Source organism: Silene latifolia, chromosome 2 (assembly GCF_048544455.1).
Source record: "Silene latifolia isolate original U9 population chromosome 2, ASM4854445v1, whole genome shotgun sequence".
NCBI lineage: Eukaryota > Viridiplantae > Streptophyta > Magnoliopsida > Caryophyllales > Caryophyllaceae > Silene > Silene latifolia.
The window spans coordinates 163,812,230-163,884,318 of NC_133527.1; the positions used below are offsets into that span (position 1 = coordinate 163,812,230).

The 72,089-nt window shown below is 38.5% G+C and overlaps 1 protein-coding gene and 1 long non-coding RNA gene across 2 annotated transcripts; both read left to right on the forward strand.

Moving 5' to 3' along the window:
* Window positions 1-25,142: 25,142 nt before the first annotated feature.
* LOC141643247 (DNA topoisomerase 2) lies at window positions 25,143-32,725 on the forward strand. The gene is made up of 19 exons (XM_074452313.1): window positions 25,143-26,024; window positions 27,076-27,380; window positions 27,479-27,557; window positions 27,642-27,912; window positions 28,021-28,223; window positions 28,321-28,539; window positions 28,714-28,827; window positions 28,915-29,034; window positions 29,125-29,289; window positions 29,373-29,714; window positions 29,840-29,973; window positions 30,060-30,450; window positions 30,554-30,740; window positions 30,837-30,886; window positions 31,003-31,434; window positions 31,513-31,666; window positions 31,761-31,825; window positions 31,916-32,021; window positions 32,113-32,725. The coding sequence occupies exons 1-19, from the start codon at window positions 25,452-25,454 to the stop codon at window positions 32,577-32,579; spliced, it is 4,377 nt and encodes a 1,458-aa protein (XP_074308414.1). The 5' UTR covers window positions 25,143-25,451; the 3' UTR covers window positions 32,580-32,725.
* A 16,371-nt stretch (window positions 32,726-49,096) lies between these two features.
* Window positions 49,097-52,857, forward strand: LOC141643246 (uncharacterized). Its single transcript, XR_012543668.1, has 3 exons — window positions 49,097-50,833; window positions 52,076-52,429; window positions 52,662-52,857. It is a non-coding gene; the product is annotated as an uncharacterized LOC141643246 (long non-coding RNA).
* The last annotated feature ends 19,232 nt before the right edge of the window (window positions 52,858-72,089 follow it).

Sequence of the window (72,089 nt, forward strand, 5' to 3'; positions counted from 1 at the left end):
CCAAGCCTGCACCAAGGCCACAAACGCTCCCCGCTCGATCATGGCTCGCTCCTCAGCCGACAACCTCTCGTAGCACCTCATCGCCGTCGTATAGCCCGAGAACGACCTGATGTTCCCGGCCTCCTAGGTTGATTTGAAACAAAAGCTATCTTTAGCTCAAATGAAGGAGAAAAGGAATGACAAACAGAAATGAAAGAAGATGAATGAAGAGTAATGAATTCCATTTACCAAGCTCTTCACCGTCCTGTAGGACAGGTGACCCTCCGCAGCCCAAAGAAGGTGCCTATTGTTCCAAGTCTCAGCCCACGCGGGTGCTCCCCTCAGCTGGCGACCACCTCGTCCAACGTTGGCCCATCTCGGGGCCTCCTCCTCCTCTAGGACCTCGTCCTCAGCAGCCGTCACCGCAGCGGTGAAAGCCTCCTCTAATGCCTCCTCAAGCACTTGAGAAGGGTCAACAACGGTGTCCACGTCCATGTGAGCTCTCCCAAACGTAGAAGCCTCGTCACCTGCAAAATTAAAGTAAATTTAGGCCGTGTCAAGTGACGACAGGCCTTGATTAAGGGATTTTCGAGTTTTCGGAGCTCCGAAATCGCTCTTTTCTCGCCATCTTTGGCAATTTTCCCACAAACACGTCCGCTCATGTGGTAATTTGGGTCAAGTCAAGCCTAAGTTGAAGCCTAGTCATGGGTTCGAGTCGGAATTTCGACAGCATTTCGTTATAACGGCGATTATGCCCTAAAAAGTGTCTTGAAAAAGCCGTCACAAACCAAAATTCCGAGATGGTAGGAAGTTTACCCACAATACAAGGATTCCAAATATCAAGTTTCGTCACAAATGGGCAATCCTAAGGCTATTTTCGAAGCAATTTACGGTTTAGCTGTGAAACCGTCTCAATTTCACTCAAATGCTCAAAACTCAACGAAAATTCGAAACAAATACATTGATGCGTGTATAATATATGATGCTTTTCACCTCATTTCACACGCATTTCAGAGCTCAATTGAGTAGTTTATGCTACTATTTCCCTTGTTTCGTGTATTTCTTCCTTTTCGTGTGATTTTGTAGGAATGTGAAGAATTCGGTGGAAAATGGACCAAATCTGTCCCGGATCGCTTAGCATAAGATTTGACATAAGGATAATGCTCGAGGAACAAGGTTGGCACACATTTCGGAGCTTGAAAGACGAATTTGGAAGCAAACTATCAGCTACATCAGTCGACCGACCGTGCCCAGTGGTCGGTCGACCAACAGTGCTGTAGCATAACTTTCAGAACGTGAACAGTAGCATGCAGGAGCCCGACATTCAGTCGGTCGACCACTCCTTGTGGTCGGTCGACCACTCCTTGTGGTCGGTCGACCACCCCTCAGTCTTACGGAAATAAAAGATGTGGATTAAGCCCATTGTAATTAGGTTTAGTGAGGAGGTGTTACGTGAAACTCTATATAATGAAACTCAATGCTTTGTAATCGGTACCAAGTTATTTCATCATCCTTAGTTTAGATCTAGAAAACAATAAATTAGCTTACGTTCCATTCACAATAAAAGTTGATTGCTTTCGGAGCTATTCATTCCTCTTTGATTTTCGGTAATTCTTGTTCCTTTACTTCAGTTTATTTACTTTGTTTATAGTTTAGAAATTGCTAGCTTAGAATCCCGGAACCCTAGATTTAGTTTATGCACTTTAATTATTCTAGTATTTCAATTATGAATTCTTATGCTTTAATTACCAATCTTATAGTTGTCATTATCATCAATATGTCTAGCTAAATCACTATTGCTAGGATGTAGGCGAACTTAGCGTAGATGGCACTAGAATAGGTTACCCTCGGATTAGGGCTTAGTCGACCGACTGGCTTATCTGGTCGGTCGACTGAGTCGGTTGGTCGATCGACTGGGGTAGCTGGTCGATCGACCACCTTCGTGCCTGATTTGTTTCGTTTATTTCGTTAAGTGCAATATCTATCAATGAGACATAGCGGAGACTTGTTAGATGCTTAGTTTTGACCAACTCGTAGATCGAAAGACAGGGAAGGACTTAGATTAATGATTTAAGATGGCTAAATTGCTAGATCGAAAGATAATGTAATTTAGGCATTAGGATCACTAGTCAAGAACGAAAGTTAGTATTAGTGACACCTAGGGACTAATAGCATAGACCGAGAGGGGCTATTTGTTGACTTGGACCGAGAGGACTTGTCATACCCATCACCCACGACTGTATTTCGAGACTTACCTAAACTTTTGTGCCATCGTAGCTGTAGTGACCCGACCATCCTAGCTCCTTTTTATTATCTGTTCACATCATTTATTTTCATTGCTTTTTATTGTCTTTTTACTTTACTTGCATTTAGTTTAGTTATTAACCATATCAAAATCCCCCTCATAGTTACCCTTAGACTAAAATTGAAAGCAACTATTACCTCCCTACCTCCCTGCGGATCGACCCTTACTACCGCTTGCTAGTAGTAGTTTGGAATTATAAATATTATTTTTGGTACACACAACGACAGGCATCAAATTTTGGCGCCGTTGCCGGGGAGGCAGCGCTAGTTTTAGTTGTTTTTATTTTAGTCTGTCTTTAGCCTCAAGGGATTTATTCAATGAGGCAGTTCTCATCTTTTTCCTTTAGTTTTGTTTTTATAGGTCTTTCAGGTCCTAACTAAGCAGGATTTTGGAAGGAGAACATCAAAGGGAAGGCTTGAGTACCTTTGATTCTTCCACCAAGATGTCTAACATCTCCAGAATTATAGCATAATTTGAAGCTCAGAATGCAAAATCTGACAAGCTGGAGAGTAGACAGTCGCGAAAAGCAAGTGTAGAGATGAGTACTGTTGCGGCACTTGAGGCTTCTGTTAATGCTCAATCTGAAAAGCTTGAGGTGGCACAATTGAAGCAAGAAAATTCAGAGCAGAATGCTTCGGTTCATGGCACCAATGAGATTGCGGAATTGAGAACGGTAGTCCAAGCTCTTATGGCTCATATGGTGAAAATTGAAAGCCAAATAGCTATCTTCGCAGCTAATCAAGTTGCTAACTCACCAAGTAAATTTGAGGTGCCTATCGAGACCATTAATGCCATTAATCTCTGAAGTGGCCTTTCTTATGATGGACCCATGAAGCAAGGAGAGGATTCGAGAAATATGGAGAAGCTTATTAAAGTTTCTGATACGGAAAAAGATCACGTTCCCAGTACTCATGGTCGACCGACCGTATCCCATGGTCGATCGACCAACCTACCTGATGATATCGCACACTTTGTGAGTCGGGAGCTTTCGATCCCGGCTCAATGGTCGACCGACCAACACAATCGGTCGACCGACCGGTATGCTGCCGCACAGAATGAAAATCCGTCACTTGATTTGCATGACACCACAGCTAATGATAATGTGACGAGGGTTTTGAACATGCGCAAGTTCGATGTTGTTGATTTGCGTGATACTTCGGCCCGAATTATTGACGGGTCGTTCATTTCAAGAGCTATGAAGTCACTTCCGAGAGTTGATAAGGACAAGGTCCTTAATTCAAATGATGTTTCAAAGAAGGAAGAAGAGGAGCGAGCCGAGTTGTCAATAAAGCTTCCATTTCCTGAGCGGCTCCTGAAATCGGAAGATGAGGTACATTATGTGAATATTGATGATGTCCCACATTTTATTCCTACCCTTATTACTACTCTAACACCTCCGCCCCAGATTGGGAGCAAGATGGAGGAAGATTTTGCTGTTTTGACTGTTTCAGGAGCTGGTTTGGGGAAGAAAGAGCCACCTGATTTTCCAGCTTTGAAGAAGTCAGAGCGAGGCATGGAGTATGATCTGGAGTTCGATGAGCCGGACGATACTAAAGCATGGAGGGCTAGAGCTGCTGACAATCCATTGAGTTGCCTAGATGACGGAGATGGGTGGTCTCCATCTGCTGAGATTAGTATTGCTGAGGCGACTGCATCTAGCCAAAGGCCATGGTCGGAGTTATCCTGCAGTTTCCACGGATAAACACTTTCACATTTTATTGCTTGAGCGTTAAGACAATTATTTTTATTGCATTTTTTTTAGACTATTTTCCGCTTTAAGTTTGCGAGACAACGTATTTTATTTGTTTTGCTTAGGATTATTAAGACTATAGACTGTTTTTATTGGCTTTGCGCGAATTATTGTGCATTTGCAGGTTTTAGACCATTTTAACTCAATTTAGTGAGTTAATTACGAAGAAAACAAGACTGTTGCATCAGGTTCAATGGTCGGTCGACCGGTTCCCTTGGTCGATCGACCGGGTTGCTGCTTCCAGAGAGCATTGTTCACCCGTCGTGTGGTCGGTCGACCAGCCCCATCAGTTAGTCGACCACCAATGCTGCTATCCTTGACTCTCGTTTTCTTCTACTTTAAATTCCATTCACATTTCTCCCGCCCAAGTTCTTTTATTTCCGAATGATGTTTGCTTTTCTGTCTTTCAGGTATCTTATGGTAGCATCACTGCGGCACCGAAAACTCTAGCTCGCTATTTGGTTTGGGGAGGTTTCCGTTCGCGCTTAAATCTTGTGAGTTCCCGACATCTTTTTCTCTTATGTCTTATTTAGTTGTAGTTCTCTAAATGCAAATTCCCATTTTCTTTTTCGCTTCTTATACATGATTTTGCACAATGGGGACATTGTGTGATTTGGTTTGGGGAAGGGTTTTGCATTGCATAGCATTCATTTGTTTTTGCATTCACGTTTAATTATTCTGTTTGCATTGTTATTTAATTTCTCCATATATACCAAAATACCCAAAAAAATTGAAAAATTTCAAAAAAAATTCAAACAAATTGCACGTTTATTTTAGCATATAGGTTGAGTCGGAACGGTAGTATTTCAATGATGACATTGCATTTGCATCTGTTTACGCCTAAGCCTTGCTTAATTGACATGTTATTAGTAGAATCATTTGCATAGTCTACGAGTTTTCGTTAAAATATCTTGCTGAGCTTTAGACTTGACTTTGATTTTTGGCAAACTACATCATTTTCTGAGTTATTAGAGCCTATAACTGGTGTCATTCATGACCAGTTTATTTAGGATTGTGAGTAGTTACTCCTTATGAGACATGTTATATCAATATGCATAAATATGAACTTAATCTGCTTAATACCTGTATGCATTCGGTTTGTGGTTTGTTGACACATGTGGTAGAGGTTCCCATTTATTCATTTTACCCATGAGACTCTCATAGCCAAATTTAGCCTTTTGTCCCTTAACTACATCCTATATTTAGCCTACCTTTGTCAAGCTAGTATATTAGTTTTCGGGAATGAGTTTATTGCGGTTTGGTTATATTACTCTCTATTGAGATGTTGGTGAATTGGTGAAAGGGAAGAAGAAAAAAAAAACAGAAAACAGAAAAAGAAAAGAAGAAAAAGAGTTCGAAAAAAAAGGGTCAGTCGATCGACTGTACCAAGTGGTCAATCGACTGAGTACTGCAGCAGAAAAAGAAAATTCGAAAAAATCACATGTTGCAATTGTCATGAGTTGGTGATTTACACTCCCTTGTTGTATTTATATCATTTTGGGAGTTACATCTATTGGAGATTGTGAGTTTAGTGCTTGATAATTAGCACTGGTTTTATTGAAAATCTTGAGCAAGAAGTTGGATGTTGTCATATGGTTTTGTTTAGGTACTAGCTTGATCACCTATACCTCCACATTCCCATAAATGTTTTGCCTTTTCTTACCCATTACCTCACATATCCATATTTACCTCGGCATGTGTCATGGTCATTTGTTTGGTTGGAATGCGTATGTACGGTTGTAGAGATTATTTTCATATTAGACTGCAGGCATGTTTTCATAGGTCGTAGTTAGGTGAGAGTCATTACATATTTACTTCTTTCTATCTTTTACATATACTCACCCGTGCTTCATTGAGTGATATGAGCGACACGCGAGAGTTCATAAAGATAAGTCTCTATAGTTTACGGTTCAGCAAGTTTTTAACGACTACATAACTCGTTTGCATGATTCACATTACTAATTGATTGTTGATTTGTAGCATTAAATTGGTTTAGGCTTTACATGTTGCATTTCGCTCTGAGATTGAACTCGTTCCATTAGGTCCTAAGATCGAGTCTAGTTCTTGCTTGGGACAAGCAAGGGTTTGGTTTGGGGAAGTTTGATGCGTGTCTAATATATGATGCTTTGCACCTCGTTTCACACGCATTTCAGAGCTCAATTGAGTAGTTTATGCTACTATTTCCCTTGTTTCGTGTATTTCTTCCTTTTCGTGTGATTTTGTAGGAATGTGAAGAATTCGGTGGAAAATGGACCAAATCTGTCCCGGAGCGCTTAGCATAAGATTGGACATAAGGAGAATGCTCGAGGAACAAGGTTGGCATGCATTTTGGAGCTTGAAAGACGAATTTGGAAGCAAACTATCAGCTACATCAGTCGACTGACCGTGCCCAGTAGTCGGTCGACCAACAGTGCTGTAGCAGAACTCTCAGAACGTGAACAGTAGCATGCAAGAGCCCGACATTCAGTCGGTCGACCACTCCTTGTGGTCGGTCGACCACCCCTCAGTCTGACGGAAATAAAAGATGTGGATTAAGCCCATTGTAATTAGGTTTAGTGAGGAGGTGTTACGTGAAACTCTATATGACGTAACTCAATGCTTTGTAATCGGTATCAAGTTATTTCATCATCCTTAGTTTAGATCTAGAAAACAATAAATTAGCTTACGTTTCATTCACAATAAAAGTTGATTGCTTTCGGATCTATTCATTCCTCTTTGATTTTCGGTAATTCTTGTTCCTTTACTTCAGTTTATTTACTTTGTTTATAGTTTAGAAATTGCTAGCTTAGAATCCCGAAACCCTAGATTTAGTTTATGCACTTTAATTATTCTAGTATTTCAATTATGAATTCTTATGCTTTAATTACCAATCTTATAGTTGTCATTATCATCAATATGTCTAGCTAAATCACTATTGCTAGGATGTAGGCGAACTTAGCGTAGATGGCACTAGAATAGGTTACCCTCGGATTAGGGCTTGGTCGACCGACTGGCTTATCTGGTCGGTCGACTGAGTCGGTTGGTCGATCGACTGGGGTAGCTGGTCGATCGACCACCTTCGTACCTGATTTGTTTCGTTTATTTCGTTAAGTGCAATACCTATCAATGAGACCTAGCGGAGACTTGTTAGATGCTTAGTTTTGACCAACCCGTAGATCGAAAGATAGGGAAGGACTTAGATTAACGATTTAAGACGGCTAAATTGCTAGATCGAAAGATAATGTAATTTAGGCATTAGGATCACTAGTCAAGAACGAAAGTTAGTATTAGTGACACCTAGGGACTAATAGCATAGACCGAGAGGGGCTATTAGTTGACTTGGACCGAGAGGACTTGTCATACCCATCACCCACGACTGTATTTCGAGACTTACCTAAACTTTTGTGCCATCGTAGCTGTAGTGACCCGACCATCCTAGCTCCTTTTTATTATTTGTTCACATCATTTATTTTCATTGCTTTTTATTGTCTTTTTACTTTACTTGCATTTAGTTTAGCTATTAATCATATCAAAATCCCCCTCATAGTTACCCTTAGACTAAAATTGAAAGCAACTATTATCTCCCTACCTCCCTGCGGATCGACCCTTACTACCGCTTGCTAGTAGTAGTTTGGAATTATAAATATTATTTTTGGTGCACGCAACGACAGGCATCATACATGGTTGTGATCCTTATATTACCAATTAGCCATTTACAAAGTCAATTTCGCAAGGCAAAATCAATTGGAGGAAAAGCCCCAAATTTTCGACTAATTAGGGTCGAAAACCCTAATTTTGTCAATCCCATTTGATCAAATACAGAAGATAAATGCAAGATTGATACACATACCTCGATTAGTCATGGAAAATGCAAGCTTTTGGATCAAATTTTGACGGAAATGGTTGGAATTTGAGAGAGTAATTGAGATTTTATGTTTCGAACAAATGAAATGAAACCCCTATTTCATCGGGTTTTTACGCAGAATTGCCACACCCAGGAATAGACGCAGCAGGTGCTGCGCCTCTTCCTTAGCTTCCCTTCATACGAATTTTCAAAAATTCGTTATGATTTCGTTATTTTGTGGGCCCATCTTTGGTGCGCCTCTCCCTTGATGCTACATCGCATATTTGGTCCGTTTGACGTATATTCTTCACCCGGATCCACACCTTCTAAGCCAACAGCAAATTATCACCTTTCTTATCCTAGACCTAGCTTGTCACAACGAGCGTTTCTTCTTTGACAGGTGTTTCGACACACCTTTATTCTGTTCCCCCAGCGAGAGTACACGGATAGACTTTCCCTCTCGAGACATGGAAATTAGTTCCCGATTATGTTCCCCTAGCGAGAGTTCACGACCGACAGTCACTCTCTCTCGAGACATGGAGATCAACATCGACCCCAAATCTTTCCGAAGTTTGTTTGAAGCTGAACACAAGCAGATTTCTCCCAGCAGTTCCAGACTGTGTCCTGCTGTCTTCTCCCAATATCGCGTTTTGTTTCCCCTGGAGTTTCAAGGAATTTCAGGTATGGTCTCTTCTTATGGATGGCGAACCTCCTTACGTAGTCTAATGGACTTTAAACGACCCTCCCCGATAGTCGGCAGACTCTAAAATGTTCCCGACGACAGGTCCTTGGCTTAGACCCCTTGAGCCGCCTCGCGTCGCCATAGTCGTCAGGTTGTAATCTTCGATTGACCTGATGGCTATACTTTGACTTTCACCTTGTCCAAGCCTCAGTCAAAGTGGGGGCTCTGTAGATACCTCATTTCTGCACCTCCCGCAAACCACCTGGGAATGATTGGGCCGCATGTTTGGTACGCGGAACGATTTATGACAGTTCGTAAGTTTATCGTCAAAGTGATCACTCAAACATTTATGTCTACCTCTTAATTGTCATCTACGTGCCGATACGGTCATTTTGGCAGTAATTAGAGTACATTTGGAGTCCGGGCCTAAAACCGTCTTCATTTTCTGATAACCGTTAAAATTCCGAGTCAGAATGTTCTGGAATGTTCCTGATATTTCTATTCCATATTTTACAATCTTTTAATCTTTGGTAAACAATTTCCCGTAATATTAACACAAAATATTAAGGAAAATCAAATTATTCCGTTATTCCATAAACCAAACACGGAAATCTTTCTTCCGCAGGAGGAAACCACTTGGGAAAGGACGCAGCAGGTGCTGCGCCTCTTCCAAGAGACGCAGTGCTTGCTGCGCCTCTTCCTAAGTCCTTTTCTGCGTATTTTTCGTATCTTTTCATATCTTTTCGAGATTCACTTCCAAAGTTTCTCCGAAAACCCTAATTTCGTCGTGTGATTAGTATAAATAGGGTGCTTCGTTCCTCATATTTCTCACGCGAGTGTCCGCCCTTCTCTTCTCCCTTTGCATTCTAGACCACATTCTTACTTTTTGGCGTCTACGTGCTTGAACTTTCGACCACGTAAGCTCGGATCCTTCTGAGTACCAGCCTCGTTTTGCATGACCGACCAATTTGACCAACTCCACCATAATCAACTTAATTAATCTTAATCGTTTTCCTTTTACGAGGGCACTTTCGTTACATTCGAGTCGAGCATCACTAATCGTAAACTTAGTTCATCTCGTTTCGTCAAACATGTAAGTATGAGGGTGTAAATCTCTCTTTTATTTATTGTTCTTTATTTTTGTAATCATATTGTAAGATTTATGTCGAAAATATAATTAAAACCGATTTCTAAAACCCTTTGTTTAAACCCTTTTTACGGATTAACAAGAGACAGACGTCGAGAAGGGACGCAGCAACTGCTGCGCCTCTTGGAAAGGACGCAGCACTTGCTGCGCCTCTTCTTGAGGTTGCCGTCGTTCCTGCTTCTCTTCTTCTTCCTTCGTCTTCTGTTGGTTTCGTCTTTCTTGTTTTCTCTCGTCTTTGTTTGTTCTTATTTCGTTCACATGATAATTTAACATATTGTTCATCATTAACATATAATCCGTCATAAATTCCCGACTTAAATCCCTTATAACCAATATTTGCGGGTTTTCGTCATTAAAGTCAAACCGGGTTGTAGAAATTCGATTCGTTCATATTGAGTTTCTGGAATTCGACCTTTGATATATTTCCATTTGTTTATTACCATATTCACCATTAGTTTATCATTAATCCATCATATTTAACCTAGTTAGTTCATCAATTTGCCCATTAATCTCATTAATCTTGTAATTAATTCGTTCTAGTTAGTTTCATCCGTGTTTATCGCTTTTATGACCCTCAATCATATGTAAATAATCTACTAATCACTTTCATCCGAGTAAATATTATTAATCAATCATTAAATTCACCAACGAACATTAACGATTTGCAATTCCGGCTTCACAGCCAGAACTGAGCCAAGGAACAGACGCAATGACTGATGCGCCTGTTCCTGGTTGATTTCTGTCTCTGAACTCCCGTCTTGCTTTGACTTAGTTTTAGCTTACGTATTTAATTAACTATTATTCGTATTATCACCCTTAATTCCTGTTCGTTAATTTATTTATTTATTCTTTCTCAAATTATCCGTTTTAGAAGTATTTTCGACATAAATCGTTTAACCCATTGTAATCATTGTAATTTTCTTCATTGTAATTTTCTTTATTGTATTCCTTCTATTGTATCACTTGCATGCCTTCACATGTAATTGAACTTAAATTCCTACTTTGACCCAAATGCATGTTAAATTAAGTATTTACCGACTTAGTCTAATTCTCACATGTTAGGAATAAAACGTTGGAGGCTGCATTGCATGCATATAATCGACAATATATCGAGTATAGACAATTTCCCTAATCATTAGTAGAGGCCGCTATCGAGACGGGCGGGATTAGGTGTTCGATCAAAAGAGCTTCCTAATACGTACCCTCACCCCTTACTCCAGAACTCTGTGAACATCCGTGTTCATTGGCATCCACGAGAGTCATTCTAGACATAGAATGCTAAGGGTAACGAGTTCTTGGTGTTCATGTCACTACTTTGTGTCTTGACATGACACGAAGTATTCGAACGGTTTCCAATTTTCCACAATAAATTGGTGACGACTCCACAAATGCAAACGCTTGTTCTTTCTCAAGCGCCCCCGTGGGCCCATTGTCCACACCATATTCCTCCTTATTCTCCGTCATATATATACCTATTAAGGTATGATTTTAGGACCCTTTGTCAATATAATTAATTGTTTACATTTGAAATAAGATATTAGAAATAATCGGTTATATTAGTTTTATTGTTAATTCCATCTTATGATTGTTATACCGTCTCATGTTATAGTAATTGTCGTTTTATGGATATTGGTTTGTCATGATGGTACGGTTGTCATAGTATTATAGGCTAGCTATTCTTAGTATTGAATTCTAAACCATGAATATATATTGTTAATTAGGCCTTTAATACTTTATATCATACAGAAACTTAGTATTATATAAGAAATGGATTCACAATGAAATTAGAATTAGTCATGGATGAAGATAGTCATTAGCTACCCAAGCCCTATAACTAGCATCTGTTTTGGGAAAAACGTAAAAGAAAGAAAATAGGTCATGAACTTTTATTCCTACACAGTATACCGTGTATGTGAACTTTTCATAACAAGTTTTATATTAGTTAACGTCTTATAAATATATGGTTGTGATAAGGGTACTGTTGTTATATTGCATAATTGGCCAATTGTAGCATTCGGGATACGATTATTGGTTTGAGATGACATTACATGGGAATAAAAATTGTGTACATAGTAGGAGCGTTGGCTCCATATATACAAAGGAGCAACGTTGGTACCAGAGACGTTGGCTCCAGGGCATTGGCCCATAATAAAAAGGGAGCGTTAGCTCCAGGGCGTTGGCCCATATTACAAAGGGGCAGCGTTGGCAATCGGGACGTTGGCTCCAGGGCGTTGGCCCGTGAGAAAAAGTAATGTCTATATCTCTTTAGTAATGGTATATCGGCATTAGTGTCATATATAATATATATATATATATATATATATATATATATATATATATATATATATATATATATATATATATATATATATATATATATATCTGTTGGTTTGGTAGTCATATAATGTTTTTGGGATACCGGGTTGGTCAATGGCAGGAGAGACTGTATTTTGGGAATTTATTGTATTGGGTGTTATATGGTGATAAGGAGAATTCTGATTGAATAAAAGATATGACCTAAGACCGGTGGAGGGAACTGGAGTCATACTCAGCCTCTGGTTGGCTGATTCCGTTACTTTCACTCTTTTTCAGGTACAAGTATCGGGGAAGGTCAAGTGTGAAGAACTTCACCTAGAAGATAAAACGTATAAGATGTATAGTTATGGAGTTTTTAGTTTTACTTTTACAAGTGTATTTATTTTAATTTGTATAAGCCGTGTATTCTCCGAAGGGGGGGATAAGGCGGTGAGGCCTTATAACTCCGCTGCTGTCTATTATTTATAAAAAGAGTTTTTTTAGCTGCCTGCTTATTTTTTTGGGGCGTTACAAACAAGTCCACTGGTAGGTCAACCTGCCCAACTATCATAGACACACCCTTATACAACCTCCCACAAGATACAGACTCACCCGATGGTATTAAAACTTCCTCTTTTACAGACTCAAACTCTCTCAAACCCAAAAAATTAGCATGACTCGATGATACCAACGATTGTGACGCCCCTGAATCAAATAAAACAAAGGTAAAGACTCCATTAACAGGAAAAGTACCCGTGATTACGTGAGCATCATCCTCGGCTGCTTTCTTCTCCATCATGAACAGTTTGCCACTGGTCTTCTGTCCACCTCCCTGGACAGTACTGGCAGAAGTAGACGGCTTAGCAGCCAACCCCTGGTTGTTATTCGTCGCTGGTCTCTGATATGAATTACCGCCATTGCGGTTAGCCCCACCGTTGTTGTTATTCTAACCACTCTGATTATTCCACGACCCAGCCGGCCTGTTACTCGCATAACTCTGAGACGGACCATGATAAAAACTCCCCTGTGACTGCCTCTGAATACCTCTGCCCACAGCACTGGTACACTCATGTCTCTTGTGACCCACACCGCCACAGTTAAAGAAAGATATCCCTCATCTGTTACAACCACCACCTCGGCCACGCCCAAGAGAAGCTCCACCACTGAACCCCGACCCCGAAGAGTAAGCCCTCACGTAATTATGGTTGCCCCTCTTGTAATAAGCTCTCTCCTTATTCCCCTTAGCCATCTCTACCATCCTCTCAGCTCTCCCGGCACGCTCATGCACTTCCTTAACATCAGTAAGGACTTCTACCGGCAGCTTCTCCATGATCTTGGTTGTCAAACCCTTCTCAAACCTCAATGCCAAGTTCTCCTGACTCAGCCCCATATCCTCAGCATATCTAGACTTCTCATTGAACTTGTGATAGTAATCAGATAGTATCATATCCAGAGCCATCTTGAAATCATCAAACTCTCCCCTCATCTTAATACGGACATGTTACGGCACGAACTCTCGATGCATAGCTCTCTTGAACTCACTCCAAGGTATAGCTGACAACCCCTATTTCACATATAGGTCCAAAGCACTCTCTCTAACCTTGTCCCACTAGTCTCCGGCCGCATCCCTCAAATATAACGCAACTTGTTCCACTGTAAAGTCCTAAGGGCAATGAACCACGTTCAGAATGTTTTCCATCTCTCTTTGCCAATTATTAAGCAAGATTGGCGCACATATACCCATGTACTCTTTCGGGTTGAAACGAGCGATGTTAATACTCATTTTAGCGAAATCCACTCCAACCTCTTTATCTTTCCCAAACTTCTTTAGAGCATCAGTGAGAGCATCTTGGTGCTCTAGCATCTTAACTATCTCATCAATACTCTTATTCTCATCCCTGGGATAAAACGCATTTCTCTTTGGCGGCATCTTTGCACTATATAAGAGAAACGTAAACATAAACACACATCCCATATCTCAAACACGTATATGACCTGTATAGAACCTACTCGATCGAGTAACACAACCCACTCGATCAAGTTGAGGCCACTCGATCGAGTTTCCCACTTACTCGATGGAGTGCCTCGACTCCAAAACCTGACCAGAATGCATCCAAAACCTTACTCGATCGAGCCACATACTTACTCGATGGAGCTTACCCTACTCGATCGAGTGCCCCTACCTACTCGATCGAGTGCCCAAAAACAGTACACTGTCCAGAAACGAAAAACACCCTACTCGATCGAGTCACACCGACTTGATCGAGTTACTCACCTACTCGATCGAGTGCCCCCACTCGATCGAGTCATGCTGACTCGTATACTACCCGCACGCTTTTTCTCAACACTTTCCCAACCAACTTTATATACATAAAACAATAATATATATATATATATATATATAGAGAGAGAGAGAGAGAGAAGAGATCAACTAAGGCCAATTCATCTTATGAGTCCATAAGTCCTTCTAAAGGCCCTTGGATGAAGGGAATGGAAGGCTAGGATTAGATCTCAATGGATGGCTATAAACTAATCCCTCCACCTTTTCTCTAATTAGCTCATCAATCCTATTAACATACCTCACTAATCATTCATCATCTCATTATCACAACTTCTTCTCGTCTCTCTACATCTCAATTCTCTTTCCTCTCTAAAAAAACCCAAAAAAATCAAAAATCTCCAAAAATCAAAAACCCAAAAAAATCATTCATTCATCTCTTCCTCATTCACCACCACCCACCACCACCCTCCCGACACCACCCCACCACCCGCCGCCGCCGCCAACCCCACCGCCGCCGCCGCCACTGACGTTTTTTTTTTTTTTTTTTTTTTTCGTGTTAGTTTTTATGTTTTGAGTTGTTTTTTTCCATTCGTTATTTTTGTTATCTTGTATTTTATTTATTTATTATAATGCATATTTTGACATTTCAAATATCGTCTTATTTTTTATTTTTACAAATGTCTTAAGCATCAACACGAACTCCTAATAAATCATAGTATACTGTCTCCTTCACCATCTTCTACAAAACTTGAACAAATTATCATTTTTTTTAAAAACTGTTTATATCTAATTTGAGATAACAAAGACTAAAACAACAACAAAAGGGATAACATTCAACACAAAATGAGGCCAAAATAGAAAGAATTCGCCAGGCCGTTGAGAAAAGGGAATGCAATTGAATCACCCCGCGCCAATACTAACCTTCTAAAGTCTTGATAACGAAATACATTTTCTTCCCATCCAAACCTTTATACTGCCTAGCTAGCAATTGTCTCTTCGTCGAAAATCTCACTCTTTTTTTTTTTTGAAGAAAAGTCAAATTGGGTTTAGATTATATTAGCATCATTATCAAGATCGACAAAATTCCCAATGTAAAGTGGTAACGAGCAAGATACACATATTGCTACCTCAGATACACATGTTATTTCTAATTGATACACATCTCGATATGTGTATCCGGTAGTAATACCATGTGTATCCGGTAACAATATCACATGTATCTGGGTTGATATTTTGTGTATCCACCATCCAACCACAACTACTACAACCATCGGGCACCTACCACCACCACAGCTACTATGGAGCACCACGAACGGCACAAGATATGTCATCAGCACTCAACACCAAGCAAACTTCCAACAACATGATTAATTTCTTAAAAAAAATTAGCAGGCAGTGACCTCAAAACCATTTAATTACCCGAAAGTATACGTTGAAGGGCCCTATGGAGCAGCGTCTCAGGATCATATCAAATACGACGTTGTCGTGATGATATGATCACCGCCACTTCATATCGTACCAGCTCTAACTGACAGTACCTTATCACTGGCGATACCACACCGCACATGTACGATCTGAAGCCCAGTAACCTTGATGACGTGTTTGGATCTATGGACCCAGCTTTGCTCGCTCACGTTCAGTCCCAGAGCACAAGCCACCGCTACTCTACTGGCATGCCTTCCTCCCCCGAAAGGTTTGGGCCCCATTTCAATATGGAACCGTGTGGCTCACCTATTTCAAATGCCACGATGGCGTCATTTGCTAACCGAAGTAAAAGCTTCATTGACAGGAGCACAGTCAATCGACTTCCTGTCAGAATACCATCTCATCAAGGTTAGAATAAACTCAGAAAATCAGCTTCATTTGGGTTTCGAACCAGTAAGACTGCTCAACACCGGAGTTTATTTTAAGTTTCTGATTTGTATTCTAGATCGACAAAAGTTGGAGTGTTACGATAGAAAATCATACCTCGTGGTGCCAGCGCTGTAATGCCGGCGATACGATTTCGAACAACTATCAATCGGAAAACATGTCGCCGGTGATGTGGACAGCGAGATCCACGACTATGTTGTGACAGGTGGTGGTTTGCGTGAATAAAAAAGAAGTTCGTGGTGGTATGTTTGAGTGATATTGTCCGTTGCAGGTAACACGTGCGGCTTGCTCCGGCGAGGTTGTCGGCTCCGACAGGTTAGGATGGTTTAGGGATGCGAGAGGTTAAAGAAGGAGTTGGGGGTAATCTGTAATTGTGTGGGACTGTGGGAGGAGTCGGGGTAATTGGAGGTGTTAATGGGGACCGTAGATCTAGTTTAATCTAAGGCTAATATTGAGTTAAATACGATTCGCACTAGTAATTTAGTTCGTACGGGATCCCGATTCTATAAATATATATATATATATATATATATATATATATATATATATATATATATATATATATATATATATATATATATATATATAACAAAAAATGTCTTATTTCACATGTTTCAAATAGCCACATTAGAAATCATCTATCATACAATTCCGTTATTTAATCAACATACATACTCATATTACTCATCATCTTTCACCTCAACATCCTCTATCCTCTACATGCATTCATCCACCGATTCATGCAACACATTTCTATATAAACATGCAACATACTTAGATTAACATATAACGATCCCAAGACACACCCCATAGTGATCGCTTCAAAGTTGTAGGGCGAGATCGCGACTTTAGGACATCTACCAAGTCTTTGCATTAGCTCCTAGCAACTCCTACCCGGGTTCAATTTATTTTGACTCCCTAAGTTTATTGGGTTAATTAGTTACAGGTTCCAAAATCGTCGCTCTGATACCACTTTGTAACACCCCCATACTCCAAGTGCCTTACCCTGACCACTTAAAGCATAAGGATGCTACCATCTCGGTTATCCGAGGCAATGTATATCAAATAGAGACTAAAGAAACATACTTAAATAATAAGTTTAAAGCGTTACAAGTTCCAAAAACCAAACTGGTAAAATAAATACAACTGTTCCTCAAAATTGTCAAACCAACTAAGTAAAAGCAGTTCATGACACAGTGGAAGACTCTAGTGACTTATGTGATGACTTCATCCCAGTTATCCCTCGTGTCGGCCAACTCATACATGCTTAACAACTGCTCACCATCCCCGAATGGATCACCAAAGTTTTTAAAACAATTAAACGAGGTTAGTACTGATTACACAAAAAAATACAGCTGAAACAATAAACAAGCCAAGTCAACCAACCAATCTCCACCATAACTCCGCACACCCGACTACACACTAAAGTATGTAGACCTGCCAGAATACCCTTCGCAACAGGTATTCCACACCGCCAGTGGGGGACCGCAGCCGTTCCCACCTAAGCCCCGCTCATCTCATTCGAGCAATAAACCCAAGTTCCTAAATGTGCACATCCCTTCTGTGGCGGGTTCCACAGAAAGCAAATCAAGGGCGTGAAGCCACTCCCGCAAGTGACTTCACTCAGCCGAGGACGCACCTCGCAAACCACAGACAGTTATACAACAACCACATTATACAATCAACAATCACCAATTCCAAATTCGATATGATATAAACCAACAACAACGATTAATCATCACAAAGCCATGTAAACAATACTGAGTAGGGAAACCCTACCCGGAATAGCAATCACAAGACCGTTACAGCAACTAGTCAATATTGTTCCTCTATGAATCCTCCTCCTATAACACACATGTATACAATTATCACCTAAACAGTACAATCCTCCCAAAACCCCCAAAACTACCCAATTAGGGTTTTAAACAAACTTATCAAAACATTATAAAAATTATACAAGAATCTTACCCTTGACGCGACAAACTCAACGGTATAAAGAACAAGACAATCCGACGATCCTAACCTTGGGATTTGCTACTAACGCGATGAATACGAACTACGTAACTTATTTTATTCTCTCTTGAAAATTTTTAGAAAGCAAAAGTGATTAAGAATAATGACGGAAGCCTTTTATACTAATCACGCGTTATTAACAAAACCCGGCTAAAACAACCCTTAAGACCAACTTACTCGATCGAGTACCCATCAGGTCAGCTAATATTTTGCATAAAAACTTACTTACTCGATAGAGTAAGCCCCACTCAATAGAGTACCCATAGACATAGAAAACCGTAGTATTACTGATTTTGTGTAAGAGTTTAAGAGGAGCCTTGTTACTAAAAGAAAAGGCTTATGGCTGTTCCAAGGAGATGTTTGTGCTTTCCCTCGACAATACAATTTTGTTAATGTAGGCGGTATGACTATTAGACGAACAATGAACAAATAAACTTACAGAAATTGAAGAGAAAGATGTCGTGGCGTGATAGAATCACTGCCCTAAAGTTGAATTTTCCCCGCTCGATACACACGCCCTCTTAGCAACCAACTTCCCAGGGTTACACGACTTCCGAGTCTAAGGTGTATGAGAAAGACTCAGATTGAGAATTACTAACAGAACGTTGCCAAAATCAGTTATGAAAAATTTATAGAAATAATAATAATAATAATAATAATAATAATAATAATAAGGAGTAGATTGAGAGGAGTAGATGAGAGAGTGTGTTGTCTGTCGAGATGCTATAAGTATTGTGGTATTTATAGGAGAAACAAGAAGGATCTAGAAGCACCATTAAAAGCACCTCGGAAATAGTTTTTAGAAGACTGAAAAATCAGCGTTGAAAAAACCTTAATCATCTTTAGAAGACCACACAATCAGTACGGTAAAATACAAAATCAATAATAGAAGACTGAGCAATCAGTCTCGGAAATTGCGCAAAAGAGTATAGAGAATAAGTGATCCAAAAGGAGCCCTTTTACTACTACACATATTAGTAGTATAAACCAAGTGATCGCTTATAAACTATAATCCTCTAGCTTTTTCTACCAATGTGGGATAAAAAGAGCTTCTTTTGAAGCAACACTTCCAACAATCCCCCACATGATTCAAAAGAAGAAGAAGAGAAATAACTGATTAAGGCAACGGAACGTAAGTCTTAAGATGACAATGTTCCTGAGGAATTGAATTGTCACCCAGTGCATACAATTACCTCACTGTACCGTATCGAGTTGCTCTCGGCATTGGACTCTCCACGGTGGTTTGTAACGGATAACTGCGCACAAACCTGCATTCGAATCTGTGTTCGTCCTCGCGAGATGCATAAAAGGTGCCCCTCACATGCATGGGATCTCGTGAACGCTCTAGAGGTCCTAAAGCCTAAGAACCTCATAGGGGTAGGGCATTTCCCCCACATTCACATAGGTAAGTCCATCAGGTTTGACTGTCACAAACCATCCTTAAATAAGGACTATGGACTTATTAAGAGCTTAGCTCAACCTTCCTCACATGACAGAAATAGCCCAATATATAGAAAGAATACTACATCACTTTTATTAATATAGGAATGGTAGTAGTATTACAACATGAGATCCTCGTGACTTCGTTTGACCCATTGAACTTGGTAAACCCAAGTGGGGGAGCCCCGTCACGATTCACTCCCAATAGGCTTTAAACCCATTCCTTGTGGTGCCACCAACACCAACTTCTACCATGGCCATTGGTAGGAGGATCTCAATATCCTCATCACAATTTACGTACGTACGTATTATCATGATAACACATTGTGTAAAGGATCTCAATATCCTCTTACAATTCACAACCTTTGTGAACCCATTATCCGATCAGATTATCCATCACTCTTGATAATCTGCCGAAAAACTTGATGCTTCAGACAATGATGCATGACAATTAATGGAGTCAAAATATTCCCACAAAGGAATACAACCACTTAGCCATTTAACTTTTTATCCTGCAAATTCTTCACAAAATATTCATACTCCATTACATATTCAACAATGCAATTATGCATCTATAACTTGCATGATATAGCATTATGAAAGACACTGTTTTCCAAAGTCAAATAAATATCATAATTATTCGACGTTCAATTAAATTGCAAACTCATTCCCAATGATACAATCGTTTTCATGGACTAGCTTACAAAAAACCATGATGTCCATCAACTATAACAATGATAAAAACTATACCATATCTCTCATAAAGTATACAAACATCATATATATGAGTGTAACAACCTTTCCACCAATTTCATTTTGTCATGTATAAACTCAAGTATATCATGTCTTAATTAATAGCTCATATATTAGTGTTCCAATTATCACCAACTTCCTTTAAAGAAACATCGCAAAATCAAAACCAAAAAATATAGATTATGCGTCTTTTACCTTTTCTTGGTTTGCTATAAGCATTTAAACCAAATAAAAAGTAATTACTTGAACACATGTATTACCAAACAACCATTCATAAATCTTTAATCGGAGAAACAAGTTTATACAATCTCAAAATCATAGCATACAAATCGAACTATCAATCAATCTCATGTAATTGTCATTATAACCACTTCCAACAGTGAAACCCAATATTTTTTACGACAAAAGTAAAGGAAGTCTTACCTTTGCTAGACACCCCCACAAACCTTGACTTATCTCAAAGCCTTAGCTAGGCAAACATCCTCTAATCGGACCAGTCACTCTCATAAGAACTGACAAAGTAATCTTACATAAAGTTTATAAAACGTCCGACTCAATTCAAGAACAAAACTTCAAAGCTATGAAAATGGTCAAAATTTTAGGCTCAAGGCTAACATTCAAGATGAAATAAGATGATGAAAAAAAATACCCTTTCTGGAACATGTCGCCTGAGATCAACATTGTCATATAGGAAAACACTCTTCACCATTTAGAGAAGATAGACATAACTTTTAAAACGTTATTCAAATAATACTACTTCCCCCACTTGTTGTCATATTGTACAAAAGTGACAACACTTCAAAAAGTCACGAAACATTAATCTAATCAATCATATTAGACAATGAAGAAGCTATTAAGTGTTCCTCATCTAATAAGCATGCTCTTAATCCAAACAATTACAACCTATTAAAGGTGTGATAAAAATAACTCGTTATTAATAAGTGAAAACAATTTCCTCACAAAAAAAACCCAAATATTATTATGCACACTAACCATTACTTCCTCAACTTAAGACAATATTAAAAAAAATAACTTCATTCTTGAACCAATATACTATAAAAAAAACAAAGTACAACCAAGTAATCTCTAGAATATCCAACTCGCATTATATATTATGATAATTCGTGTTGATATAATATCAAACAATCACCATATGAGTTAAGAAATCGTGTCCCTTTTGACATTTCGTTAAACTCATAAAGTAGTATCCTGAAAATGATTAAAAAAACATATGAGATGTTGATGGTCATCAATTAACTAGTTTGAACTTTGATTATAAGTTTCAGATTTTGACTTACACAAAACACAACACCGCGTAATCAAAGAGACGAACAAACACGGATTATAGTAGATGCTTATGAGAGAGAAAAAAAAAATAATAAAAAGTCAACGTAATATAGTAAAGATAAGCAAGTATCTAATAGCTATTAGGAGTATTACATCGATCACGTATTTCACATTGCCATGCCAATCTGATTGTGGGTTTCGAAACAAATTTGTTAAAGTACAAATGTAAAAGATATAACATATTATCTATCAGAGTTTTGCTAATTGTCACAAACTTACGAAATTCGAAGGACTAGTCGCAAAATTATCAACAATATTATTTTGTATAAACCAAATAATATACTTGTCAAAATAATTATAGATACATGAAAGTAAATATAACAAGTAGAAATAGACATAGCCATATCGCCTTAAATGAAAATTTAATGAGCAAGAATTTTTTTAACAAATTCAACTTTAGACTGTAGGCGGTATGACTATTAGACGAACAATGAATAGATAAACTTACAGAAATTGAAGAGAAAGATGTTGTGGCGTGATAAAATCACTGCCCTAAAGTTGAATTTGCCCCGCTCGATACACACGGCCTCTTAGCAACCAACTTCCCAGGGTTACACGACTTCCGAGTCTAAGGTGTACGACAAAGACTCAGATTGAGAATTACTAACAGAACGTTGCCAAAATCAGCTATGAAAAATTTATAGAAATAATAAGAATAATAAGGAGTAGATTGAGAGGATTAGATGAGAAAGTGTGTTGTCTGTCGAGATGCTATAAGTATTGTGGTATTTATAGGAGAAACAAGAAGGATCCAGAAGCACCTCGAAAATAGTTTTTAGAAGACTGAAAAATCAGCGTTGAAAAAACCTTAATCATCTTTAGAAGACCACACAATCAGTACGGTAAAATACAAAATCAATAATAGAAGACTGAGCAATCAGTATCGGAAATTGCGCAAAAGAGTATAGAGAATAAGTGATCCAAAAGGAGCCCTTTTACTACTACACATATTAGTAGTATAAACCAAGTGATTGCTTATAAACTATAATCCTCTAACTTTTTCTACCAATGTGGGATACAAAGAGTTTCTTTTGAAGCAACACTTCCAACAGTTAAGAGGTGTCAACATAAGAGGATTGGTGAATTATTCGTTTAGATATATGGAATTCATAGACTTGATTTTCATTAACTCAGCACCATTATTAGATATTATTTTTTGCCTTTTACAAAAGTTTCAAATTGTTTTTCAACATAAAATTATGACTCTTTAAGATAAGCAAAACATTACTTTGGCTTAATAAGTGAGTATATGTTGTTCTTGAAAAATAATCAACAATTGTGAGGAAGTATCTGTGTCCAGCGTAAGTGAAAATGTAAGAAGGTTTCCATAGGTCAATGTGTATCAATTCAAATATACACTTGGAATTGGAAAAACTTAAAGGGGAACAAAGTCTATGAAACTTAGTATTGGGACAAATTTGACAAACAGATAAATTTTGTTTCTTGCATTGATTCATAATAGGTCATTGTTTCAAAACATAGAAAGAAGCATGTCTGAGTATATAATGTCATTTGTTTAAACTAGCAACAACAAAATTGATTGTTGTTGTAGTTGAGATTGGCTGTGAACTTTCTCTGGTTATTATTTCTCAGTTCAAGATGAAGATTGTAGCATTTCTCATTGACGTGCCCTTCCATCTTGAAATAATGCAGTAATAATTATTTTTATTGCCATTGTAAGGTATGTTAGAATTTTTAAGAATATCGTTTCTGAAATTTTCTAAATTGATGACACCCTGTTGAGCAAACATCTTGTTGGAGTTAAAAACTTGTTGTCTGTTGCCCCAATTCCTTGCAGAGGTGAAAAGCTGAAACTTTTAGGTTTAAAGGATTTTGAGAAGAGATGTGTCTATGTTTCTCTTATTGGATTAACCAAAAACAAACTCCATTTCAGGATAACATATACCTCATCATTAAAATATTCTCACAATATTATAACATTTATTCAGAATCATAAACAACTTTATCACCCTTTGATCTTACTCATGCTTAATAATGAGTTAACGAGCACCATAACTACAAGGCGGTGAAGACTAAATACTCATAGGTTCTTCTCATAATCTCTTGATTTTAGTGAAGTAAGTTGAAACAGAATCAGAACCCTAACTCTACTGGTTTAGCTGATCGTGAACCTAATATAGTTGTGTTCCACTAAACTGTTCAAACTGCTCATTAAATAACCAAGTCACTACCTTTCTTCCACTATTTATACTTAAGGTTTGTCTTAAGGGTCTTTTTTATGTCTTCGTTTAAATTCAATTTTATTTTTTCACAAATAAAGCTATTAATATAGACCTTATCCAAGAGTTAAAAGTCATTCCCATCAAAAGTGTTGGAAACCAGTTTTTGAGAGGTGGTGTCAGTACCATGAATGGACAATGGAGGTTAGAATGTAATCCCCTATAAAATTAGTGCAAAACAATACCAGAAACATTGTTGAATGAGATTTTACTTAGGTGGTTTTTGTATTATAATTTTGATATATATCTTTTTAAACGGATCAACTAATTGTTCGGACAAATCTTAACAATACGATAAAATAACAAAACTAAAACAGATAAAACCGTTAATTACACAGGTCACAAACCTAGTTAGAGATAAATATGTCGGAGGTGTCCTATGTTGGATCATGTGAAATATTCCTGCTTTATTTCCTTTTGTAAGGCTGGCAATGATTTTCAATGCGAGGTTCCAACAATAGTATGTTGTATTTAATATGATTTTACTACAATCATGATGGTACAACAAAGAATAAAGATCGATGATGACGAAGAGGGACATGATGAACAAAAATCATGATTCATGAATACCATGAATATCATGAAGATCATGATGATGATGAAAGTACATTATGGCACAGTAGTACTTTTGCTAACTGTTTAGGTCAATTATTTGTTTACATCGATTTTGTTAGTTTGATTAGTCTAATTGGGCGTTTGTTTGTTGATTATTTGTTTCGTTAATCCGATTACTTCTCTTTGTTAATTCGATAAATTTCGTTTCGTTAATTTGATTAACTTTGTTACCGTTAATTTGATTAATTTTGGTTTACAAATTTGATTAATTCGTCATTTTAATTTTAGATAAATTGATTCGTTTGATGTTAATTAATTTAATTGAATTTATTGGTGTGGACTGTGGAAGGGGTAATTTGAGTACTTTCATTAAAATTCTCGATGATTTAAAGTATTTCGTCGACGACGAATAGGAATTCAGTCCGAATCCTCTGTCCGATTATCGTATCCCATCTTGTGTCCCATTGTCTTAATATGTTGACACCTCCCTTAGATAATATCTACATATTTATTTTTAATATTTATTGTTTATGTGTGATTGGAGGGATAATGGGATACAAGATAGAACACGAAAATGGGACAGAGGATCCGGACTGATAGGAATTGGGTACTTCACAGTCTCCTAGTTTCTATATATGGCCCAAATTCCTTGCGGACATTATCTGGCCCATTATTAGAGTAGCAAATGCCAAATGGCAAGACTCTTGAATCAAACGCTTTTCATTCAAACATTGGGTTAAAATTCAAACATGATTTAAATTCCCGCTCACTATTCAAATTTCAAACTCCTCACCATCCAAATTCAAATTCCTCCTAGCCGTTGCATTCCTCTTTACAAAACTCAACACGCCAAACCCATTCTCTTCTATCATTCCTCATTTCACATTTACACTCCCTTTTCTCCCTATTCTCTCCCTTCCCTAACTAACCCAGACACCACCTCCGTGTCTCTCCTTCATTTTCGACACGATGCCCCCGAAAAAACTCCCCTTACAATCCAGCAACAATGTCAACATCCCCGACCACCACCCCGCTACCACCACCGGCAAAACAATCGAAGAAATGTACCAGAAAAAAACTCAACTAGAACACATCCTTCTCCGTCCCGATACCTACATCGGATCCGTTCAAAAACATGACCAATCTCTTTGGGTCTACAACCCGGAATCTCACATGGAGTACCGCTCCGTCAGCTATGTTCCTGGCCTGTACAAGATCTTCGATGAGATCCTCGTCAATGCTGCTGATAACAAGCAGCGCGATTCTAAGATGGATCGCGTTGAGGTTGTTATTGATCAGGAGGCTAATTTCATTAGCGTGTATAACACCGGGGATGGTATTCCTGTTGAGATGCATAAGGAGGAAGGTGTTTTCGTTCCGGAATTGATTTTCGGGCATTTGTTGACTAGTAGTAATTACGATGATATGGAGAAGAAGACTACTGGTGGAAGAAATGGTTATGGTGCTAAGCTTACTAATATTTTTTCGACTGAGTTTGTTATTGAGACTGCTGATGGAAAGCGTCAGTTGAAGTATAAGCAGGTACTTCGTCTTTGATTTGATTCGATTCATTTCTTATGTTTTTAGTTTAATTTAATTGATTATAGTAATTGTTGATTTGATGTAGAAATTGATGTTGCGATTAGATTATAGATTGTGAAATGATTGATTCAAGTTAGTGTTTGGTGTTGTTGCGATTAGATTATAGATTGTTAAATAATTGATTCAAGTTAGGGTTTGGTGATGTTCCGATTAGATTATAGATTGTGAAATAATTGATTCAAGTTAGTGTTTGGTGTTGTTGCGATTAGATTATAGTAGTGTGAAGTTTGAATGGTTAGGGTTTGCTGATGTTGTAAGTAAATTAATGGATTCTTCGATTCATGTTGAGGTTTGTTGATAGGGAAAGTGACGATCTAGGGTTTATGTAGAACTCGTTGTTTGTACGCCATACTTCGTATGTCATTGATGATTGTAAGTAAATGTGATGAATAGTTTGAACTTTGAATGGTTAGGGTTTGGTGATGTTGTAAGTAAATGTGATGTAATTTCAATTCATGTTGAGGTCTGCTGATACGGAAAGTGACGGATTAGGTGTGTGCTGGACTCGCTTAATGACTTGTTTGTACGTTGTAGTTTATATGACATTCATGATTGTAAGTAAATATGATGAATAGTTTGAATTTTGAATGGTTAGGGTTTGGTGATGCAAGTAAATATGATGTTTTTTGAATTCATGTTGAGGTCTGCTGATACAGAAAGTGACGATCTAGGTGCACGCTGAACTCGCTTGATGACTTGTTTGTACGCTGTATTTTGTATGACATTGATGTTTGTTGAGTGACAGCTTACAGTTGGAACACTGAGTTTTTCGTCAATGCGTTTTTGTAATAGATATCTATCTCAGTGCACTAGGCAAAATGCTACTGCTGTGCTCCTTAGTAATTATATTTTGATTGTTTGTCCTTGTTATTTACTTTTGCATATGTTTACAATTGGTCCAGCTTACGGATTGTTGTATGAATGTAGCAGGTTGTAAAAAGTGAACTGAAAGTATATCAAGAACTAATGGTAGAATGTTGTGAATTTGTAGGTGTTTACAAACAACATGTCGAACAAGGGAAACCCGGTAACCTCAAAGTGCAAGGCTAGTGACAACTGGACCAAGGTCAGTTTCAAGCCTGACTTGGCAAAATTCAACATGACTCACCTTGAGGATGATGTGGTTGCTCTGATGAAGAAGAGGGTTGTCGACTTGGCTGGTTGCTTATCAGCGTGTCCTGGAAAGAAAGTTCGAGTGTTTCTGAATGAAAAGGAAATTGAGGTCAAGTCATTTCATGATTATGCCCAATTCTACCTCAATTCCGCTAATGAGAACCGAGAAGTACCACTCCCCAGGTTGGTTCATTCAACCATTTGATCATATACTCGATGTCTTGCTTCTGCCTATTGATGATCCGAATGATAATGGAGTAATATGTTTATCTTTTGAACAGGATTGATAACAACTCCAAGGAAGATATCAATCCTAGGTGGCAGATTTCTGTTAGCAGAAGCGAGGGACAGTTTCAGCAGGTAGCGATAAGCTTCACATGTTTTAACCTTGTTGTACTTTGTCTGTACTGAAATCTTAACTGAATCTGCTCATGCCACCAACAGGTCAGCTTTGTTAACAACATAAACACGATCAAAGGCGGGACTCATGTAGATTACATCACAGCACAGATAACAAAGTTTATAATAGATATTGTGAAGAAGAAGAACAAGAATGCTAACCTCAAGCCACATATTGTGAAGAATCATTTGTGGATTTTCGTCAATGCCCTCATTGACAACCCTGCCTTTGATTCTCAAACCAAGGAAACATTAACAACCAGGGCAAATAGTTTTGGAACTACTTGTGATCTCTCAGACAAGTTCCTAAAGAAAGGTTTGCTGCCATATATCATCTTATACTACTACCTGTTACGAGTTTGAGTTCTGATCTTCCATTCTTGTGACTAACTGAATTTCTATGTTTAATTATTCTCCTTTGCAGTGGTGGATAGTTCTGGAGTGGTGGAAAGCCTATTGTCATGGGCAGAATTTAAGCAAAACAAGGATCTGAAGAAGACTGATGGGGCAAAGACTCGAAAGATTTTTGGTATCCCAAAGCTTGAGGATGCTAATGAAGCTGGTGGCAGCAGATCCCATGAGTGCACCTTGATTTTAACAGAAGGAGACTCGGCTAAAGCGCTTGCGGTAAGTCATTAGGCCTAAATTTTAGCCCTAGCTGCTGTATAATTAACCCCAATATAATTAACCCTAATTCTTTAAATTGACTGTGTTTTGTTTTCAGATGGCCGGGCTCTCAGTCGTTGGTAGAAATTTTTTCGGTGTGTTCCCTCTGAGAGGTAAACTGCTGAATGTGAGGGAAGCTAGTGCTAAGCAGATCTCAGAAAATGCTGAGATAAACAATATAAAAAAGATTTTGGGCCTGAAGCAGGGAGAATCTTATGATAAAGAAAGCAGTGTCAAGCAGTTGCGTTATGGCCATCTTATGATAATGGCTGATCAGGTTCGGTGACACTCAATTTTCTCTAATCATCGTTGATTTGTTTATATGCTATTCTCTTTGTGTAGCTTTGAAGATAAATTATATTCCTTGGGTCTATTAAGTTTGATTTATTTTTTCTTATTTTTGGGATCAAGGCTCTGATGTTGTTGTTGTTGTTGTTGTTGATTTGTGAAGGATCATGATGGCTCACATATCAAGGGGCTTCTTATTAACTTCATTCACACATTCTGGCCTTCTTTGCTTAGGAAATCATCATTTATGCTTGAGTTCGTTACGCCTATAGTGAAGGTTAGCCTGCCTTTAAATTTGTTGTACTTGCATTGGTGCTATCTATTATGACACTGCCTATTCTGAACTTTTTGTTGTATCATGCAGGCAGTTCACGGGAAAGGAAAGGATAAGAAGGTTGTGTCGTTCTATTCAATGCCTGAATATGAAGAGTGGGTGAAAAACACTGGAGCTGATGTGAAAAAATGGACAGTGAAGTACTATAAGGTGTGGATGCTGAAATCCCTTTAGTTGGTTAGGATAATTTGTGCTCTGTTGGTTAGCACATTACCTTACTCTTGCAACATTTATTCGCAGGGGTTGGGAACCAGCGATTCAAATGAAGGAAGGGAGTACTTCTCTAATCTCAAAAATAACAGGAAGGTCTTTGTTTGGTCAGATGATAAAGATGGAGATGCGATTGAGCTGGCGTTTAGTAAGAAGAAAATTGATGCAAGAAAAGATTGGCTTCGAGAGGAAGAGGTTAAAATATGTTCTGACTTCTGATGCTCAGACTTGTGAACTGAGACTGATCAGAGTTTCTAATATCGATTTTATGCATGCAGAATGGTAGTTACCTGGATCATGCAGAAGAAATGATCAAGTACACTGACTTTGTCCACAAGGAGTTGAAGTTGTTCTCAAGAGCAGATCTTCAGAGATCAATTCCTTCAATGGTCGATGGACTGAAGCCCACACAGAGAAAAGTCCTTTTCTGTGCATTTAAAAAGAATTTGGTTCATGAGATTAAAGTAGCGCAATTCAGTGGTTATGTTTCGGAAAAGTCAGCTTATCACCATGGTGAAGTAAGTATACAGACTACAATAGTCGGCATGGCTCAGGATTTTGTGGGCTCCAACAATGTCAATCTTCTGATGCCCAATGGACAGTTTGGCACTCGTAATATGGTAAGTCTAGCCGAGTGCGGTGAATACTATTGATTTTACACCATATGTTTCCCCCATTTAGATAAAATTGTACAGTTCTGACTCTGACAACTGACTCCCTTTGTTCAATTGTGGATCTTGCATAGGGAGGAAAAGATGCTGCGAGTGCCAGATATATCCACACCAAGCTTGCGGATGTCACAAGATCTATGTTCCCTAAGGAAGATGATGTACTGCTTGACTATTTGAAAGAAGATGGGTTGCAAATAGAGCCTGTTTGGTGAGTTATTTTATTCTTGTGGTTAACAGTAGCCATAAGATTTAGGTTATCGGTTGGTAGTGAAACTAAGTTTTCAAATTATACAGGTACATGCCAATAATCCCGATGGTTCTGGTGAACGGGTCTGAAGGTATAGGAACTGGTTGGAGTACTTTTATTCCCAATTACAATCCTAAGGACATTATCGCCAACATCAGGCGTTTAATCAACAATGAGCCCCTGGAGCCAATGGATCCTTGGTACAAGAACTTCAAAGGAAGCATTCAGCGAGCAGTATCAAGGAAAGAATCTGGTGTAACTTACACTGTCACTGGAACCATTGATGTAGTTGATGGCGATGTAGAGGGAGATGATGAAGGCGAGGGCGGTGATGGCGAAACAGATGTCAAACTGCGTATCACTGAGTTGCCAATACGAAAATGGACTCAAGATTACAAGGAATTTGTAGAGAATATGATAAAGGACGGTTTTATCAAGGTTAAAACTACTTTTTGCTTTAAACTCCCGCGCGCTTATGACCCGTCTTTTATTTCCAAATAGTATGAAGTGCTGACTAGAGACGGAAATTCTTGTTTAACAGGATGAAAAAAATTTGAGCAGTAATGAAGCTGTCATATATGACATTGTACTAAGCAAGAGAAACTACAATCTAGCCAGACAAGAGGGCTTGGCGAAGAAATTTAAGCTTACTACTTCGTTGGCAACTAGTAATATGCACCTTTTTGACAAGGACAACAAGATTGTTAAATATGATTCTCCTGAACAAAGTATGACCCGTGTCTTTTATTTCCAATTGTGATTTTTTTTTTTTTTTTTTTTTTTGCTTGTGCTAATCATTGTATATAATTCACATTATTTTACAGTTCTTGAGGAGTTCTACCATTTGAGGCTGAAATACTACATCAAAAGAAAGGTTAGTGGATAGCAGCAATTGTTAGCAGGCTGAGTAGCAAGGCCGCATAATGCTTTTTTTTTTTTTGAATGAAGTGCATATATGATTATCTGCTCATTGTTTCACTTAATTGCCAGGAACGATACTTGGAGATCTATCAGGCTGAGCTAGTAAGGCTGGATAATCAAGTCAGATTTATTCTTGGAGTTGTCGAAGGAGAAATCATTGTGTGCAAGAGGAAGAAGGCTGAATTGGTGGCGGAGCTACGTGAAAGAGGTTTCACGCCTATCCGCAGGGTCAAACCTGTTGAACCAGTTGTTGGTGCAACTGAAGATGAAGTTGCTGAAAGTTCCGAAGAATTGGGAGATAGTGCTGAAACTGGAACTGAAGAATCTCTTAGTGACTATGATTACCTGCTCTCCATGGCTATCAGCAGCTTGACAATTGAGAAGGTGAAGGAGCTTTGTGCCAACAAGGACAAAGTTCTCAATCAGATTGAAGATTTGAAAAAGCAATCTGAGAAATCTTTGTGGTGGAAAGACCTTGACGGGCTAGAGAAGGCACTAGATGTATGCACATATGAAATTCTATTTGCTGTGCGTTCCTTCACAGTTCAGTCCGTTTTTCTAAGACACGTGTTTTTGCAGGAAAAAGACAAAAGGGAAGCAGAAGAGGCAAGTGCGAATGCATCAATTTCGAAGGACCCTACCAAAAAGCCAACCAGAAACGTCAAGAAGGTGACCAAGGCAAAACCTAAACTTGAAACCACAAGTTCCGTAGCAGCAGTTGCCATGGAAACAGGTTAGCTTCATCGGTTGGCTTCATAGTTCATATATGTCCTGCAATTTTCTTTTTATTATAGTCATTAACATTGTTCTTTTTTTTTTGTGGTTAGAAAACCCTCCTCAAGCAGCAAAAGGAAAAGCTAAAGCAGTTCCCAAGAAGGCACCAGCGAAGAAGGTAACTGTAATGGAGTAAATTCTGCTGTTACCACAGTTTAGCTTCATTGATAGATATTGTACTAATTATATTTGTGCTGCATCTTTGCAGGGAAAAACTACTGTGGTGGAGAGTGAGGAGGAGGATGAAGACATTCCTGATCTACGAGCCCGGCTTGCTGCCTATCACCTTGATTCGTCTCCTGAAAACTCGGCAGGTAATTCCTTTGGTGGAACGCAATTATAATTGTGTATTTTGTACCTTAGGCATGCATATCTTGTCCTTAGTGGTTATTTGTGTTGAACCAGTCATGGAAACAGATGCTCCTCCTAAACAAGCTGCCAGTAAGGACACTCTTGATTTTGTACAAGAAATTTCAGATGAAGAGGTAGCATCCCCAAAACCAGTAAAGAAGGGGAGAGGTGGAAAGACCCAGCAGCCCGCAGCAACAAAGAAGAGAGCCCCCGCCAGGAAGGGACAGAAGCCAGTAACAGACGAGATGGTGGATGCATCTCCTGACAAGAAAGTAAGGAAGACGAGACCTTTGGAAGTCACCAAAATGAGATCTTCATCATTGAACAGTATCCAAGAAGAGCCTATGTCTGCAGAGAGCGTAGAAAAAGTAAGCGAAGTGATGCCTCCTGCGAGGGCTAGGCCTGCACGTGCTAGTCGCAAGCAAACCACATACATCCTAAGCGACTCTGATGATGAAGATGCAGAAGACAGTGACGACGTTGAAGAACTTTCTGACTCGGAATCCGAAGATGACGATTGATTAGCTTAGAAATGTGTATGTTCTCTTGTTGTTCTGAACTAAGGTGTTGGTGATTCCGTTTGAAAACTAATTAGACAGAACATGGAAATTTGTCTTGATTTCCGATTGTCGAGTACTTTGATTTGAAATGATTACTTGAGAACATATTCCAGTGTGTGATATCAAGTTTGAGCCACTTCCATTTAAACAGTCTGTACTCTTAAATAGGGAGTGAAGTTCATAAATGACTCTTAACCATTTCTACCCCACAGAGACAAGACAGGACACTAGTCTGAACTCTGAAGATACATCCGAGCAGTTGAACCCACGAAACAAACTAAACAAAACTTTGTCTAACTCAATTGCCCTTTTCAACAGTTTCCTAGATTTATAATCACCTAAACCATGCAACCTCGGCCTACAACACAAATTATAAAGTAAGACGGTCGTAAATAAACTATTCATTTCATTTAATACTAATAAACAAGTTGGTCGTTTTACACAATGGACTCGTCTTACTGTGTCAAACCGTGTCTTAATCAATAATTACTGAGCCTACAAAAATACCTCTATTTTGAAAAGGGTAAAAAATTTGCATATGTAAAAGTAAGTAATGATTTATGTTAATTAGGTGGTAAAATATTGTTGTAATAGTAAATATAGATAGTGAAAATAATTGTTTAATTATTGTTTAATTATCAATCTAAACAAGAAGTATAATGCTTTCATTTGAGTAGATTATAATTTACTAAATAAGGAATCTACTAATATATTACTCCCTCCTATTCAGGGTTTTCTTCCCTATTTTCATATTCGGTTATTCGGGTTTTCTTCCCTATTTCCTTTTTTGGGTTGATTTGTGTGGTCCAAATTCAATGGCATGTGGGGTAGTGTGTTTTGTGTGGTGCAAATTGATTTCCTTATTTTTTGGGTAAAAAGTAAAGAGGAAGAATATAGTGAATAGGAGGGAGTATAATTTATTTCATTAATTCATTTAATAGATATTTGGATTCGTGTGCGAATGCTTTCATTTGAGTATAAATTTCGTATTATTTACTACTTCCTCTCTTCCATTGAATTGTTTACATTTACTTTTTGCACAAATATTAAGAAAGTATGGTATTTTTACTTTTCATACGTTTACTTACACAAGTACTCTCATGTAAGTCCCTCATATTTTGACACCCACCCATCGAAAGCTTTAAGGTATAAAAGTAGAGAAGGGTATGTGAGTCATTTAATTGATAAAAAAATCCATATATAGAAACGTAGACAGTCAAGCGGAACGGGCTAAAATAGAAAACCTAAACAATTCAATGGTATAAACGAAGTATTATTATTTCATATATTTTAATTATGATAAAAGATGGTGTACTTCTTAATATGTTATTTGTCCCACATTGAAAAATTATGTATGTGTGGTGAATCATCTATCTACTAAAAGAACTAGTTTGAATGCCCGTGCGTTGCAACGGGGTAATTAACTTATTTATAATGCAAAAAAAAAAAACGTTATAATGGTTTAATGTTTACATTCTATGTCTAATGATTTGTTTACATATTATTAAAATATCTCTTTAAAAAAAAAAATTAATATCTCGGTGGGTTAACTCTCATTTATAATCATATAATCACCTTACCTTATACTAATCTTCGATGTGGGACAATTCTACTATTTATAAGTAATATATTCACCAAACTTGGATTTTTTTCTGATGTAGGACAATTCTACTACTTATACGTAGTATATATTCGTCAAACCTGCATTGTTTTTCATGTGGACAAATAACATACTCAGAATTACACCATCTTTTTTGCACTTAGTTCGACATCCAACCAGATCCCGAATACCGAATACAGACAATTGTTACTCATTATATCTAATAGTTATATTTAAATTTAATAATATGATCAAGTACTCTCCATTAATATTTGTACGTTGTTTTTCTTCAAAAAAATTTTAACATAATTGAGATACGAAAATTTCCCGTGGTACCCCTTAATTTTGTCAGATTTTTCATGTTACCCCTAGTTTTAAGAATCTGTCTATGGTACCCTTGAGGTTCTATGTTTTTGCCCATGGTACCCCCTAATGTAAAGGCTGTTAAATGGACGTTAAGTTTGATAGCGTGACAATAAAATAACAATTAAAAAATAATACCCCCTTTATTGTTTTATTGGTACGGATATCTCTCTTTTAAATGAAAAATTAATTAACTATGTCATTATAATATTGGAAATTTCTCATGGTAACCTTGAACTTTGATAGATTACACATGCTACCATGGACTTTTGTTTTCTATTTTTTTTTTTATCATAATTAAAATATGTGCAAATGATAGGAACCTATACTCTAATGATAGAATATTTTTTAAGACAATTCTATTTATATTATTGTTCCGGGTGTAATTCCAGAGCAGTTATATGTTACCACCCGTGCTTGTAGAATGACGTCTTTAGTTGAATCCTCCTTGCGGTCTCCTGAAACGATGAACAAACTGAGGGCTCGGCTTTGGACCGAGCGAACTCACTCCGACGCTCAAGTCAGTAAACTTAGAGAGATAAGTTGTCGTTACTTGGTGAAGTATATGTTGTAGAGAGATAAGGAAGATATTACCAGATGAATAGTGATTCTTAGGTTAAATTCTGGATCTCCTCCTCAATGAGAGTTGATGGGTATTTATAGACTTTCACCTTTTGTCACGTAGTGGCCAAGTGGCTAGCAGGTGGAAAGACTGATCTACCCTCGGCCGAGGGACCCATGGCAGGCCGGCGGGCCCTGTTGACTCGCCGCCGAGGGGTCTTGGATATGAGTTCGCGGATATGTGCCCTGGCCGGCTAGTTGTCAAGCCGAGGCACAAGAGACAGCCGACAGTCGCGTCGGTTAGGGTTGTCTAAGCCGTTGACTTGCTGTGGATATCTTTGACCTTGCTCAATATGTTGACTGGTCAGCGGGTGCAGAATATGCCCCATCAATTTGCCCCCAGCGTAGTCTATGCCGTGGTATGGGCTTCGATGTATGTTGAGCGTAAATTCTGCGCAAGTTCAAATTTCTGCCCCGGCTTCTTCTTCCCCGGCATGGCTCTGCTTAGGCCGTACCATATCCCCCCTCCACATGGATGTATAATGGACATCCGATGTGGAAAAGGCAATGACGCCGGGCCGAGACCAGGGTGGAGAGTCTTAGGTTGTTTCGATTGCCCCATGGCGGTGCTTTCGGCTTGGTTGATCATGTGGCCGGCAGAGAAACGGATACTTAGGAATTTGTTGAGGAAGATGAATGGGCAGAGAGATTTGAAGGGGCGTGTTGAAGACGCTTGGTCACTGTTGCATTGATTGACGTTCAACTGTTGCAACGATTGACATTCCGTGGTTGCATGTCCGACACGTGTCTGTTTCTTTGATTGGTTTGGCGTTTCATGGGCGTGTGCCCCGATTGGTCCTTCTTCATGGGCCTTCCCCTATAAATAGGGCGAGTTAATCCCGAAATTGGGCACCAATTTCATTTTCTCAAAAATTTTCTTCTTTCTAGCCCTCTTTGTCGAAACTTCTCTCTAGCTTTGTAATCATTACTCCGGCGTAGCATTTTTCTTCAAGGTAAACAAACAAATTTTCTCTTTTTAACTTGTAAGTTTTGTTGTAAACATGTCTTCTGCTGGTGCCGGACCTAGTAAGCCTGCGCCGGGGGGTTCCCTGTCGCGTCTTGATGAGGAGGAGATACTAAACGCCATCCCGATAAGGTCCGGGGGCCCTAGGTCTCCTTCTCCCGAAGTTGACCCAAAGGCTTTGGAGGATTGGGAGGACGATGACGATGTTGATGATGATGACGATGATGCTGAAAGGGCTCGCCCTAATGAGGGGAGACAGTATGTCATGGATCACGGCGACCCCTGTAAGGTCGGCCCTGACCGTACTTGGACCCATAAGTTCGCCAGTTGTTCCGGCGAGACATTTTTCGAGGGCCATTTCTACTTTGGCAGGGGATACAAAATTGTTATCCCTGAGGAGGGTCAGGCCATCTGTTGCCCTCCACCGGGTTGCACCGGCGTATACATCCGGCACCTGGAGTACGGGCTCCGGTTTCATTGAATGATTACGTTATGGCCATCATTAGAGCCATGAACGTCGTCGTGGCTGCCCGCACCCGTTGGCTATTAGGACCATAGTCGGCTTTGTCTGGCTCTGTCTCTTTAAGGGGGAGGTCCCAACGGTTAATTTATTCCGTCGGCTTCACTACCTTCGGCCGTCATTTTCTGGTCGCGTCGGATGGTACAGCGTGCAAATGGAGCCGTGTTACGTCTCCGTTGATAAGCTGTCTTCTTGCAAAGACTGGAAAGATCGGTGGGTGTACATTGAGGGGCCGGATGACTATCCATTTGCGCCCGGTCCTTCCAAAGACCAAGTTAATTTGCGGTGCGAGACTAAGGCGGAGCATGACGGATGGGTCACCGGAAAAAGCTTAAGATGGACGCAAAGCAAGGTCCCTCTTGCGAGGATGAGAAGCTGGCGATGAGGCTTTTTGAGGCGGACAAGAGTGGGGTGCCGAAAAGATGGATTCCCCCAACGCAGATCATTCTTCGGGATGAGCTGCTCTGCCATGTCGGCCTCATACCGGCCCTAGCACAGGGTGAGTGGGGTCGGTGTGAGGCCCATCTCTACTCTCAATGTTTTTTCATTTTGAACTTTGGTTCCTTGCTTAACTCTTGCTTTGTTTCTTTTGCAGATCATTTTGGCTCGGACCTATCTGAGGATATTCTTAAGAGAATGGGGCTGCACAAGGATAAGACCGTTGCTGTTTTGCATCCTAAGGCCCTAGCCCGTGATCGCAGAACGTCGCCGAATGATCTCATGGATCAGCGGCTGAAAGGCTTGAATGTGGAGGCGGCCCAGGCGAAGGTTGCTAGTAACATGCCGCGCCGGACGCGGAAAACAAAGTCTTCGGCGGCGACGACGTCGACATCAATTCCACCTCCCATCCCTTCAGTCCAGAAGGAGACGGTGGTGATCGTTGACATTACCAATGGGGGGACTCCGATGAGGAGGGATCTCCCCTTGTCCGTAAGAGGAAAGAGCCTGCCCCTGCCGCTACTGCTTCTATTGCTGCTGGCAAGGAAATGCGTCCTCCGACCAAGAAGGCCAAGCATGGTACAAATATATCTTGTGGCTCAGACTTAGCCGGTTCATTAGGCGTTCCTGATGACAGGCTCTCCGGTATGTCCATGTATACTGACACGGATGCTTTAATTGAATTTTTGTAGATCAACCGCTGCCGTCTACCGGTCACACTATTGAACGGCGTGCCGAGAAGAGTACTGCGCAGGCAAGTGGTCAAGACGCCACCGTTGTCACCTCCTTCCCGAAGCCTACCCCCCTCCAGATTAAGTCGGAGGGTCTAAGTTTGATCAGGTCACTGGCGGTGTGGGCTAATACGGCCGGTGCCTTTATTGTGGAGCAGGAAAAGACCATTGCTGACGCTGCCCCACAGCTCGAGCAGCTAAGGCTTGAACTCGACGCGGCGAACAAGGAGGCTAAGAGGGCCAAGGCTGAGGCTGAAGAGGCAGTCCGTGCTGAGAGAAAACTCAGGGAGGATGCTGAAAGGGAGGTCCTTGCTGAGAGAGCCAAGGCCGAGACTGCGGCGGCTGAAGCTGCTAAGCTGTTGGAGGAGCGTGACCTCGTTCAGAAGCACGCCGACCTTTACCGTACGCAGAGGGACGAATGGAGGGGCATGTTTCAGGCCCATGGGAAGGTGGTTCGGAACAAGGATGCTATCATCATCCAAAGGGAGGAGGACATTGAGACGCTCCAAACCGTTCTCCTCCCTAACATGTGCGCCCAATACCGGGACCTGGCCGAAGAAGCTGCCAAGGAAGTGATTGGGGAGCTCTTCCCCCTTGATGGCTCCTTTCCGTGGGATAAATTCGACGAGCTGTTTGATGACAAGCTCGAAGCTAAAGAGAAAGCCGCGGAGGAGAAAGCCAAGGAGGAGGTAAGGGTGAAGAAGGAGGAGGAGGTGGCCGCGGAGAAGGCATCTCTTGCTGAGAAGGCTAAGGCGGCCAAGGAGGAGGCCGAGAGGATGAAGGCAGCTGAGGCTGCTGAGGCTGAGGCTGCCAAGAAAGCTGAGGCAGACGCTTCTGGGTCGTCCACCCAAAATGGTGCTGCTGACGCTGCTGATGGCAAGCAGCAACAAGCATAGGGAGACGGGCGGTCGTCACCAGGCTCACCCGGCGTCTCGGATAGCTTCAGCTGTTCGGGGGCCAATTATTAAGCCTTTCCTCCCTGCCACCTTTTGGCGCTTCAAATGACATGTCTGTAACCTTTTGCTTTCCTTTTCCTTGTATTTTGTACAACTTTGGTAGGTTGTGTTTAGGCTTATCCCTATGGGGACGGCCGTCGTCTGTATTCTTCTCATTTGTGTAACTTGTTATCATTTTTAATAAGAGCTTGCTTATTTTGCCTCTGGCTTGGCCAAGGTCTTTTCTTGTCTTCGTCTGAGTTGTCTTCTTACGTCATTAGTTGAGCGCTTCTTTTGTTTCCGCCTCGGCCTTTCCGAGGTAGTCTAGAGTGCGCATCTCAACTGTGTTTAACGTTTCTAAGATATGTTGATCGCTTTCACGAGTATCAACAGCGCTGGTAGTGACTGCCGTGACGCATGCTTCCTTATAGTGAGTGCCGTGGCATCTACCTCTTGGAGTGACTGCTGCGGCGTCTACCTCTTGGGGGGACTGCCGTAGCGTCTACTTCTTGGGGTGACTGCGACGGCGCCTATTTCTTGATGGTGACTGCCGTGGCGTCTACCACTTGGAGTGACTGCTGCGACGTCTACCTCTTGGGGTGACTGTCGTAGCGTCTACTACTTGGGGTGACTGCGACGGCGCCTGCTTCTTGATGATGACTGTCGTGGCGTCTACCATTTGGAGTGACTGCTGCGACGTCTACCTCTTGGGGTGACTGCCGTAGCGTCTACTACTTGGTGGTGACTGCCGCTCTTGTCGGTGTGACAGTGTGAGCCGGCGTCTACCTCTTGATGGTGACTGCCGCTCTTGTCGGTATGACAGTGTGAGCCGGCGTCTACCTCTTGATGGTGACTGCCGCTCTTGTCGGTGTGACAGTGTGAGCCGGTGTCTGTTTCTGATAGTGACTATGGCGGGGGAAATGAACACTTTGATGGATAACTTGGACAATTCTTCATTAGATATAAACACGTGTCGGGGTGCCCACAGTTGTCTCGGGCACCTCCGCCGCTATACAAAATTTTTTCCCGAGATTGTCAGCGTCCTAATGGCTCATCAAAGGCGCACCCTCCATGTCTGTCAGCCGGTGTGTCTTGAGAGAGCGTCAGACCTGGAAATGCACTGTATCTGGAAGGATTTCAATTTGGCGATGTCGGCTTTTACCCTTTCCAGGTATCTTACCATCCCGTCGTCTCGAGCCTCATACTCTCCTCTGATTTGGTTGGCCACCAACAGTGAGCATGTTTTCAGCACGACGTGCTCCGCCCCGGCAGCCCTAGCTAACTCGACTCCATTTATCACCGCCTCGTATTCGGATCCGTTGTTTGAGGTCGGGAAGGTAAATTCCAAGGCGTGCTCAAACACGTCCCCGTTTGGGCTGGTGATAAGGATTCCGGCTCCCGAGCTGTTCGCCGTGGGGGGACCCGTCAGTAGTTATTTCCCATATGCCGGGATGCGGTTCTTCTTGGTCGGTCGGGGTTCCTTCAACCATGCCGACGTTGGTATTCATCGGGTCGCCCTCCTGCTGCAAGGCTGGGCTCTTCCCCTTCTCTGACTTCTTTGCCACTCTGAGGGATTGCATGTTGCACCCTCTGGCGGATATCTGGGTGTTGACCACCTCGTCCTTCTCGTCCTTGGAGACGAGCTTATGCGCTTCCCCCCGGTCCGAGACATACATCGGTGTCGGGCCGGATGGACATTACTGCATCGGCCTCGCTCAGAGTGACTCGGCCTATGAGAACGTTGTAGGCGGACGAGCCGTCAATGACCACGAACTCCGATAGGACGTTCTTAGCCGCATTCCCCTCGCCGAACATCACTGGCAGTCTGATTGACCCCAGGGGTACCAGGCCGGCCCCGGAAAAACTGTACAACGGATTGGTGCAGGGGCTCAAGTCTTCAACCTTCAGGCCGAGGCTGAGGAAGCACTCCCTGAACATGATGTTCGTGTAGGCGCCTGTGTCAATCAGGCACCTCTTGACCAGGTGGTTGGCTATGTCCAAGTGGACTACAAGTGGGTCGCTGTGAGGGGCGATGACTCCCTCGTAGTCCTTCTTCCCAATAGTCATGTCGGGGATGTTGGAAGCGGGGACCGCTGTTTTGGGCACAAAGTTGATGGCCTGATACAGCTCGTTCAGGTGCCGTTTGTGCCCATGAGTGGACCCACCGTTCTCGTTGCCCCCGATGACAACATGGATTACTCCTATCCGTTCAAAGACGGATTTCTTATTTGAACCGCCGGCCTCAGTCTTTTGGCCTTTGGCAACATACTTGCCGAGGCTCCCCTTCCGGATCAGCTCTTCAATGGCATTCTTGGATGCGGCGAGTTGTCGATAAGGTGACCGGTGTGGCCGTGGTACTCACAGTACTGGCTCGTGTCACCGTCTCCCTTCGGCTTGGGGGGCCTCTCCCACTTCTGTCCCTCGTTCTTGCTCAGGGCGAAAACCTCGGCGGCAGATACGACCAGGGGGGTGTGGCCATTGAACCGTTTCTGGTAGTACGGTCCTGAACTTCCCCCGGCGCCCGCCGAGTTACGCTTCCCCGGCAGATACGTCGACCGTGACCTATTATTGTCACGGCGTCCTTCGTCCGGGTTGTCCTCCCGGCGGCTCTTTCTTTCTGAGTGCCCGGCCTCGCTGGGGCCTACCCAGGTTTTGTGGTAGTCCTCCACCTTAATGGCTTGATCGGCCATCTTTCTGGCGGAGTCTAGTCTCTGGCCGCCGCACTTGATGAGCTCATTTTTCAAGTCTCCTCTTGGGAGACCTTTCATCGCCAAGGCCGCCTTGATTCATTGTTCAGCTTACGAATCTGCTGAACCTTGGCGTCGAACCTCTTCACATAACTCCGGAGAGACTCGCCTCCCTCCTGTCTGATAGTCAGGAGGTCCGATGTCTCAACGGCCCTCCTCTTATTGCAAGAATACTGGGCTAAAAATATGTCCCTTAGGTCAGCGTAGCAGTATACCGACCCATCGGGTAGCCCCTTGTACCAACTTTGTGCCATCCCATGCAGCGTCGTTGGGAAGACTCGGCACCAAACTTCATCAGGTTGCTCCCAAACCGACATGTAAGACTCGAAAGCCTCGGCGTGATCGGTTGGGTCGCCTTCTCCCTTGTATGCTATGGGTGGCAGCTTCAGCTTAGTTGGTACCGGGGTTTCTAGGACATAGGCGTTGAGGGGCTGTCTGACCACGTGTCGAACGACACGCGGCGATCGGCTCCTCGCATCCCTAGTCCGGATCCTCTCCCCGTGGCGGGAAGGGCTTCTTCTCCGACTCTGGTGAGTCGGGCTTCTCCTCCGACTCTGACGAGTCGGACTTCTTTCGCTCCTCTGAGGCAGGCCTCGTCGGTGCCGCGGCGACGCTGTCCTCCCGCGGGTGCGGGAGGGACTTAGGTCTACCACTGGCACTCTGGGCTCCTCCGGCGTCTTGACAGGGCCAGCTTCTTCCAGTGCTCCATTCAAGTCTCTTGGGGTCACATTCTGGGCCCTGGTCTTCTGGACGGGTTCCGCCGCTCTTGTCGGTGTGACAGTGTGAGCCGACGTACTACCAATTAAGTCCAAGAGTAGCTTCAGTTTTGCTGCATCAACCACATGTCCCATGATGGTGACCTGGTTGGCGGGCAGCGGCGTATCTGGTATTATTGGCATCCCGTACTCCGGTTGAATTACCCGGCCGGTGGAGGGCTGCGCAACTCCAGAACTGTGGACGGTATTATCTTGGCAGAACTCGGTTTCGTCAGTTACGAATACCTCTTGCTCTTTTGACATCTTCTTAGCTTTTTGGGTGGGTTTTTGTTTTGGTTTTCTTTTGTTTGGGAATGAATGTGACTAGCTTCTAGTATCTTTCCCCACAGACGGCGCCAATTGTTCCGGGTGTAATTTCAGAGCAGTTATATGTTACCACCCGTGCTTGTAGAATGACGTCTTTAGTTGAATCCTCCTTGCGGTCTCCTGAAACGATGAACAAACTGAGGGCTCGGCTTTGGACCGAGCGAACTCACTTCGACGCTCAAGTCAGTAAACTTAGAGAGATAAGTTGTCGTTACTTGGTGAAGTATATGTTGTAGAGAGATAAGGAAGATATTACCAGATGAATAGTGATTCTTAGGTTAAATTCTGGATCTCCTCCTCAATGAGAGTTGAGGGGTATTTATAGACTTTCACCTTTTGTCACGTAGTGGCCAAGTGGCTAGCAGGTGGAAAGACTGATCTACCCTCGGCCGAGGGACCCATGGCAGGCCGGCGGGCCCTGTTGACTCGCCGCCGAGGGGTCTTGGATATGAGTTCGCGGATATGTGCCCCGGCTGGCTAGTTGTCCAAGCCGAGGCACAAGAGACAGGCCGACAGGCTGTCTAAGCCGTTGACTTGCTGTGGATATCTTTGACCTTGCTCAATATGTTGACTGGTCAGCGGGTGCAGAATATGCCCCATCAATTATTTAAACGTAGTATATTTACCACACCTACATTATTTTTCGATATGGGACATATAAAATCTATAGGTAAAAAATATAATGATATAAACTTTTAAGAGCTCTCCAAGACAATACTTAAGAGACTCAAAAGATTTTGGGTTAATGTCTAAGTTCCAAGGATGCCTCCTATTTATAATCATAGAATCACCCACCTTATGCTATATTTCAATGTGGAAAAATTCTATTTTTTATATGTAGTATATTTATCACATCTATATTATTTTTCAATGTGGGATATATAACATACTATGAAATACACCATCTTTAATATGTGCAAATTATATGAAATCTATATATACTCTAATGCTAGAATTTCTTACCATGAATCTAATAATATTATTTTCATAATTTTTTTACCGACATTATTTTGTCAAATGAAATGTAAAAGTCTTTATATAAAAATTAGAAACATCACTTGAATATAAAATAAGAAATACAGAGTATATATTAAAATAACTAAAAGATTTTCCAAAGATTAACTTAGGTTAGAAATCATTATTGTAAAGACAGTAATACAAACTCTTTTAAGAGCTCTCTCTGACAATACTTAAGATAATCAAAAGATTTTGGGTTATGACTTCTATTTATAATCATAAGATCACCCTGCCTTATGGTAATCTTCCGATGTGGGACAATTCTAATATTTATACATAGTATATTCACCACACTTTCATTACTTTTCAATGTAGGACAAATAACATACTAAGTACACCATTTTTTTTTTTGCACCTACTTTGACATCAACCCGATTTAATAATGAGAAAATACAATACAATACAATCTACACTCTAATGATAGCATTTTTTTTGTCACAATCTAATTATATAATTTTCATATGATACTTTTTTGTCAAATGAAATATAAAGTTTTTATATCAAAATTATAAATATCACTTTAATATAATATAGAATATATATATATATATATATATAGAGTTAGGATCTATTGAGTCTACCTTCTTAGGGTGAGTCTGTCCTACCAATCTAGACCGTCAGATGAAGGAGATCCAACGGCTCAAGATGGGGCTTCTTAGTAAGGGTAAAAAAGTAATTACAGCTGATATAAGAATTGTCATCAACCTCGTTTCCCGTCATTCACTGATTTCATTTTCTCTCTCATAAAATGTTACTTTCTCACTCTTCTTCTTCCAAGGACCTTTCATCTTCGGTTGGTCGTCTTCCACTTGACATTCAATGCATTTTACTCTAGAAATGAATCACAAATGGAGAATATTCGCCATTAGAGCTTGGTTAGTTTTCTCGAAGCTTACTTTATAGATTTTCCTAATCTCTATAACGTTTCGTTTCAATCGTACCTAATTTTCGAAACCCTAACTTAGACTTACTTCAAAATTTGTCACTTTGTTTTGTGAATTCCTTATTTTTAATTCACTTTATGAAAAAAATTACTCAATTTCAAAGTATTTTGGTGTTATTTCGTCGTTCCCGATTTCGTGCGAAAGCAAACAAACAACAATTGTGAAAAGTTATTTGATGTCAACTGGATTACTTATCAATTGCTATTTTATTGAAATTTATAATATAATCTGCATAAATTCGTGATTCTTTTGATTCAATTCGAACAATTTGTCAGTTTTCTGTAAATCTAGGTTTGGCTTTATTCATATTAACACTAGCTTATTGTGTTTCTTCTCAATTCTTTTTTGCTTTTAGAGATTTTCAACCGGAAAATGATTCAGAGTGATGGCGCAGTTGAGCAAGGAGAAAGCGAAAATAATATGCGTACAAGTATTACAATATTTTCCTATTTCACTTCGATTTTGTTTACTCCCTACATAACTACTGAGTACGATAATATTCCGTACACATTTCTCACAATAACAATCATTTGTCATTCCCATTACTTCATCCAACAAGGCTTGAGTTTAGCAATTCGTAGCTCTCTCTGTTACTATAATGCTATATGTGTGTTATTATAATGGTTTAGGTGTGTTATTGTAACGATATAAGTGTGTTACTCAACGACAAATTTGCTATAATGGAGGAATGGTGTTCTGTTACTCTAATGCTATATGTGTGTTTTTATAATGGTTTAAATGTGTTATTGCAACGATATAAGTGTGTTACTCAATGACGAATTACAATAATGGAAGAATGGTGTTATGTTACTCTAATGCTATATGTGTGTTATTATAATTGTTTAATTGTGTTATTCTAATAGTATAGTTAATTTATGTAATCTATGAAGAACTGTGATAAATGAAACAATAGCGTAATTATGTTACTCTAATGGTGTAAGTGTGTTACTATAATGGTTTAATATTGTTATTCTAAAGATTGAGTTAATTGATTACATTTCTCTACAATAAATTTGTGAATTATCAACTTCTCTTTTGATTTTCTGGCCATGACTTTATCTCTTGAAACGGAATGAGCTAGGTTCAGAATGAGCAAGCTACAAAAAGTACGTTTTTTTGTTTGTCTTTTTTCTTCATTTTAAATATCAGAATTTTACAAATACGGATACATGTGGACTGAAGTTTCGGTCCTTATAATAATAAGCACGGAGATCCTTAAGTTGACAAAAATGTATCAAGTAATAATTCCATGTGTTTTCAAATTCAATCAATTGATTATGCCTTAAGCATTATCTTTTAGGTCAGCTTGTATTATTCTACTCCGTATTTGTTTGCGACGTAAATAGTGATTGTATGATAATAATTTGTAAAATAATTGTTTGATCTGGTAAATGATGTTAGTTTGAACGCGTACAAAGTGCCATTGTTCTAGTAATGGCATGGTATGACAATGATGTGTATGTATAAGCGTGTTACAATAAGGTTGTTAATGTGTTATAGTAACGGCTTACATGTGTTATAGTAAGGGTATTAGTGTGTTATAATAATGTGTTGACTCTTTTGGTTTCAATGTTATAATAATAATGGTGACAATATGGTCATAATGCTTTGGTTATTAGTTGTTTCGGACTATTTGGTCATAATGCTTTTGCGAAACTAATTTTTCTGTATGATTTCTTCTTTATCAATCTGACTACATTTCTTATCGTGAATATACAATACACGTTATCTAAATTTACTAAATTGTTGCTAGATTATCAGTACAATATAACAATGACATGATTTTGGCAGCTAGGGGTCACCAAAGTTCAATGTAGTTGGTTATTTGCTGCCACATTTCCGATTAATCAAGTGTGTCGGTTCGTAAATCGGTGCACATCATACCTCCACAATTCACTTTGGTATTGAAAGGTATGATAACCAAGTGCTACTATGCATATTTGGCCCCTCTGGCCTCCTCACACCTCTTGATTTAGAAAGGGAATTTAGTGGGAAAAAAAGTACGGAGTGTTATGTTTGATTATTGGTTGTTGCAGACTAATTGGTTATAATGCTTTTACAATGCTGATTTTTTTAAGCAGCAATTGGGAGAATTATATTGTTTTTAAGTTGAATTTCGTCTGAAAAATGCGTAATCTTTCTATATAGATCTGGCTGACAAGAAAATGGTCTGAAAACTTTTGCATGGTTAAATAACAAGTCCGAGCAAGTTGTTTGGTTGTCAAAAACTGTTAGAAAGGTTTAAAGTGATAATTCTTATAAATACTCTAAAGGCTATTAGCTCAAATGGGAGAGCAATGTGCAAATTTTGCACAAAGGTATGGGTTCAAATCCCATATAGCCTAGTTCATTCGAGAATTCAATGATTGGATCTTATCATGATCAAAGATATATGTAGTAGCATTAAGGATGAGCAAGCAAAATCATACTCGAACATGCACAAATTAGGACAAGTAGATCCTGGTTAAATAAGGGTGTGAGACACTAATGTGTAAGACATCAAGAGCCAGTGTCAAAGCATTGCGGCAAAGAAGAAGAGGTCTAGTGACGAGCATCTGTCAAAACTAAGGACAAGGAGACCCTGGTTAAATAAGGGTGTGAGACAATGATGTGTACGATATCACGAGCCAGTGTCAGAGCATTGCATCAAGAAGAGGTCTAGTGACGAGCATGATCAAAATACTGAACTAGACACTATCCTACCGCGGTTCTTTAAAGTAATATCAATTATGGTCTTTCAGAGTAGAATTAATTTACTCGATTAGAGTAATATACTTGTGAGTCTTTCAGGTAACATTAATAACCAACATGGGAGTTGAACCCATATCTTGTGCATTGCACAATGCGCTACCATTTGAGCTAATTGGTTTTTGAAAAGACTGCAATATAAATATTCATGAGTATGATCCATTGTTAATAATGAGTACCTCGTATATCATAGATATATAGGAAAATGCCTAGGAAATTATTGAAACTTTGAGTTACTAACAATCGCGTTACATAAAATTAAAAGTACAGACAATCGCACCCCTAGGATTTTCTATCCTATTCTAAAGCTTATCTTTAGCAATCAACGAATCCTTTTTAATCAAACATTCTATAAACCTATATCAACTATGTACAATGAGCATGAATGCATCCGAATATCGATCAAACGAAAAATTGCGTAAAATTAAGAAAATAACATACAATTCCTATAAAATGAATGATAGTAACAATATATACAAGTTAAAGCTCTAATCTATACGAACTCGGGGAGATAAAATCGAATTCAAAAATCGAAATCATGAAGTACAATTGCAATCAAATAATAGAAAATTACGATTTTACGCAAGCTTATTAGGATAATACTACTGAAGAGGAAATCGAGATTGAATAAAATCGCTTAGCAAACTAATTTGATAGAAGAGATTGAGAATGTTGATTAAATTGATTGGGAAAAAGTGGGGAATTGATTAGGGAGCAAAGAGAAAGTGGATACGGGATAGTGGACTGGTGTTACATACACTTGTGGGCTTTGTTTTTGGTATTGTTTGATCAACTTCAATCTCACTCGTTAATAACATGTTACAATAACTGTAAACATGTGTTACAATAACCATAAACATGTGTTACAGTAACAATCAAATACGTGTTACAATTTCATGTGAATCTACTTTCAATTCAGAAACGAAAAACAAAAGTTATTTTTATGTTTAGTACACATCAATCAAGCTCGATATCATGAAATTTTTTCCAGAAAACTACAAATAAATTCATATATCAACTATTGACAACATCAGATCAAGAAACTCGTTGAGAATCAAAACACCAGTTCTATAATTTCTATTTCAATTCAAGATAAACAAAATTACCCGAAAAATGCTCATATAATAAATCGAAAATCGAAACAATAGATCTTCTAACAAATTTCGAAAATTGAAATTTACCTCATCCATTTCGAAAATTGATTTCGGTTTCGAAAATAATTTTTTTATATTAATTTTGAAAATCGAAACAATAATCAATCAAAGAGTTTGGAGAACGAGTAAGGAGTTTACCTCATTAATCTTTTTTCTTGTTCATTCACAGCGATGTACCAATTTTATTTCGCCTTCGCCGATAAAACTATGATTTGAGTGAAGAATCGATTTAATTCTAATAATTAAAATCGGGATAAGAATCACAATCGCAATAATGGTGAAATTCCTCAACAAGCTTCTTCGTAAATTTTATTTTTTTAGTTGATTTTAGATATTTTTACTGAAAGATTGGAGAGAGAGAGAGAGAGAGAAAGAAAGGGGCAGTGAGAGAGAATGAAAGGGGCGATCAAAGGGTTTTGTTCGAATTACTCAGCCTGACGTGGCGCAATCTAACGCGTCCAACAATATTAGATCTGATGGTGTATAATGATAGACGAATTTCATTTAAAAATTTGACTCAGGATCCTCACATTGATATATATATATATATATATATATATATATAGATTTAGGATCCGGTGAGAACGACTATTCGGTGAGAACGGTGAGAACTACACTAATCTAGGGTCCTTATTATATTACTCCGTACATTATTTCCATAGCTGAACACAAACACACTAATACTTTGACTCTCTTATCATCACCATACACCGACACCACCAGTCCCACTCCGACAACGACTACCAACAACAAATCCGGCAGCCTCAACCGACACCCACCCTAGCAGCCGCAACTGACCCACCGTGGCAGCCTCCACCGTTCATCTTCACCATAACCCCTCAATCCGTAACCACCTTCATCTTTCCCCATACTCATCACTTACCGCCGCCAACTATAACTTGTCGTCTTTTCCGGCGACGATCGACAATCACTCCGGCGACACCATTTAATACCACCATTCTCCAACATTTCTAATTTGTGAACCCATATCTCAATTCTCATTCCTCTGATTTCGATTTTCACTTAGTTTACTCGCTGGAATCTTTTGGTTGGTTATGTGAGTGACGGTGGTGATCGTGGTTTTATGTGGTGGTCGATGGTGGTATTATCACTGGTTCATGGGTATGGTTGTGGATCCGTTAATAGAGGGGTGCTGGTGGTGTTAGTCTGTGATAATGGCGTATGGTGTTTCCGATGATGTCGACAACTGTGGTGGTTGTCAGTGCTCTTCTCTCGCCAACAATCCATATGATGGCGGCAACTAATGGCTTCTGGTCGAATTGGTAAACAACAGACGACAAGTCGTCGGCGACACCTACCTCGCCTCCTCCCCTTCGTTGATTTCCCGTCTATTTTAATGCATCTACACTAATTTTTTATGTATCTAACCATTGTTTTAATGTATCTAACTTAGATACACAAAACTAATTACTAGGTACATAAAAATTGGTTTCAAATACATCAATTTAGAACCCAGGCACACTAATTTCGTGTAGCTTAAAGTGGCGATGGGTGATGACGACCGTCCAAATCGATGCCGGGTCATTTCGCAGGTGATACCTTGGCATTTGTGCGGGATTGAAGTCGAGGAGAGAAGAGTAAGAAGAGGATAAAAGGTGTCCGACATAGAGACGAAGTCGCCGCCGGGTTGAACAACGGACTGCTGCTTTGTGATCGGTGAAGAAGGAGATGATGGTGGTGTTAATGTGTAGCTTACTTTATCATTAACAATGGTGAACTAAAACAAAATTCCCAATTAAATTGATTTCTCTTAATGAAAAAATGAGGTTTGAGTTTTCAGTGAAACGAAGGTAGCAAGGGGATGAAGTTGATGGTCTGATTGGTTTAATTGAAAATTGGGTTTAATTAAAAATATTGTCAGCCGTTATTTCACTCTAATCTAAGGGATAAGGGTCGTTCTCACCGTTCTCACCGAATGTTCGTTCTCACCGATCCCACCTCTATATATATATATATAGGGTCGGGGTCAGGTGCGAACTAAAGTTCGGTGCGAACCGTACGAACTAATAAAAAAACACGCTACCACCACTTCTAATCTAAGTTCTAACTTACACAAACCAAACTGACATTAGTCTTTCCCATTTTCTTTCATCAACTACCACCTACCATCACCCACTACCCTCCCTCCACTTCCCCCAGACCACCACCCTCCAACGGTGACGTACTCGACAGTACTCCGATACCGATCAGGCAGACGCAACTCTGACGCCGACAGTCTTTCTTTTTAATCTTCTCCAACAGCATTGCCTTTACTCCGGCGACTAATTCCATTCTCCGGCGACTCACTCCAGCATACTATCGCCAAGTTTCCATTGCATCTCCTTTCTCCGGTGAGTTAATTATTTTCAACTCCTAAAACTTGTGATTTTCATTATAGGTCTACTAAAAAAGAAAGGGAAATTCGAAAAAACATTGTATAAAAGGCTTAGTTTGAACATTTCGACTAGGGAAACGTCTTCCTCGGCCAAATTTGAGTCCACTAGTGATGTCGAAGGAGATCGACAACGCTGATGTGGTGTTTGTAAGTGGTTAATTACTGGGTCGGCGACTGTTATCGTCGACCGGAGACGACAAGATTGACGCCGGTAACGATGTAATTAGTGGGTCGGCGACTGGAATGTGTGGGTTGAGTTTTCGGCTAATCTACGTATGGTGAGACAATTAATTGTCTCACCATAATTTGTGTTTTGTCTCCTGAACAGTTTTATATTCTTAGGCAGAAAGGAATTGAGTATGCCCTTTTTTCAATTTCTTATTTATTGTTTAGTGATCCTTCAGTTTGGTTACCGTTTGATTTAAATATTCGTCACAAAGAATAAAAAAAGGTAAAGATATGATTGAGACAGGGGTCGTATTTGATTTTGCATGTTATGTTTGTAATTTTGTATGATTGTATGTTGGATGAACCTTTGTATCTTGCTTGATTAACTAATTTAGTGTCTGGTGCTTGAGTAATTGGTGTAAAGATTGCAAATTTGATTGTGGGTGGCACGAGTTTTGTCAAAATACATGTTTCTAGGCACGTGCAATTCTGCAATTTATGTTGATATGGTTTATTAGCAAGATGTTTTTAGTTTGTGTCTGCTGAAAATTAAAATTGTTCCCACTGATTAGTGGAAACACTTATAGTAATGTTTCCGTTTTCTGCTTCTCTCACAGTTGAACCACTGTCAGGTCCAACCTGAATTGCATTAGTTGATTGAAACACTTCTGTCCTGTCCCAACACGAGTACGCTCACCCCCAGCCCTTTGGATAGCCCATAATTTTGAAGCAATTCTCGATCCAGTGCCCTTTTTTACCACCGTTTGTGCAGTCCCCTGTACCATGAACTCCGTTACTAGTTCTTTCAACAAAGCTCATTGGTTCAGGTCTCATACTTACCCTGACACATTCTTCTCGAATCACATTAGGATAAGACTTGTTCAGGTTGGGCAGCGGTTCAGTGTTCAAAATTGTGAATCTCATGTTCTCATACTTTGGGGTTTCGAGTCCCATAGCAAATCGATGAACCCTCTCATCTTCATGACGTTGAATCAACATCTTACTGATATCACCTTTACATCTATTGCAGGAGCATATGGGCAGCTAATCAAAGTCATTGAGATCGTCTCATAGTTTCTTCAGGTGGCCGTAAGAGGCAACAACACTCTCATTCGTCGTCTGTTTAAAATTGGCAAGATCAGCTTGATTTGTTATATCCTCGGTCCATTACCCACCATGAGTTGTTTGTTGTACGTTGTCCCACCACACCTTTTCTTCATTCACATAAGTGATTGGTTCTATCGTGTTGAAAGTACGTGAGACCACAATGAAATTCACCATATACCAAAGCTCTAGTTTTTTGGGTTCAGATGGTCATTACAAAAGACCACCCACAAATCTCGTCTTTCCCTTTGCTCTTTAAAAAGACCATCCAATAAACAAGGTAAATTATACATAATTGATTGCTGCTGCTGCTTGTTATGTTTATGTAATGTCTTTGTGTAAACATAGTGGCAAGACTTGTACTTTATCCCTTGATGTTTGTTGACAATTTCCTTTGATCATTTATCGCTTTATATCGGATTGTTCATTCATGCCTACTGTCGAGTTAGTTTTATAAAAACTTAATTAGTGAATTTTGATTGTACTAATTTTTCTCTTTATGATTTACACAGATTAATGTATGGAACACAGAAAGAAAGCTTGCAGCGAGGCACTATTGAGTTTTTTTTGTATATAATTTAGATGAATGTTAACACGTGCTATAAATTTTGTTTTGTTTTCTCAAAGATTACTCATTTTTACGTGGGTTTTGGATTGGAATATGTATCACTGTTTTTTAATGTAAGATACATTTTTTACTCTAGAAAATTGTGTAGATGTTTATAACATTGGAAGCATTGATTATATATGAGAGGTCATCGCAAGTGAAAATTCGTACATATTATACGATGGCACCTATAAGATGGAAGCATTGATATTATTATATATGATGGAAAATTGTGTAGATGTTTATTATAGAGAAAGGCTAGCTTCCTTGTGATGAAGTATATATCTAGCAACTTAAAATAATGTATCTAATTTATCTAAAGGTACGTATTTAGAATTTGAAGGAATGTATCTAACTAGTTAGAGGTATATATCTAAAGAACTTAAAAAGTGTATCTAATTAGGTAAAAGTATGTATCTAGCAACTTAAACGACACGTCATTAATATAAGATGGTAGTTTGTATCTATTAACTAGCAAATGATATGTGCTTCTACAATGCTAATGATTTGTATCTATTAATTTAAGGAGTGTAACTAAGTAGTAGAGGTGATCATGGGCTGGGCCAATGCGGGCTTGGGCCGGGCCTTTCTAACAAAAGCGGCCCATTTGTGTGGGCTGGGCCGGGTAGGGCCAAATGCATGGGCTTTTTTAGCAAGCCCAAACCCAGCCCTTATGGGCTAATGCGGGCTTTTGGGCCTAAATGGGCTTTTTGGGTCCTAAAATTTACGACTTATCCTAGGAAATAATTAGCGTAATACCTTCAGTTACAACTTTTAAAACATACATAGTGTATAAAATTGTACAAAATATTATGAAATGCATATAAATTGCTCTCTAAAAAAAATTAAAGACAAACATCGTCACATTAGAATGCTTAATCATGCATTCGTAGATATAATTTATGTTATGTATATTTTGTTTTATTAATCTAAAAAAAATATACTTGAGTTTGTAAAGAATTGGGTATAACTTTAATGCTACTTTAATAGGTTTTATTAGAAAAAATATTCATTATTAATAAATATGGGCTGGGCCGGGCCAAAATTTGGGCCAAACGCTTGGCCCAAACCCGACCCCAAAATATTTTGGGCCTTTTTAGGCCGGCTCATGGGCTTTTTTGGGCCAAAACTAAAGGCCCAAGCCCTTCAAAAAGCGGGTCGGGCCGGGTAGGGCCAATGGGCTTGGGCCATTTGATCAGCTCTACTAAGTAGCTAAAGGTTTGTATTTAATAATGTAATGAGTGTATCTAGATGACTAAAGGTATGTATCTAATTATTTAAAGGAGTGTATCTAGCAACTTAAAGACATGTATCTAGTTAACTAAAGATACGTATCTAGTAATTTAAAAGAGTGTATCTAACAAGTTAAAGGTATGTATCTAGTTAACTAAAGATACCTACCTTAGACCTCATAAGAATAGTAGGCAAGCAAAGAAAGGATTGAACAAGTATAGGTTTGTAAGCTATTTAAATGGAAAGATTATCTAGCTAAAGAATGTATTTAGCAATATAAAGAAGTGTATGTGGTAATTTAAAGAGTGTATATAGCAAAATAAAAGTATGTATTTAGCTATTTAAAGGAGTGTATCTACCTAACTATGAGTATGTATCTAGTACCTTATAAAAGTGTATCTAGCTATTTAAAAAAGTGTATCTAGTTACTTAAAGGATTGTATCTTGCAATTTAAAGAAATGTATCTAGTAACTTAAAGGAGCGTATCTAACACTTTAAAGGTATACATTATAAGTTAAAGGAGCGTATCTAGCTATTTAAAGAAATGTATCTAGTTACTTAAAGGAGTGTATCTAGCAATTTAAAGAAATGTATCTAGTTACTTAAAGGAGCGTATTTGTGTATCTAGCAATTAAAGAAATGTATCTAGTAATTTAAAGGAGCGTATCTAATACTTTAAATGCATGTATCTAGTAAGTTGACCAATGACTTTGATAAAGTCACAAATCCCCTGCTTCCTTCCTTTTGCTACACAACTTCACCAACAATTTCATTTAACAATTGGCAAAGTTTTTGTGAATTCACCATTGTGAACCAGTAACCCACCAAAATCAACCCCAGCTCATCTCGACATCGAAACCAAGCCGTGACCACCATCTCCATCTTCAACACTGAACTCGGAATCAAAACCCGAGTCCGGTTCACCACTTCCACAAATTGAAGCCACGATGAGCTGCTCCTACACCTCCATTTCGCACCTTCCATCATCATCACCACCGGAGCAGTAACACTCCGTCGCAATATTCAACCTTCGCCGGATCTACAAATAAAACGATGCTCGGATTTAAAAATTACCGTCAGAGCTTCGCCGGAGTATAGGTGGTCATTCTTGTGCCGGCAGGTGATTGTTGATTTTCGAGCTTAGATTTACTTAACTTGAAAACGAATTTTGTAGATGAAACATGTGTAAGTGATTGGAAAAATGTCGTCGGCGTCGTCATTGTTGTCACGAGTTGTTGCCGGTGGTGTTCGATGGTGGCAGTGAAGCTTGCGCAATGGTTGGAGTGAAGACAGGAAAGATAAAGAGAAGGGGAGAGTCTGAAACATGTCGCGGAGAAACTAGATGCGTCGCCGATGCCCTTGCCGCAGATGGCCGACTAAATCTGGTACTCCGGCGCCGGCGATTTGACATCGTGTGTGATGTAGAGGTGAAAGAAAAAAGGAGTCCTAGAATATTTGGTTGGGTTTTGAGAAGTTTGGGCTTTGGTGATTTATGAGGGGTTTGGGCCTTGTGCGGTTGCATAATATCACTGTTAGAGTATTAGTTCGCACAGTTCGCACCGAACTTTAAGTTCGCACGAGATCCTATTTCTATATATATATATATATATATATATATATATATATATATATATATATATATATATATATAGAGATTGAATCATGTGAGGCACCCTTCTTAGGGTGAGGCGGCTGGACACCTTCTAAACCATTAGATTTAAAATTATAGACGCACAAGATATTAACACGTGTCCCCTAATAATTCCTAACTAATCGCACCTTTCCTCTCAAACAAAATCAATAATCACCCTCACTTTCTCTCTCTTAATCTCGTCTTCATCAACGCTCCGTTTTCGCCATTATTCTGAGCTCCGTCTTCGCCATTCACCCAGATTTCGACGCCATTTTCTCGCTGAGCTTCCTTCCGCCATTATCACTAAGCTTTTTGACCTCCATTAACATCCTGAAGTTAGGTAATTTCAATCACTCATTTCGATTCATCCCGATTTTATTCTTCATTATTCACAAAAATTTTCGATCAACTTACTTACTTTGTTAAGTTTTGATCGATTTGAGAGGAAATCTTCGTTCATTCCGTCTTTTTCGATTAATCTCGTCTTCGCCATTATCACTGACCTTTCATTCCGTATTTTTCACACTAACTTTCAATCGACTTAATTAATTGGTAAAATTCAAGCTCAACTAGTTTAATTACTTATTAATTTGTTTTTGTGCAGGTTTTAATCGTTTATTGAGCTCAAGCGTGCACAATAGGAATGCATACAATTAATTGAAGATGATTTCTCCGCTTTTTTGTAAGAGTAAATTAGTGAAGGAGGAGATAGGGGTGTATTGGGAAAATATTTAGACTTGCAGTTGGTAAACTGTGGGATGAATTCCAAACTGGTGCAAACAGACATGCCTTCCAACTATACTCAGATTCGGGTAAGGGTTATGGGCGTAAGGCCATACCAGTGTCAAAATTGGGTACATAAGTATTGAATTGACGTGTCTCAAATTCTGAAACTCTGAGGCCAAATCCTAAATGACAACTTTTTCTGACAGAAAACTAGTGTCGTTGAACAATCCGTATCAATACAGATCAAGAACCTATGATGCTGTTTTTTGGGAGGCCAAAACGGATGTGGTAAGTGCTAGCAGCTCTTTTTCCTTTATTTCACATAGCTACCTTGGTACAAACACAACTATTATTTGCTCTCATATTGAAACACTTGCTTTAAAGTCGAGCTGATTAAAATGTTGCATCCTGCCTTTCTTCTCATTGCCAGGAAGTCAAAAATCTACATTTAGTTTGATCTTTATATCTCATGTCTCATTTTTGTTCCAGGGATGAAATCTACATCCTGCCTTTCATCTCTCTGTTCCAGGGATGAAATTTTTGTTCGAATTATTTATGCAGACTGTATTTTGTACCAGTAGGATGTGGTGCCTTTCCATTTTCAAAAGAACATGCTACTAGAGCTAATTGTCAAAGTAATGTAACTGCTAGTACTTCATATGTTAACTGATTACTGATTAGCATTTATTTTTAACACACAAAGACCAGTTGGTCATACTTGGTCTGTTCTCAGACTGTCCAGCATTCCTGTAAGAATTAAGATCCTTTCTTTTTCTGCTGAAAGGCAAACTAGCTCATGCGTAAACCATCATAGTTTCTTCGATGGGTTTTGTTTATGATGTCTTTTTACTTTGCCACTCGGTATCATCGTGATGTATCCCAGTATCACAAGTTCACAACTGTGTATCAGCAATCAGTATTTCATATATTTGCTCTTTGTCTGACTCTCTCTAACTTTACGATTATGCGGGTTTTGAAATCTATGGATTCTCTTTATGCGGCGGCCGACCTTGTCGTTTCTAGAGTGGAGCAATGACTTGTTCGAGCTACTAGTTACAGGAAAACCTGCCATTTTGGTAATAATTCACAAGCCTTCTTTCTCTTGTTATAAAAAATTGTGCAAGATGCCTTGTCGTCTGTGGAACAGTTATTGTCCTGTATTGCTGAATTATGTGGAGTTGTCTTTAGTATATTGAGAGAGCGGTTTTAACATGGAATTTTAAGGCATTTACATATGTAATTTAACATTGGAATAACCCGAATGCAGTAGAGGTTTTCTACTATACCTGAAAAGGGCTACACATGCACTGACTCACTGAGCCTTGTTAGTGCTAGTTTGGGTTGAAAAATTCTTATCTACGAGTATAAGTTGTTATTTGTCTACTTTCATATCGGATTTGGCCATTGTCGTCTATTAGCTCAAAAGGTAGAGCAATGTGTTATTGCACATGGTGTGGGTTCGAGCCCCACATAGACGAACATATATAAAGCACTAGTTACACTTTGTAGTAACATTAGTTGTTCTATGTGGTAACAATAATTATCGAACAAAGTCATGCTAGCTAAGAATAACACTAGTTATTTGATAATGTAACATTGTTTCGTATATATAATAACACTGTTTATTTGATAAAGTAACACTTATGTTACATATATTGATAATAGAAGCTCATGTAGGAATTGAACCTACATCCTTTATGCAATTGCACAAATGCTCTACCAATTGAGCTAATGAGCTAGTTTAGTAGAAACTGAATATTCCACCAACACACTACAGTTGATGTAATGGCCACAATATAAGTTTATAAGTCACCACTTCACCTGAGTATTCGAGTCATATGTTTCTCATGTTATTCCAAAGAGCATGTAGTGTTATTCCAAAGAGCAAAAAAGGTGATTTTAAGACCAAGTTTCACAAAACAAGCTCTAAGATTCACTGAACAAGATGTGAGATTCACAAAACAAAGTCGGAGATTCACCGAATAAAGAAAAGAGCAAAAAAGGTGATTTTAACCACTTATGATGACCAAGTTTCACAAAACAAGCCATAACATTCACTAAATAAAGTATGAGATTCATAAAATAAGGTCTGAGATTCACCAAATAAGGAAAAGAGCAAAAAAACGTGATTTTAACCACTTATGATGACCAAGTTTCACATAACAACCTCTAAGATTCATCGAACAAGGTCCGAGATTCACAAAACAAAGTCCGAGATTCACCTAATAAAGAAAAGAGCAAAATAGGTTATTTTAACCAATTATGATGATCAAGTTTCACAAAACAAGCCTTAAGATTCACTGTATAAGATATGAGATTCACAAAATAAGGTCTGCGATTCACCAAATAAGGAAAAGAGCAAAAAACGTGATTTTAACCACTTATGATGACCAAGTTTCACAAAACAAGCTCTAAGATTCACTTAACAAGGTCTGAGATTCACAAAACAAAGTCTGAGATTCACCTAATAAAGAAAAGAGCAAAATAGGTGATTTTAACCACTTATGATGATCAAGTTTCACAAAACAAGCCTTAAGATTCACTAAATAAGGAATGAGATTCACAAAATAAGGACTGAGATTCACAAAATAAGGCAAAGAACAAAATAGGTGATTTTAACCACTTATGATGACCAAGTTTCACAAAACAAGCTCCCAGATTCACCGTACAAGGTCCGAGTTCACAAAACAAAGTCCGAGATTCACCTAATAAAGAAAAGAGTAAAATAGGTGATTTTAACCACTTATGATGATCAAGTTTCACAAAACAAGCCTTAAGATTCACTAAATAAGGTATGAGATTCACAAAATAAGGTTTGAGATTCACAAAATAAGGCAAAGAACAAAATAGGTGATTTTAACCACTTATGATGACCAAGTTTCACAAAACAAGCTCTCGATTCACTTGAACAAGGTCCGAGATTCACAAAATAAGGTCCGAGATTCACCAAATAAGGAAAAAATATGCCCACAGGACACAATTGTGACTGAATTGAGACATTAATGCTCTCTAGATTGTAGACTAATTACATCACAAAATTTTCGCATCAAAATCAGGGCTTTCTCCCTACTAAAAGCCTCGTGTATTCTACCACAACACAAACGATTATCAACGACTCGACAACTATATAGAGCCCAAGCGGCGGAGTTCAAAGCAATCGGTTTGGTTGCTCGATATAATCATTGGGTGATTTCAAGACTAACCGTAAAGCAAGCAAGAAGACTAATTATGGACAAAATTTAACAACTCAAAATGCAAAATTAATCGCTAATCATACGTGTTAAGGACTTCACAAGCAACTCATGGCTGAAATAACCAGCGGGTAACTCGAAAGTGTCGAGATCTTTGGAATGAAATTGATTGCCCGTTTGGGAGAGGGTGGCCACCATTGACAGGGCAATCGTTGTAATTGATACGCTTGGAGATGCGAGGGTCAATGAGACGAGCGAGCTAAATCACCCACAGTGGATGTGTATGTTAGAAATGTCACAACCCGAGACACAGGTATTGATGATTTCAACGGTGTAGGTGGGTATCTTGGGAGGGAAGAGGGGCTCCAGGACTTTGGGTGACAATGATATCGGATTGATGCACTTGTTGGTATCTCCCTAAACGAGTGGCTTGTCAACCTGGTCTTTTTGGAGCTATTACACAAAAGAAGATAAAGGGGAAAATGTTGTTTAGTGAAATGAGGAAAGGAAATCTTGGTCAATTAAAGGCATACAGAGAACATTAAACTAATTAAAAGAATGATGCAGCCAATGTCTTTTACACGGTCAAGAGAAGGATTCTTTGGACACAATTAGCATTTTCGGTGAGAAAAACAGAAAAGCAAAGCCAATAGAAAGCAATGTCTTTGAAGTTAGATCGCAACATGTTCATCAAAGACACCAAATTCGACAAATTTGATTGTCGTTTCCCTCAATTATACAAATAAATATCATGATTAAACTAATAGTAACAATGAACATCAAACTAACAAGTACAGTAACAAATCTCAAACACGAATCACAAACAACGATGATCACATTTCAAATCATCGCTCTTTGAATCACGATTCTAAACTCGCGAATAAAACGATCATCAAACAAGCAAAAATCAACACAGTAACAAAAATCAATGCAAAATTAATTACGAAATCGCTCAATTTGATCAAATTCTAACCTTATATCATCACTTTATTATTGAATTAACAAAATTATATGAATATATCCAATTTTTATCAAAAACATGAAATTACCTTCAAATTAATCAAATAAAATCTTCTGAAACTGATCAAATCACGATATTATTGTTGTAGCTTGTTGATCGGCAAATCGCTGTAATTGGAATCTACAGACAATCGCTAAAATTGATTAGTTTATGGAGCATATTTGGGTTTGATGGCTAAAATTGATGAATCGTTGTAGCTTGTCGATGTAGAATATTTGAGTCGTTGTGTTTGTGTGTTTATTTTAAATATATAAAATATTTGGGCCAAATTTTCAGCCCAAATTTAATGACTGCGCACTAACAGTCCGCCCCAATCTAATGAAGGAATTTGGTGAGGCCGGCCGCCTCGCCATAATGAGGTGCCTCACCGGATCCGGCCTCTATATATATATATATATATATATATATATGGGACAGTTCTATTATTTATACATAATATATTCACCACACCTACATTATTTTTCAATGTGGGACATATAACATACTAAAAAGTACATATCTTTTATATCAAAAATTTTTGGGTTAATACCTAAGTTTCAAGGATGTTCCTATTTATATTTATAGAATCACCTTACCGTATACTATTATTTCAATGTGAGATACATAATTTAATTATTTAGACGTAGTATGTTCATTATGCCTACATTATTTTTCAATGTGAAAGATATAACATACCAAGAAATACATGTCTCTTCTTAAAAAAACCACTATTGTATACATATTATTTTTCTTTGAAGGTAAAACCACTTAGTCTCGATCATTAGATAGGAATCTCTACATCGTACATATAACGACTCATTAACGCTCTATTACTGCATTCAGAAGACAACCATTAGTAAAATCTTTAGTTTTGTACTGTGTCAGGAGACTACCATTAGTAAAACCTACCATTAGTAAAATCTTTAGTTTTGTATTTTTTGATTTTCTTGTTCATATTCTTAACTCTTTCCCGGGTAGTTCCCAACGATTTCCACATTATTTTTTATATCATATCGTAGATAATGATATAAAATCTTAAGAGCTCTTTAAAACAATATTTATAAGACTCAAAAAATTTCGGGTGGATACATAAGTTCCAAATATGCCTCCTATTTATAATCATAGGATCACATCACCTTATACTAATCTTTCGATGTGGGACAATTCTACTATTTATATGTAGTATATTCACCACACCTACTTATTTTCCAATGTGGGACAAAACATACTAAAAAGTACACAATTTTACGTATTAAGAAGTACATCATCTTTAATATGTGCAAATAATATGAAATTTATACTCTAATGATAGCATTTTTTACCACAAAGCTAATTATATTATTTTCATAATTTTTTTAACGATATTTTGTTGCCAAATGAAATGTAAAAGTTTGATATAAAAATTAGAAATATCACTTGAATATAATTTAGGAAATATACATTATAATAATTAAAAGATTTTCCACTTTATTTTTTACATCAAAAATTATACTTTTCTAAATTGATTTTTGATGATGTGGACGCTCTAGAATCGCTCGAAAAAACTCTCTTTTATATATATATATATATATATATATATATATATATATATATATATATATATATATATATATATATATAGATATAGATAGGTGAACTTATACTTTTTCCCTCCAAAAAACATATTCTTAAATAAGAAAGTTAATTGAGTCCATTTTTGAAATAATGGTCAAAAATAAAATATTTGTCGTTTTAGGTCGATTTTGAAAAAATTTGTCAAAATGGTGTCCACGTAGGCTCGGGATTTCTAGACCTGAAACACGCCACTACTAATGGCGTGTTTTGTGAAGGAAACACGCCATTAGTAGTGGCGTGTCTTTACAACAATTTTTTTCCTCAACTGACTGAACTTTAAAATAAAATTTAAAAAAAAAAAAAAAAAAATTACATAAGACACGCCATTAGGGGTGGCGTGTTTCCCCTCCGAAACCCGCCATTCCCAATGGCGTGTTTGTTTTAGTCCATTTTTTAATGAAGTTTCTTTCCGTACTCATTATAAACACGCCATTGGTAGTGGCGTGTTTTAGGTCCAGAGATCCCGAGCCTACGTGGACACCATTTTGACAAATATTTTCAAAACCGACCCAAAACGACAAATATTTTATTTTTGACCATTATTTCAAAAATGGATTCAGTTAATCACAATTAAATTCATTTACTAAATAAGGAATCTACTAATCTTATCTATATAAATTCAGAAGACAATACTCATTGTACAGCGCGCCACATCATAAATGCATTTTTTTTTTTGGAAAATCCAGGTTATGGTGGGACCCATGAGTGTGCAACGTATTTAATTATTCAGATATCCGTCTTTTCGAACATGCGCTAAATTCCGTATCGCAACAAATTATATAAAATAATCTTATGTAATACTTCTTCGAATTAATACGTTCCGTGTAAAGAAAATGCATAACATTTACGCAGAATTAATTACAAATGCGAGTAAATGTGATTAAATTACATATTTTTTAAAACAAAATTACACAATAAAATTACAGAAGGAATTACAGTTATATACGGGATCGAACATACAACGGAAATGAATTACAAAAATGAATTACATGTATTTTTGTTAATATTATTGTACCGCAAATTCACAACATAATTTTTTAAAACTACAGGGTACAATTTTTTTTTTTTCAAAAAACAATAATGACGGCATATGTACTTGGAATATAAAACTCGGCATCTTAGCTATCAGCCGCGCACACCGAAATTGGTAGGTGACAATGATAGGAAATCGAGTTAATATAGTCTTCAACAAGCATTTAATTTTTTTTTAAAATTTTTTTTTACTCTAAAAAAACAAATAAAATTTTTTTATTTTAATTTACAAGTGATTAAATGTGTCGGACTCCCGAATCACCAATTGATGTTGAAGGTCGGTGCTATGGTGATGCTTCTGCGAAACATTGATCAATTACGTGGGTTGTGTAACGGCAGGAGACTAATTGTGACTGATCTGAGGGCACGCGTGATAAGATGTATTGTCTTAACTGATAGTCATAAAGGTGATAGAGTGCATATTGCTCGATTAACACTTACTCCATCGGACACCAGTAGATTTCCGGTACGTTTCAGTAGAAGACAATTCCCCATCGTTGTTTGTTTTGCAATGACGATAAACAAGAGTCAAGGGCAGTCTTTATCTCAGGTCAACATCTATCTTCCAAGACCAGTGTTTAGTCATGGCCAGCTTTATGTCGCACTTTCCAGGGTCACCCGAAAAGAAGGCTTGAAAATTTTAATTTGTGACTCAGATATGCGTACTTCTACTACGACTACTAATGTAGTGTATCATGAAATTTTTCAATTTTTAGAATAACTTGCATATGTTAAAGTTGATTATTAGATTATATTTCTTTTATCCGAATGTAAAGTTTTTTATGTATGCAATTTTTATTTATAAGAGTAGATTACGTTATTTCCTTATAAACCAGTGTATGTGAACACATGTTTGTACCAAATTTAAACATTAATTATGTACATCATTGATTTAGACGAATTAGATAGGTACAATAGAAATGAAAAAACAAATATACATAAAAAAAACATTCATTCTGGCCCAAATACATACCCGTGCAATTTTGCACGGGTTTAAAACTAGTATATTATAATTTATTTCATTAATTTATAATTTTCATTAAAATATATATTTTCATCAAATTATATTATTTTCACTAAACTTTTTAACTATAATCTTTTAATTACATATTAATAAAGTTTATACAAACTATAAATTGTTAAATATTTTATTGATGCTATTATTTGAGAAGGACTTTACCCATACTACATATCAAATAAAAATGTAAATTACTAGTTTTGTTTTTGCAAAAAAAAAGAGAGAATTTATAAATTGAAATCGTTAATTTTTGAGTATAAAAAATAATTTCTTTAGATTAACTTTTAGCTCATAACTAAATTTTCTCAATTTTCAGTTCTACTTTTTTTTGCTCAAAATATAATGACGAGAAATACGAACAATTTATTAGTGGAACTTTTTTTTGGCTCAAAACATAATGGCGAGAAATACGAACATTCATATACCATGCATTTATTGTACGGAGTCTAAACTAGTACAGTATATTACATATAAATAGTGGAATTGTCCCACATTGGAAGATTAGCATTAGGTAGGTGATGCTATGATTATAAATAGGAGTCATCTTTGAAAATTTGGTATCAAACAAAAATCTTCTGAGTCTCTTAAGTATTATCTCAAAAGGACTCTTAAGAGTTTGTATTATTATAATTTAAAAATTAATTAATTTAGGAACGTACCCTAAATAATATTTTCGATATAAAAAAATATAGTGAAAAATATTTAAATTATTATTATAATTAGAATATAATATATATTTCCAATATTATATTCAATTTTTATAATTTTTATATAAATTTTTTTACATTTAATTTAACAAAAAAGTATCGTAAAAAAAATTACGAAAATACTATAATTAGATTGGTGGTAAGAAAATGCTATCAATAGAGCATAAATTTCATATTATTTGCACATATTTTAATTATGATAAAAAAATAGAAATAAAACATACGAATAGTAATAGATGGTATATATAACTATTACATATATTGAAGTAGCAATTGACAGTATTCGGAATTTGGGCTGGATGTTAAATTAGGTGTGGAAAAAATGGTGTATTTCTTAGTATGTTATTTATCTCACATTGAAAAATAATGCAGGTGTAATGAATATATTACATGTAAATAATAGAATTGTCCCACATCGAAAAATTAGCATAAAATGGGTGATTATATGATTATTAATATGGGACATCATTGGAACTTAGGTATCAATGCAAAATCTTTTGGGTCTCCTAAGTATTGTCTTAAAGAACTCTTAAGAGTTTGTATCATTTTTTCTACAATATGATATAATTTTCTATATTATATTCAAGTGACGATGTTTATAATTTTATTTATATAAAAACTTATACATTTCATTTGGCAAAAAGTAATCGTAAAAAAAATTATGAAAATTATATAATTAGAATTGTGGTAAAAAATGTTATTGTTAGAGTATAGGTTTTATATCATTTGCACTTATTTTAATTATGATAAAAAAATGTAAGAATATTATAGATAGTATAATATTTGTTCGTTATAGAATCGGGCAGGATGTCGAATTAGGTGTGAAAAATATGGCGTACTTCTAAGTATATTATTTATCCCACGTTGAAAAATAATGTAGGTGTGATGAATAATATAGAGTACTCGATGAATATATTACGAATAAATAGCTGAATTGTCCCACATCAAAAGATTATCATAAGGTGAGTTGATCCTACGATTATAAATAAGAGTTATCATTGAAACTCAGGTATCAACACAAAATCTTATGTGTTTCTCAAGTATTGTCATAATACAAACAATAACATACAAATATTAAGCACGTAAATATTTATAAAGAGGATTATATATTAGTGATATTATAATATGTTTTTGTAAAAACTACGAAAATAATATAGATAGATCTGTGGTAAAAAAAAGCTATCATTAGATTATAGATTTTATATAATTTGCACATATTTTAATTATGATAAAACAAAAATGAAAAAAAAAAACTTACGAATATTAATAGAAAGTATAATATTTGCTCATTACTAAACCGGGTTTGATGTTGTAGACACCTCGTTTCTGCACCCCTCGCAAACCACCCGGTGATGATTGGGCCGCATGTTTGATTCGCGGAACGATTTGTGACAGTTCGTAAGATTATCGTCAAGTGATTGCTCAAATATTAATGTCAACCTCTTAGTTGTCATCTACGTCCTGATACGGTCGTTTTGGCAGTGATTAGAGTACATTCGGAATCCGGGTCAAAAACCGTCTCCATTTTCTGATAACTGTTAAATCCCGAGTCGGAATGTTCTGGAATGTTCCGGATATTTCTATTCCATATTTCATAAATTTTATCTTTTGGCAAATAATATCCCGTAATATTCATAAGATAATCGAATTATTTCCGTCCTACCATAACTCAAACGCGGAAATCTTTCTTGCGGGAGGAAACCTCCACGGGAATAGACGCACAGTCTTTGCGCCTCTTCCAAGGGACGATGGGTCGCCGCGCCTCTTCCCGTGCCCTTCTTTGCATGATTTACGTATCTTTTTTATATCTTTCCGAGATTCACTTCCAAAGAGTCTCCGAAACCCTATTCCTTCACGTGATTAGTATAAATAGGAGCCTTCGCTCCTCATATTTCTCACGCGAGTGTCCGCCCTTCTCTTCTCCCTTTGCATTCTAGACTTCGTTCTTACTAATTGGCGCCTACATGCTTGGACTTCCGACCACGTAAGCTCGGATCCTTCCGGGTACCAGCCTCTCCGTTGCATGACCGACCAATTTGACCAACTCCACATCAATCAATTTAATTAATCAATCGTTTTCCTCTTACGAGGGCACTCTTTCTTTGCATTCGCGTCGAGCATCACTAATCGATTTTCTTAGTCCTTCTCGTTTCGTCAACATGTAAGTCTGAGGGTGTATAATCCTTATTTATTTATTGTATTTACTTTTATCGTACCATTATTGTAAGGTTTACGTCGAAAATACCATTAAAACCGATTTCTAAAACCATCTTTAAAACCTCTTTTTACGGATTTCCGTGAGATCGACAATCGAGAAAAGACGCAAAGAATCGCCGCGCCTCTTCGAAGGAGCGCAGTTCCTGCTGCGCCTCTTCGTGAGGCTGCCGCAGTTCCTGCTTCATTTCTTCTTCGTTCGTCCTCTTTTATTCCGTCTTTCTTATTTGTTTTCGTATGTTCATCATCATTAACACGTTTAATTTATCATTAAATCCGACTTAAATCCCTAATAACTCATATTTGCGGGTTTTCGTCATTAAAGACAATTCGGGTTTTAGAGGTTCGATTTACCCATATTGAATCTCTGGAATTCGTCGTTGATATATTTGTATCTGTTTATCCATCATATATTCGTCATTAGTAACCTGTTTAGCTTAATTAGTTTAATTCGTCAATTTGTAATTAATATCATTAATCATGTAATTAATCCGCTTACATCGTCTCATCCATGTTTTATTGCTTTTATGACCTTAATCATATGTAATTAATCTGTTAAATCACTTTCATCCGAGTAAATACTATTAATCAATCATTAAATTAACCAACGAATATTAACAACTTGCAATTCCGCTTCACTACGGACCGAGGCGAGCCAAAGGAAACGACGCAAAGAATCGCCTGCGCCTCTTCCAAGGGACACAGCTCTGCTGCGCCTGTTCCTGGTTGATTTCTGTCCCTGAACTCCGTTGTTGCTTTGACTTAGTTATTTAGCTTACGTATAATTGACTATTAATCGTATTATCGCTAATTCCTGTTCGTTAATTTAGTTCTTTTATTCTTTTATTCTTTTTCTCAAATTATCCGTTTTAAAGGTATTTTCGACATAAATCGCCTATCCCAATGTAATTAATGTAATTTTCATTATTGCAATTCATAGTTATTGTATTTCTTTCATTGCTTGTATGCTTTCACATGTAAATGAGCATTAAATCCAACTTCGACCCAATTGTATGCTAATTAATTGTTCACCGACTTAGCCTAATTCTTCACATGTTAGGATTAAAACTTGGATGTTGCATTGCATGCATATAGCCGACGATATATCGAGTACGAATAACTTCCCTAATCATTAGTAGAGGCCGCTATCGAGGCGGGCGGGATTAGGTGTTCGATCAAAAGAGCTTCCTAATACGTACCCTCACCCCTTACTCCAGATCTCCGTGAGCACCCGTGTTCATTGGCATCCACGAGAGTCATTCTAGACATAGAATGCTAAGGGTAACGATTGCTTAGTGTTCATGTCTCTACTTTGTGTCTTGACATGACACGAGGTATTCGAACAGTTCCAATTTCCCATAAAAATTGGTGGCGACTCCATACAAAATGCAAACGCTTGTTTTCGACCTTCGCCAAGCGCCCCCGTGGGCGGCCCGCTGTCCACAGTTTGGCGACTCCGCTGGGGATAATACACTTACGTGTAGCCAAGGGTGAAACTTGAACAAGGTTAGGGAATAAGTTTGTACAAGACAATTGTCGGTTTTCATAACTCGGTCTTCCTAGACCGTTTAATTCGGCCTTCCTAGGCCCAACCCAACCCATTCGACCAATCGTCCCGTCTAAACGGTCCTAATTCTTATTTGGGCCTAAGGATGGATAGCGATTGACGTCATCCGTACCATGATACTTACTCTTGTTTGTATCAAGGACCTTCACTACTTGAGGAAATGGACTAGGAATCGGCCTTACTCTTGTTTGGCACGAGCCTCTCCACAGACTTCGGGTTTGATGGCTCGGTATGGCAACCTACCCTTTAAACCAAAACCCTTTTAAATGCACTCAGCATCCCGTTATAATGCTTGTATGAATGTTTGTACCTTACGTGATCACCATTTCTAAACAAAACCATGACGATTTTGCAAAAATCAAAACCCTCTTTTAATCAAAATTTCGAAAAAAGGCCATTGATTAGCGCAAAACCCAGTCGAAACTCTGTCCATTTGTCGAGTCAAACTTCGGGCCTAAAACCCATTTCAAAACTAAATACAAAAACAAAAAAAAAACGAAAACAAAAAGGTCCAAAAAAAAAAAAACAAAAAAAAAAACAAAAAAAAACAAAAAAAAAGCAAAAAAAAAAAAGATTTTGATCAAAATATTTTCCAACACGTAAATGTGTAAATTCAATTGGGCTAAATTAGAGTCAAAGTTCAAACCGACTATGTCCTAGTCGGAACTATGTCGAGTCATGAACCCGTCTTCCATTACATTTTGGGTCTTTTCAAATTCAAGTCAAGTCCTAGGGCGTCACGCCGTCATTTTGGACCCCCTACCCCAACTCAATTAGGATCTAAAACATCTCCACACCTCGACTCACACACTCGAGGCTAACACATCGAGTCATTCCAAAATCCGTCTCCTGAATTCTCCTAATGACACGTTCGAGACACACATACCCGAACCTCGAGTCAAGTCTGTCTTAAACAACACAAATTAGAATTAACACGTGTCATCAATCTCGTCAACAAAGTCAATCATATAAATGTCACTCTGTCAAAGTCAACACTCGAGTCTAAATTAAAGTCAAGCACCGTGAGTCCAAACACGAGAGGTCACTCACGATGTCTCCTGGATTCACAAGTCAAGAGTCTAGTCATCTCGTCTCGTCATGTATCCTTTGTTTGTTGCCTTAGTATGCGTGATCCCATGTCAAGTCAAGTCGTAATGCGTATCATTTTATTCTCGGTAGGAATTCTGCAATTTCCGATGAAAGTATTCAAGAACGTTTATCTGTCGACGTCAAGGGACTAAGTGCTGCAGTCATTAAGCTTCAGGCCACCGTTGAAGACTTGAGAACTCGTGTCACCAATATGGAAGACAAGATAGACATGATGAAACCTTTACCATCCTTTCATATCCCAAGGCCAGGTTATAGCTTCAACACGACTCACCCATCTAAGAAGGCCAATGAAGACAAGGGGGTTAACCTCTTGGAAACTCCACCCAGAAGGCCGGGACGAGCTCATAGGGAATTCCTTGACCTCGGAATCACGTATGAAGTAGCTCTACAAAGACTAGTTTCCCAAGGGAAACTTCATCCAATTGGTCCAACCCCGGACCCTAAAAAGATACTGCCTAGATGGAAGGGCAATTCATATTGTCAGTACCATCGAGGTAGGGGACACGATACAGAGGAATGCTTTTGTTTGAAGCATATTATTCAAGATATGATCGAGGATGGCAAGCTTCCAATGCCGCCATTTGTGGAGCAATTCGATGGGACCGACCCTCTTGGGTCTAATAGCACTAAATACGATGAAGGATCGTTCCTAGACTTTTCTCATCTCCTCGATCCTCGTGATGACAAAGAAATAAAAGCGCCGAAGGAGGACGATGTTGATAGTAGGAAATTTGTCGTCTACTTCCTATACCAAAACAATTTATAAAACCAAATAAAAGTAGTATTTATTCGGGTGTCGAACACGAAGATGGCGGGGGTTAGATACTAGGTTTGTTTAAGTCTTTAGTTTAGCCAAATAAAAATAAGATGTTGATTTATCTAAAACTAAGATGCAAACAAGTTAAATTAAACTAAATGGAATTGTATTCAATTGATGGAAGGCTAAGGTCTTTGGGTTCACAAAGGGCAATTAGGGGGAGAAACAAGGTCTAACAAGAAAAGGGTAATAATGGTGGTCAAGGGTTTAAGACTAATTTCTTAGTCACCTTAAGCTCCTCAATAAGTTGTCACTTGATCGAGATGAACTAAATACAAATTAAGCATAAAGACTACCCAATAGCATGAGCACCAAGACGGATCGAATGCATCAAAGAGATGTTCTAACTTTCATTAAAACTCATCTATAAGCACTTCTAAAACTATCTAATAGCACAATGCACCAAGGTAAGCCAAACATGTTAATGAAATGTCCAATTTTCATTGAGGCATTTCCACAAACACTTCAAATGCATTAAGAGTAGAAACCACATAATCACCCAATTCAAAAGGTTAACAACCCAAATTCATCCCCTTAATTACCCAAATTCCCCCTATGACCTTAGATAAGACTACTCACTCATGTTCATGGGTGAGAAATTACCAACAATTTCCAACAATAAACAAGTAAACATTGCAAACATGATAAAGACTAATACTTTTGATGAATAACAATTAAACAACATAAGAAATGTAAACAAATGAAAATAATGTAAATAAAAGATGAGAATTGTACCAACAAAGAGGAAAGTAGCAAGCTTGGAGAATAATGGAAGAATGAATTTCTTCTAATCTTCAAATACAACCCAAAATACTAATTGTATACTAATGAGGGATGAAGAACTTGCATAAACAAAGGAAGAATTAAACTAATAACTAAAGAAAGATTGCAAATTTTATTGAATGAAAAATGAGAGAGGAAATATTAGGGTTCTACAATATTTGAGAGGAGAGTGATGAACTAATCTAGTCTAATTTTCTATTCTAATTGAAGGTAGTGTGTGTCTAATTGGTAGTTGGTAGTGTAATGGTCTAATATCTTTTTATACTAGTCTAAATAATAATAATAATAATAATAATAATAATAATCTAATCTCACCTACCAAACATACGACACATTACAAAACTCAACAAAACAACCACAAAAAAAAAAAAAGGAAAAGGGGAAAACGACAATCAGAAAAACGCAGCACATGGGTCTCAGCCGGCTCACCGGCCGCCGGTCGTGAGACCGGCGCAAAACCCACTGTAACTTTGACATGAAATTGATAGGATTTAGAGCCGGTAAGAGTGCCGGCAGACGGTTGACCGTCTGAGAGCCCTTTGCTGAATTGTTGCGGATTGAGAGCCGGTGAGGCGGCAGCCGGTTGGCCGGCTAGGAACCATTGGTGATGAATTAATGAATGCGAGGTGCTGTTGTTGCGGGTTGTTGGTGGGTGCTGCTGCTGAGTTCAGGCGAGATGATGGGTTT

Excerpts from the sequence above, each read along its gene's own strand:
- LOC141643247 (XM_074452313.1), top strand. The coding sequence starts at position 25,452 with ATGCCCCCGAAAAAACTCCCCTTACAATCCAGCAACAATGTCAACATC. Across the intron at positions 27,913-28,020 it reads AGACAAGTTCCTAAAGAAAG|TGGTGGATAGTTCTGGAGTG; the intron begins GTTTGCTGCCAT and ends TCTCCTTTGCAG. Across the intron at positions 28,828-28,914 it reads TCGTTACGCCTATAGTGAAG|GCAGTTCACGGGAAAGGAAA; the intron begins GTTAGCCTGCCT and ends TGTATCATGCAG.